The 58,758-nt window shown below is 34.7% G+C and overlaps 5 protein-coding genes across 7 annotated transcripts; 2 read left to right on the top strand and 3 right to left on the bottom strand.

Annotated features, from left to right (window-relative positions):
* Window positions 1-860: 860 nt before the first annotated feature.
* Window positions 861-7,192, bottom strand: LOC109190513 (mitochondrial import inner membrane translocase subunit TIM50). The gene is made up of 10 exons (XM_019341007.1): window positions 6,772-7,192; window positions 6,044-6,132; window positions 5,502-5,538; window positions 5,111-5,172; window positions 4,870-4,983; window positions 4,519-4,623; window positions 4,342-4,440; window positions 1,684-1,840; window positions 1,426-1,528; window positions 861-1,140 (listed from the first exon to the last, which is right to left on the bottom strand). The coding sequence occupies exons 1-10, from the start codon at window positions 7,037-7,039 to the stop codon at window positions 1,095-1,097; spliced, it is 1,080 nt and encodes a 359-aa protein (XP_019196552.1). The 5' UTR covers window positions 7,040-7,192; the 3' UTR covers window positions 861-1,094.
* Window positions 7,193-10,520: 3,328 nt separating this feature from the next.
* On the bottom strand, window positions 10,521-14,654 carry LOC109190512 (meiotic recombination protein SPO11-1). Its single transcript, XM_019341006.1, has 15 exons — window positions 14,387-14,654; window positions 14,165-14,264; window positions 13,717-13,790; window positions 13,310-13,411; window positions 12,951-13,024; window positions 12,763-12,779; window positions 12,195-12,264; window positions 12,075-12,111; window positions 11,751-11,798; window positions 11,613-11,671; window positions 11,513-11,544; window positions 11,319-11,424; window positions 11,080-11,200; window positions 10,939-11,002; window positions 10,521-10,837 (listed from the first exon to the last, which is right to left on the bottom strand). The coding sequence occupies exons 1-15, from the start codon at window positions 14,439-14,441 to the stop codon at window positions 10,711-10,713; spliced, it is 1,086 nt and encodes a 361-aa protein (XP_019196551.1). The 5' UTR covers window positions 14,442-14,654; the 3' UTR covers window positions 10,521-10,710.
* Window positions 14,655-22,313: 7,659 nt separating this feature from the next.
* Window positions 22,314-25,601, top strand: LOC109190509 (cysteine synthase 2). Its single transcript, XM_019341004.1, has 6 exons — window positions 22,314-22,603; window positions 22,722-22,796; window positions 23,547-23,690; window positions 24,136-24,528; window positions 24,608-24,843; window positions 25,184-25,601. Exons 1-6 carry the CDS (start codon window positions 22,400-22,402, stop codon window positions 25,404-25,406), a joined length of 1,275 nt encoding a protein of 424 aa, XP_019196549.1. The 5' UTR covers window positions 22,314-22,399; the 3' UTR covers window positions 25,407-25,601.
* Window positions 25,602-30,304: 4,703 nt separating this feature from the next.
* On the top strand, window positions 30,305-36,722 carry LOC109190508 (ABC transporter F family member 4-like). Of its 3 annotated transcripts, XM_019341003.1 has the most exons (13): window positions 30,306-30,453; window positions 30,852-31,113; window positions 31,345-31,599; window positions 31,744-31,777; window positions 31,860-31,939; window positions 32,353-32,412; window positions 32,534-32,644; window positions 33,019-33,099; window positions 33,188-33,265; window positions 34,462-35,047; window positions 35,174-35,286; window positions 35,816-35,846; window positions 36,136-36,722. In XM_019341003.1, exons 2-13 carry the CDS (start codon window positions 30,910-30,912, stop codon window positions 36,297-36,299), a joined length of 1,797 nt encoding a protein of 598 aa, XP_019196548.1. In that variant the 5' UTR covers window positions 30,306-30,453; window positions 30,852-30,909; the 3' UTR covers window positions 36,300-36,722. The 3 variants fall into 3 exon arrangements, with proteins under 3 accessions (XP_019196546.1, XP_019196548.1, XP_019196547.1); XM_019341001.1 differs by having other exon boundaries at window positions 30,305-30,453; window positions 30,852-31,599; XM_019341002.1 differs by lacking the exon at window positions 30,306-30,453 and adding an exon at window positions 30,571-30,675 and having other exon boundaries at window positions 30,852-31,599.
* An 11,393-nt stretch (window positions 36,723-48,115) lies between these two features.
* LOC109190626 (nuclear transcription factor Y subunit B-3-like) lies at window positions 48,116-49,489 on the bottom strand. Its single transcript, XM_019341158.1, has one exon. It carries the CDS (start codon window positions 49,037-49,039, stop codon window positions 48,419-48,421), a length of 621 nt encoding a protein of 206 aa, XP_019196703.1. The 5' UTR covers window positions 49,040-49,489; the 3' UTR covers window positions 48,116-48,418.
* Window positions 49,490-58,758: the final 9,269 nt, after the last annotated feature.

The following is a 58,758-nucleotide window of genomic DNA, read 5'->3' as shown; positions in this document are numbered from 1 at the left end:
ATCATGCAATTAAATAAAAATTGACATGTTCCTATGATTATTGTTGATGATGTGGCGGTCCTTTATTTAAAAAATAAATAAAATTTATTTTAATAATTTTAAATAAAATAAATAAAATCACCCCTCATCATCTTTGTCTACTCCAACCTTTGGACTAAAAAATGTGGCGGGGAAGAGTGGTTTTATTTTTTTATTTAAAAATAATACAGTAGTAATTTTTTAATGGGGTGACTTCCACGTCAATAATCGAAGAAACAAGACCAATTGTAGTTTTTTTTTAGTTGGATGATCTAATTGTATTTTTATGTGTAGTTCAATGACCTATTTGAACATTGTTCTTTATTAATAATATAAGAATAAGCGTCAAATAAATCATTGAATTGCACACCAAAGTACAATTAGGTCATCAAACTCAAAAACAATACAATTGGATCCCTGAACCACATAATTTTTTGGTTACCTAATTGCATGATTTTATGTATAATTTCACAAATAAATATTACAATATCTATCATAAATAACCATTTTTTAAAATTCAAATTGATATTAAATTTTCTATAATATAAGTAAGTATCACAATTTCTTTATAAGTAACATTTCACATGTAAGTATTACAATATTTACATTAAAATTATACTTAATAAGTATCACAATTTCAGTTATAAATATTACAATATTCATCATTAATAAGAGTCGTTTTATCCTAAATAACATCACATATTCACATATAAATATTACAATATCTAGTATAAGTAACAATTTATTTATTTCAAATTAATATTAAATTTTCTGCAATAAATATTATGATTTTTATCATAAGTAACAAACAATTATCTTAGGTCTAACCTCTCTCACATATCTCACACAAGTGTGACTCATAATAATATGGGGTTAAACATGAAGTTGATTTAAGCTAGGGTAAAGATATTTAATGGAAGAGTGCAGTAGGCTGGAGTTGAAAAAGGGTCATCTCCAAACAAGGATGGAATTATTAACTACACAAAATTGGTTGCTACTACTTCACAGTAGTAATAGTTGTTGTTGTTCATTGTCTCGAACAAGTATACAATCCTACAGTTAGCCAATCCTTGTATCTAGCGGCGCCAGATACGACCCTGCTGCTTTTGCTCTTGCATTCGCCTGCACCATTACCAATTACATCCACTACGTTAAGTTCAGATGCTTCACAAACAATATAATTGGACGAAGACGATGCAAGAACAGATGGATTCATTTCAGGAAAGGAAAATACGACAGAGTAGTATGTATTGAGTTCCTTTCTTCACACAAGGAATTATGAAAATTCCAAACCGTCATATTTCCTTCAACGTATCTAAGATAAAAAATTTACTGAGGATTGAATGAGGAACAAAGCTAGCAAAGAGATTCAGCAGGCAGTCAAAACATGGAAAACAGGAATTTCACCTCTGATGCTCCTTAGACCGTTCAATGAACTCCTTGGCAACATCACGCCCTTCGTATGAAGATAAAACAGCTCGTATATCACCTGGCCTATGCTTGCCAACATCTGCATTCAAAGCATCATCCTGTAAACCCTACTCCTAGAGATTGAAGTATAAATATTTTTCTTTAAAGAAAAAAACAACAACAATAATAATAATATGACCCATAATAACTTGTATCTGATTCTAAAGTTAGAAGTCACAAAAGTAAGGCAATTACATTCAAGAAATGGAATAAGATCCAAAAGTGCTGTATCTTCAGATTCTCCTGTCCATGGTTTGATTTCCAAACAATTTTCTGGTTGAAGGCTGCTTTCAAGTGCATGACCACTGATATATATAACCTTTGAGGGATCTCTGTTCAGCATTGAAAGATCCTGGCAGCAGAAATCATTTATTAATTATATATAAAATGCAGTCAACTCGATGTCCAACAAAAGATAAAAGGAAACTAGGGACAGGGAATATGCATAATAATAAATAAAAACAACAACTCAACCTAGGTAATTTAGACCACAAGCAAAATAACACAACCTAGCTAGCTAGTCACATAATAATAGTAGATTCTTACATAAATGCTCATTTTAAATGAAGCCCATAATCAAGTGGTTTGAGTTTCCTGTTACATAACCAACAGATAAAGAAACTCAATCCAAATTCGAATCTCTTGGCATGAAAAGTAATATGTGCAATTGTGCATATATTGCATCAACACCATTAGTGGAATTTTTTCATACATATAATTCAGCTATACAGCTGAACAACATAATAGAGTTCTATATCCTTCCAATTATGGTTACAATGATAAAGAACCCAGATGGCATAAAAATCCAGAGAACTAGGGAAACAAATCAATATATAAACTAATGTCAGTTCAGCATAGAAGATTCACTCCACAGAAAAGCAACAGTAGTGCTAAGTCCATAAGTGTTAACAGAAAAATCTTTTAAAAAGTGCCATTTGTTTGTGAAAAGCTACTGCCATAGATGTAGTGAAGTAGGCCACCACAAGCTCCAAAATATTTATCTAGTGCTTATAATTTTAATAAATTCAATATGTGCCCCAATTAATTTTAATACAAAAAATTTATTCAAGTGCCCAATAAACTCTTGAACTTTCCGGAAAATGCAATTGGACCCTCAAACTGAGAAAACCCTTGTGCTCGAACTCAGGGGAAACAAAGAATTGCAGTTGGACCCTATTTACTTACCAGTAAACAACTGGTAGCCCTTATAAAATTGATAATGAGGCCGGTTTTTGTTGACATGGCATACATAATACATAATAATAGTAATAATAAAAAGGAATAAGTGTCAAATAAGTCCTTGAAGTAGTCAAAATAGTGCAATTGAGCCCCTTAATAAGTAAAAAAAAAAAAAAAAAAAAGCTCCATTCAGAGTTCAGACCCCACAAGTGAACAAAAAAGTTCAATTGACTCGTTTAGTAGGTTAACAACAGGTAAAAGCTGAATTTGCAGTAAATTAATGCTAAATATTTGGGGCGATAAGGAAAACAGGTGGACAAGGTTGTCTTCATCGACCTCTGTTTGGCAAAAAAAAATTTAATATTTTTTTTAAAAAATCCTAGTTAGGTAAACTAACACCAAATCAACGCCAACACTTTAAAAAATTACACAAGGAATCCAACCTAGCATTAATTTACCACCAAACTCAGCTTTTACTTTTTGTTAACCTGCTAAATGAGCTAATTGCACTTTTTTGCCTACTTAGGAGGTCTGAATGAAGCTCTTCTTTTTTTTTTTTACTTAAGGGGTTCAGTTGCACTATTATTACTACTTCGATGGCTTATTTGACACTAATCCCTAATAAATAATAATAATTTTTTTTGAACTTCTTGGCTGCCATGAAGATTTTGAAAAAGGTAGGATGATATAATTTAGTCAAGCTAGCATCCTATGTGTACAGCATAGAGGATGAATATATGTGTTGGCATCCTGTATGGCATGTAACCTGACATTTACATGCAACAAGGGAGTAAAAACTACAAAGGGGTCAATTGCATTTTTTTTCTCAAGTTTAGGCATCTATTTGAATCTTTTTCCAATTCAAGAGTCCAAATGCATTACCCATTTTCCAAAAATGTTCAAGGCTTTATTTGACCCTTAACCCTTTATTCAAAGTGTTCTAATTAAGGGAACTTTGAACTCTACAGATAAGACTACATATAAAATTGCATTTTCATTGTTCAATCTATCAATTCATTGTTGTTTCCTTTATCAATTTATTAATAGGTGTTGAATATAGAAAAGTAACCCAAGGGTTGTAATATTCTGCTCAGCCCAAACTCATATCTGGAGTATATAAATATATGATCTTCTGTACGTATTTTTACACAAATGCAATTAAACCTTTCTACTTTCACAATAGGTATAGAAATTTGAAAAAACATTTTAAGTAAATTAGCAAAAGAAAATAGAGGCCCAATTATAGGAAGCTAGTTGAGTCCCAAGCAAATAATCATCACATCTGAGATCTGACTAAGGCTTAAAATGAATGTTCACATATTACTATGTATGTTCAATTTGAACTAAACTATTTAGCATCATAATATTTATCAATTTTAAACTAAATGTTCATAGTGCACGACTAGATGTTCATCAAGTATGGACTGAATGTTGATTGAGGGCCCATAGATGTATGAGTAAGGGCTCATAGTATCCCAATTACAAACAACTGAAACAAGTGGTGCCCCAGCAAATCGCTGAGGTACTGTTGAAAGTGGGGGAAGAAGGTAGTTCTGTTATGCAATACAATCATGGGTTGATACGGACAAAGTGAAGGTTGAGAAATAAACATGATGAGGGAAAAAGATGCACCCATCTTAAAACAATTACATGTAACATAGGACATAAACTTACTCTATAATGCTTGCCATTGAGATATTTAGTTGCACCTCTTGATAGCCTATACCGGATACAGTTCTTTGGATCCAATCTTTCGACAACAGGATCAACATACTGCAAATGCCAAGTAAAATATTTGAGAAATAAAACCAGAGAAGATTGAATAAGTGCAAAATGAATAATAGTATGTACCATGCTCTGCTGATCAGAGTATACAACAATCTCAAAAAACTGAGCTAAATGTTCCAGGAAAGCATCAACTCCAGGTCTCTTGAAAGTCCTCCAGCCTCTGTCACGCTTTTCAGAAGGAGGGGAAAGTCAAATAAAAGCAACAAAACCCAACTTAGAAAAGCATTACTATCTGGGGAAGGGCCACGGGGCCGGGGGGGGGGGGGGGGGGGGGGGGGGCATAATAGTGTGTTAAAATTAAGTAACATTTACACACACACATAAACCAGCATCACAGGAACTGCAACTGACACAGTACTTATAAACACACAAATTCCAAGTAAGATTGAGGCAGGTTTTATGAATCAGAGATACCTTCCAATCAGAATATACCAGCGTCTCATTTAGATCAAGAACAAGGGTAATCACATGCTGCTCCATGGGGTGCAAATCTGGGAGTAGCTTATCAGATAATGGTTCAGTATAATCCTACAAATAAAACAGACACTTCAATTTAATCTGATAAAAGAAGCAGAAATGTAATCAAAATAACAAAAAATCATAATTCAAATACAGCTTAATACTCTGTACTATAAATGATCTATAGATACTCAACTCGAACTTGCTCTTCTGCCAACCGTCTCAGATCTAGGTACAGTTCAACTAACTTGGCAGGTACTGAAAAGGTAGAGAGATAATAACCATTCAATTAAAATAAAAAATAAAAATAATAAAATAAAGAGAAGAAGAAGAAGAAAGAAAGAAAGAAGATAATGAGAATATGCACCAGATCTTGAGCATTTCATAGGATGTACAACTCAAAATTTTGTACTGTTTCATTATACTAATAGTCCCAAAAAGGTTAATGGCATCAGAAACATCATCAAAGTTCAAGATAGAATAGTGATAAATAAGACTTTAGCCAAACTCTAGATGCTCTTCCTCACTTTAAAATTCTATATATGCGTATATATTTAAAGAGAAAAACAGTAAGACAATGGTATTACCAGTCATTGCAGAAGAATACACCCGAGCTTTAATTTTCTGCAATAAGCAGAAGAAACATGAAATTTTCAGACACCTATTTCTAACATTACTGGAACACCACTATATGAAACAATATGAATGATCCCAGGATATATAACACAGAAGGAAAAACTAGCCTCAAACTCCCTGCAATGAAATTATCATGGAAATCTGGACACTTGTCAACATTTCTGAGGTTTACTGGTACATATCTTAAAATGCCATCTTCAAACCAATGTATAATGTCAAGGCTTCAAGTCTTTAAATTTTCAATTCATTAATAACTATTTCAATAAAGCATTTGTAGTGTTAAGCTGTCCACTCTTTTTTCAACCTAACACCCCTACCCTTTTTTTTCCAAAATGAGAAGGTTTTTATAACTCAGGTATGATGGTTCTTAATGAAAAGGCAATCTAAGTTTATGCTAGTAACAATAAAACATTCAATCTATTTCCACAAGTTTCATTGAATATATGATAACTAAATTTCTCACAAGACTATGCACTACATCTTAAACACTCACATCAAAAGCAGGTGCGTCATCCCCAACAGTATAATTTGCAGCTGCCCGAAAATCCCTGGTCTTCTGATCAACTTCATCCAGAGAGTATGCTGCAGATGAAGATAGCTCAGCTATGATGAAGTTAATTACACAAAATTGCCAGAATATTAAGCAGTACTCAACACATAAGCACTAAACCTCAAATTTAAGTAGAATACCCAAATGTATCCATTGAGTATGATGTAGAGGTGGATACTCAGCCGTAACTCAGGTATTGTATCACGAAGGCATTCAAATTAAGTATTATATTGCCAGAAAAGCAGTCAAAACCATAGTGACAAAGCTCACAATTCAACTGAATTCCTTAAAAGGTTAATGGAATTTGTTAGAAATTAAATTAGTCTCTTGAATTTCTTTTTATAAACACCAATCCAAAATCAACTTCCTTACCAATCACTAAATTACTGCCACATTGCATGTTAAAGGATAGCTTCTCATTTCTACCACTAACCACAACCAGTGTAAATTTAACCCTTGAAATCATGATCTATAAATACTAAATAACTTTATCACTCGTCACTGTCTACTGCTTTATTGATGCTTGTATAGCATTCTGGCAATTGAGCGTTGGAGGTTCTTTCCAAACACGGCTAGCATCATAACCAACAGTATAGCAACGAAACAATATCCAGTCCATACAATGAAATAAAGGATAGGCGAAACCGCGAAATCAATAACAAAGTACGAACCGTAGGTAGCATAAGCAGCTGTGGCTACGCCGCCAGTGAAGGCGGCAATGAGGGAATACTTGAGGAAACTCCACGGTTTCTTCTCAGCTCCGGCGGGGGGAGGTTTGGGAGTAGAAGCGTCGGACGGCGGAGGCTGATCGCTGAGTATTGTTGAAGAGGAAATGATTGGCTCTTTGGGAGGATCGGCGGTGGCGTTTGAGGAGAAGCGGCGGTTGTTCCTCGGAAACACGGAGAAGAGACGCGGTTGGCGTCGAAGTATTGCGGACATTTTGTATTGGAGTAAGAGCGAGCCAAAGCGTGGAAGTGTTGCAGAGACGATAGAGTCGACGGAAGGAGAGAAGGGTTGTGTGGCGACTACAAGCTAGGGGGGCAGGGGCAAGGGGGCAGCTTACAAATGAAGACTGATGGTGACCAATTGCTACTGTGCACCAGAAAATGAAAAGAACTTAAACAAAGGAAAAAATGATACTTTTTTGTCCTGAATTATAAGTTTGTAACATTTTTTTTCTTTAAAAGTGATAAAAAAATTTCATTTTTATGTTAAATATACATTTTTACTCTTAAATTAATTATTTTATTTATTTTTTCTAACAAATTATTATTTATATGTATGGATGACCACAATTCATTTGACCCGAACGAGACATTGTAGCAACCAAACCAAACCAATATGAATAGTTATGGTTACTATTCAAAACCGAAAAAAATAACATAAAATAAAATAATTGTTGAATTAAACTATTTTAAAAATATGAAATAAAATTTGCAAAAATAAATAAATAATGAATCGACGGTTCAAACCGAAACTAGAACCTTCCTATTTATCATTTCCTAGAACCGAATCACAGTCATATCTACTAATATATTGAATTAGAATAAGGGGGCGTTTGGTTCACGGAATCTTGGATTACCTAGGCAATCTGAGTCTGGTAATGTTATATTACATTGTTTGGTTCAAGTTATGAGATTACCAGGTAATGTTATATTACCTGAAAGCTGATGTGGCGGTAATGTTTCAAGGTAATGTGATTACCCCATTTTTTTTAGGTAATCTTAGATTACCTTGAATTATTCCAACTTTGCCCTTGTTAACTAATAATAATAATAATAATAATAATAATAATAATAATAATAGTAATATAATGAAATTAATACGGAGTATATGTTTATATAATCAAATATACATATGTGTATATTTATATATTTAGTTTTTTTTAATATTTAAATTTTGATATACATTCATAGATATAAATAAATAAATAAATACACACACATAATATATATATATATATATATATATATATATATATATATATATATATATATATATATAAGCATTTTGTACGCACGATGCGCGAAAGTTCATGCCCAATATTAAAACATTGATAAATACAAATAATTAAATTATAATTTGAATTATATATACACAAATAAGAATTAATTTCACTTTTGGTCCCACGACTTTTGAGTTGTTATCATTTTTGGTGCACAACTTTAAATTTTTTTAATTTTGGTGCCTAACTTTGTTATTTTTATCAGTTTTGGTCCTTCCAGCCAAATTGACGATAAAATATTTCCGAATTTTATATTTTAGGGGCAAAATCGTCATCCCATGAAAAGATCTTCAATATTTAAACAAAAGAAAAATCATATTAAGAGGAAAAAAAAGAGTTTGCCAATGGTTGAAACTATAAATCCCATAGATCTGTCTGATTTCTGCTCGTCTTTCCCATTATTCTCATCATCAAACACCTATAGATATAATTTTACAGTGATTTTATTTAGATATTGAAGATGTTTCCTTGAGATGACGATTTTACCCCTAACAATATAAAATACAGCAACATTTCACTGTCAATTTGGCCAAAAGGACCAAAACTGATAAAAATAACAAAGGTAGGCACCAAAATTAAAAATTTTTAAAGTTGTGCACTAAAAGTGATAGAACATCAAAAGTCGTGGGACCAAAAGTGAAATTAATTCCACAAATAATATATGTATTTTATACACACATATATGATTTACCATTCATAGAAATTTAATTAAAATATAATCAACCATTAAATTAATTATATAATGATTTTAATAAAATTATAATTAAAGAATAGGAAGAAGATATGATAGATAAAAGTGCATGATAATAATGATGGAGTCATCAATGTTGAATTAAAAAGTAACGGTGTTATAACGGTGTAAGGGTAGTTTCGTCTAACAAGAATATAGTAGGGACAAATTTGTCTAATAACATTGAAGTGTACAACATTTAAAGTAATATGTATACCTTTATTAGCATATAAAAAGATGGACATAAATCAAGGATATAACATTCATTGAGACTTATTATGTTTTTAGATATATATATATATATATATATATATATATATATATATATATATATATATATATATATATATATATATATATATATATATATATATATATATTATTGAGGCCATTATTGTAAATTGATTCATATAACATAAAATATAATCCTGAACCAAACAAGGTAATATTATATTACACCATCCAAATCAAACACACAAGGTAATCTTACATTCTCAAAATCTCACATTACCTTCCAGGAGGTAATCCTATTACCTGGGGTAATCCAAGATTCCGTGAACCAAACGCCCCCTAAATGTGAACCGGAACCGAACAGATTTATCAATTACAAATGGATCACTTTCGCACTTATTTTGATTCCACCACATATAAGTAGATATGATCACGGTTCGATTTCGGTGCGCATCTACCAATCCCATGTCAAACCCCCTACATTAAGAGCGTCGGCAGTGCGATGAGGTGCGCACCACCCCTATCGCCACATCACGTCAAGCGAAGGCGGTAGGTACCAACGCCACCCCCCCCCCACCTGCACCTGACCCCACAATAGACCATTGTGTGGCAGCGACATGACGGGGCCACGCGGCCAGGGCGCACCCGATGCGCTAGGAATACACCGGCCGTAGGGGGCCAGTGCTTCCTCCGGCAGTCAATTGGCCACCCACCCACTAGTGGTACCCCACAACCTCCACTTACCTTCTTCCCGGGCTAGCACACTCCATCTAATCTCATGCCCAAGCTATTTATATGGCCCTACGTGGCAGGGGTTGAGTCAACCCCTGTTAGCAACACCACATCACGGGAAGTTCGATATGTGTCGATGACCACACCCTCCATACCTCCTGCTATATACGCCCATGCTTTCATGTCATGATCTCATCACTTCTGCACTAGCCCAAACTACCATCCCCTGACCAGTGGGGGTGCCATCACTGCGCCAAGGGGTGCTCCACTCCTACCGGCCATGCCATGGTCAGAGGAGGTCGACAGGCCCTTGCGCCTATCAAACGCTCCCACCCCCCACGACTACGACACCTTCTAGGAGTTCTAGGGGCGCAAGGCCATGTCATAGGGCGCACCACCTGCGCTAACCCCGCCACGACCGAGAGAAGCCAACGGGCCCTAGCAACTGTCGAGGGCCGACTAACCATGGGCAATCCCGACCCCATGGCAATGGCAGTTTGCCTTCATTGTTTTGCTGGTCCAATCAACGAAACTCTTGCCCTGGACCACCCTACCTTCCACCTTGCTAGCCTATCATGAATTTTTCATTTTTAGGCCACCATTCTCCTCTGCTATCGGCAATTTATATCATAGACCAGGATCAAGGGTTTGATCTTTAGCGTGGGTATGGACCAACCTTAAATTTCAATGCCCACCCCATAAAGGTGCCTACAGAGCTACAATTCAGCGAATGGATTAACCACCCGACTACACCCAAAAAAAAATCCATTTGTACAAACTTACAAATTGCGACAGTTAAATGTCCAATTTAACAGTTGCTTCCAAACAATTATCCTCTCAAGAGTCTTTAAAAAAAAACAAAAACAAATATAATTAGGCAAACTAAAGGGATATAACGTGACAGAAAAAGTTTCAGATGTAGCCTCCTCCTTGGATCTTAGATGGTAAATACTCGTCTGACAAAAATGAAAGTGAACAGGCAGATAACGCTTCAAGCTCAAATTTGACTCCTTTCTCTAGCAGCAGCTCCAATTCAATCCTTTCAAAAACAAACAGAATCCAACAAATTTAGTATTCTTTTGAGCACAACAATTCATAATTTGTTTCTTCCATGTGAAATATCAGTAAAAAAAATTCAACCTCCATCTAGGCACTTCTCTTTGCATGTAGCATCTTAGTAACATTGCCTCAACTCTCCTCTTATCTAACAAGGTTCATTTACTTGTTAGAATAATAAGAAAATGCCAAATGGAATTATTAATATACTAGAAAGGATTCCACCTTCTTCTGTCAAGGGTAGAAGACATTGCTGTGGAATACAGTAGTTATCACAATCTAGAGGAAATGCTCCAAGCCACTTTATCTCGGGGACACACAGAAATTTTACATCATAGGCCATTTGCTTCAAGAAACAAGTCAAATGAATTGTGTCATAAATGAGAGGCATAAACAGGATAAATATAGCACCTTGCAAAACATCAAGGTTGTATAAATCCTTAAAACAATCTCACGATTCTCACCATAGAGCCAAATTTGTATGTGGCCAAGATGTCAAAGCCATATGGATCACAATCTACCAAGCAATATGCAGGCAGGCGCAGCTTCTCAGTGAGGAGCCGCAGGAATCTGTCAAGAAGATAAGATGACAAGAATCCAGATGATGCTGAGGATGCCAATCTGGAAATAGCATGACACAGTGAAACAGGATTTCTACCTCCTTGTGGGAACATCAGGATAGCCTCTTCCCTGTTAAAAAGATGTTAACAGATCCTAATATGAAGAATTAGAGAAAAGTGCTAACGTGAGGTGCTTACTGAGATGACAATGCAACGATTTCTTTTGCAGAATTGATCATTTGCTAGTCGTTGGAATACTGCACATGAACAGATAAAACATTGTCATGGTTAGACGCTGCAGGTCATAAGGAATCATTACCCTGCTAAAGAATATACCTGATTCCTTTTCCACAACTAAAATGTACTGGGCAACACTAATAATATCTTTGTAAATAATTAAGGAAATATAAACCCACAGCTGCACAAGTTGAGAATGACATAATATAGACAGATATTATCACTTGTTTCCTGAATTGTGCCCTTACCATCCAGGAGAAACCAATAGAACAAGTAAATAGTCTCATCATTCTCCTAACCTTCTCATTTGCTTAAATTTGTGCTTCCACACAACGCACCAAGTAAATGCTCCATTCATTCTTATTTCTCATAATAATAAATTTCAGCCATCTACAGCATGACATGCCATTCTCAAAAGGATACTGTCAACTTCTTCTACATGCACAGGAATGGGGTGTGCCTGCAGGAATGTCAACCTCTTAAGGTCATGTTATAATCTAAGTATCATCCTAATTTGAAATGATTATTTGCAGTTAGGCTTACTGTGTTTGGACTGTTAATACAGTCAAATTTTCTCCCAGCCTCTACAAATTGCAGCCATCCCATCACCAATCTAGATCGAACATATAAAAACCAGGGAACATAAGAACAAATGCACTGGAATGTAAATCTAAGTCAATGAATTGAGATTCTGAACTAAGTTAATGCATTTAAACAGTTGCATGCTACCATGACATTACTTTTGGGGTTAACAGAAATGTAGCAATCATGGTGCTTGGATGTGATTCTATCTTAAGGGTTGCTATGAAAATGTCTCCTCAAATATAACCAGTAAAGTAACATGAATTATCCAAGCCCAATCAAATAATTAAGTTATAATTGGGACTCTTTGATAAGACATGTAGATGCAAAAACAATCTTCGAAGTATCAAATTCATTGTCCCAGGAACAGGAATGAATAAATGATCTTACATTCATGAAGATAATTCCTGTTTTCTGTATTAAAACACTTGTAAATCACATTAAAGTACTAATATTAAAGTCAAATTAGTACTAAAATAAGTAATATTATCATCAATGGGCATTCTTGCCATTCTACATCAGTACACACCCATTCCCAACTGAGACCTGCCAAAGACAGCAAAGAAAAATTACCAAAAGGATCCATAATAAGACTTAAATATTGTAGTACAATCATGTGTGCATATCTTTATCAACATGCTGATCACAGGTTCATACTGCATGCAAGCAAGTGCTTTCTAGATATAGATGGATATAGGAAGCTTTTGGAGTGCATACCACATTCAGGTTATGTCGACTGCATTGCAAAAGTATGCAAATATCATTAATTGCTCGGTCAACAGTTGCTTGTTCTGCATCAAAAAATGGAATGCCATGGATATAAAGGTATAAGAAGGCAATGTAAAAGTGAAATTTAGACTGTAAAGAGAACTACATGAAGATTCAACTAATTGCAACTAAATGCATATCAGTATTTCTGCAAAATCTAATTGATTGTTGACATGCAAGACATATGCATTCATTTGCACTGATTTTGCTATCTGATTCTTGAACATATATATGAGTTCTTATTTGAACACTATGGCTCAAGTGGCGATAAATGCTAAAGGCCGGAAAATCAATTAATCTGTATATACCTTTAAAAATAGAAGGGTGCATGTAGTATATGTCTCTTTTTGAACCATGACGATTTTCTTGCAGAAGTTGCTGAACAATCAGTAGCACCCTTAACAAAACATCTGGAAACAATGAAACATGCAACACCCGATCACCAACTTCACAACGGGTACATTCACATAAAGGGTTATATGCAAGAATTAGATGATCTTAGGACCAAACAACCAGCACCAGATCAGTTTCATCCAATATCCATCAAAAAAAGGCAAAGGAAAATGCAGTTCTATAAAAACTAACTCAAATCAAAGATGATTCTTCCTCAGAAATCATTTTCTTCTATATAATTTTCACACTTTTTGCAACCCCTTTGGCACACCCCATGTCAAAGAGGGTAGATTGACTATTTCTGAATGCATGCATGACTCACCTAACCTACGTGCATGGCTTTCCCTCTTCAGTGTAACGACTTCCTTCCCATTTGACAAACCAGAGCTGCAATAGCTGCATATAAGGAATGCAAATCGTACTCACTGATCACAAAATTCAATACAATTATTAAGACAACAAAATGAAAGAAAATTTCATATCAATGGCATTATACCAACTGAACCACACACAACAACTATCCATGATAACTGTTAAGTTTAGCCACTAGCATGAATAACAATATATCATAATTTCACTACTTGTTTAAAATTTAAACAAATAAAGCTTCTCTCCTTGACTCCTTTAACTTTTATTTATTTGGGAGAGGGACTTTTACCATACAAACGTGAACAATTAATCATCCATCCAGAAGCTAAATCACAGTAAACACAAATTTCGATAATTCTATTAAGAACAAAATGTTGAAAGTTAGTTAAAAATAATCTAACCAATTTCCTGAACCGTCTATGCAGTAATTCCTGAACCGATCAATGTAAATGATCGGCGAGCGATTGTTCGCGAGATCTTCAACAATCGATCGAGTAAGCTCTACAAGAGTACGACGAAATTACATCGAAGAAAAGTCTTCGTCATTGTAAATAGATAGAAAATATGCGGTGAACTTCAAACAGAAATTGAAACTTCTGTATTTTTTAAAAAATCGAAAGTACCTTTCAATCTTCCCAACACTTTGCAGTGCATAGAACCAGATTGCTTTCCCTCCATTTTCCCTGAGCGTGCTCAGAGTATGGCGTTTTATATGTTATAGCAGTGAGTTTTGCAGTTGTGCGTGTGCCATTGATGTTTTCCCTGAGTCGAGATTTGCTCATTCTGGTAATTTTTGAGCAAATTGTATCAAGATTTGATTGATGAAAAAATTTAGATTATTTTTTTAAAAAGAAAAATAGAAAATTTCAATCATTTAGATATAATAATAATTGAATCATCAAGTGAGCCCGAATAATTAATTCTCAAAACTCAACTTTATTCAAAAAAAAATAATTAAAATTCTAGCTTGAGTGGATTTTATTTATTTATTTACATTCAATTCATAAAGGTTTTAAATTAAAAATGTGACATACATTTATTTTTCTATTTTAAAATATTAAAATGCGATAAAAATTTATGACATTTATGTATCAAATATGATAAAAGTAAAATTTTAATGATTACATATGAAAATAAGGTTATAGTAATGAAACCAAATATGAAAATAATTTGGACATTTGCTGTCATATATGTTCATTAGCTAGGATAATAGATGTGAAGTATTTCGGGTGACAAATAACTTAGGAAATATTATTTTTTGAAATTTAGAAAATGATTTTTGTAAAATGTTTTTTTGAAAATGAGTTTTTTTTTTTTTTTGAAAAATGTTTTCTACGCCGTCATTACGCATCAAGGCAATCTAATCCGATCATCTGCCTCGCCCCTTTGAGGCAGTCATGGAGGTGGATGGCGCGCCTCCAAAAGTGGTGGAGGAGGCCTCCAGAAGTCACGGTCCAGTCTTCGTCGCGAGAATTCTTTTCGGCGTTTGAGTGCTTGCATGCACGATCTGAGGCATTAAATCTATTTTCTTCAGATACCTACAAAATATTGTATTATTTCTCCATAATATACTTTTCTCCGTAATACATATTTCTCCAAAATATAAAATTTTCCATAATATATATTTTTTCCAAAATACACAATTCTCTAAAATTCAAAATTTCTCAAAAATCATAATTTCACCAACTTTCACAATTAATCCACTAATTTCATAATATTCCACATATAATAAATTCAAACATAATAAATTTCTCACTTCAATTATTTTAAAATCCACGTGAATCCATTATTCACACATAATAGAATAAATTTTGGGTCTTAAAATTTATTCTATACACAAACTTGTAAGGATAATTATTACTTACAATTAATGAAATTTTGGTAAATATTAATCTTACAAAAATTAAGAAAGATGTTAAAACCAACATTATTTTTCTGTCAAACTCCGCCTTTTAACCTCTTCGGACTCCAACATTTGTGTTTTCCCTTGTTTCTGTTTTTTTCTCCACTCGGTGCGTTTTCTCTCTCTGTTTCAAAATTCCTACGAAAATGCTGAAATTCCATCTGGCTGAAGGTTATCTGTGGAGAAGACTTGCTGAATCTATGAAGTTCATAGATTCATCAAAGTTCACCTGTTCCTCAGCAGGTGTGTCTATGATTGCACGGGACAGTTCTGAACTGTGCAACGTGGATATGTTCTTAGGATCCCAGGGATTTAGGGATTACAGTTGTGATGCAGTGGTGATCCTGTGCCTTCACGTCAAAACAATGGCGAGAAGGTTTAAATGTCTTGGCAAAGGGGACTCCTTAGCCGTTGAGTGCACTGATGGCACATGCCTGGACTTATTTAGCGCTATAAACCCCAGTGAGTTCTACTAAGTTTTAGCTTTATCATTTGTTTTGATTTCTATTCAGTTTTAGCTTTATCATTTGTTTTGTTTTTTGTTTTTTTTTTAATTATTTTAAGTTGGGGATCAAATCTGGTTCAAGATGAAGTTTGTGTTGTTGTTGTTTTTTTTTTTTTAATTATATTTTTAGCTAAGAACCTCACTTACTTCCTGATTTGTTGTTGTTGTTGTTAATTATATATATATATATATATATATATATATATATATATATATATATATATATATATATATATATATATATATATATATCTATATATAGAGTTAATACTCAAAATGGTCCCTCAACTATGCCATAATTACCAATTTGGTCCTCAACTATCATTCTTACCCAATTAAGTCCTCAACTATGTAACTTTTACTCAATTAAGTCCTCAACTATACAATTCTTACCCAATTTAGTCCTCAACTATACAATTCTTACCCAATTTAGTCCTCAACTATACAATTCTTACCCAATTTAGTACTCTGTATTAATTTGACTGTTTGTTGACTGTCAAAAGTCGGGATAAAATTATAATTTTACAAGATTTCTCCTTCCTCTCCATTTAGCAGCGCCAAACCATGCAGCAATACACTCTGATCAGATTTTGATCGTCAAAAAATCGTTGGAAATCAAATTCATGGGCTATCCGATGCATAACCACTACTTCGATACTGACAGGTTTAGAACCCAACCGGAGCTTATTGCTACATGGTTTGGCGCTGCTAAATGAGGAGGAAGGAGAAAATTTGTAAAATTACAATTTTATTTTCACTTTTGACAGTCAACAAACAGTCAAATTGACAAAGGACTAAATTGAGTAAAAATTGTATAGTTGAGGACTTAATTGGGTAAGAATGATAATCGAGGACCAAATTGATAATTACGACATAGTCGAGGGACTATCCCTGTTCCACCAGTCAACTATCATGCAATTGTCAAAATGCCTACTGCTGAATTTTTCAAAATTTGCAAATACTTCTTAGTCATTGCAAATGAAGGTATTCACTTAACATTTAATTTGATTTCATGGTGATTAGTTTGTTTTATGATTATAAAATGCTGCATGATCTTAGCCCTCTTGGTAGTTACATTCTGACATTATCTTTCCCTCTATTTTCCTTTTGTATATAAGCTGTTGCGGGGCCCTGCACTTGTCCCCTTCGCCAAGCGTGGGGCAGCCTGAACACGCTCATCGGACGCTTACGCGCCGCCTTCGAGGAGAACGGCGGCTTGCCGGAGAGAAACCCCTTCGCCGACAGCGCCATCCGCCTCTACCTCCGTGAAGTCAGAGATGCTCAGTCTAAGGCCCGAGGAATCCCCTACAAAAAGAAGAAAAATAATACTAATAATAATAATGCCCTCCCGAAGCCTAATAATGACGAAACGCCCATCTTCCAGATTCAATCCTCTATTCCTCTTGATCTCTCCCTCAACCTTTAATTTCAGGGCGAAAATGGTAAAACTCTTCCTCTCATCTCCTCCCTTCAAAAAAAATAAATATAAATATTAAAAAATATATGTATAGACGGCGGTTCTTTCTTTGAACCTCCGTCTATACATATTTTAGTGGAACAAGTTCGGGCTGTAGTTGAAGAACCAGCGGCCGCCGGTCCCACTTCCCCTCTGCAATTACAATCATGTCCTCGATTTCCCCCGGCGCCTCGACCAGTTCGGGAAGACTAATGTTCAGTTCAGGGCCGGTTTTTAGATTTTTGTGGCCCTGTTCGGATAAATAAATAAGGCTCTACCAAAATTAAAATCTATAAAACTAATACCGTTAGGTGGGGTCATCCAAATGATCATACGACTCTGATACCGCTCTGATACCACTTTGTATCAGAGCTTAATCAATTTTATTTCTTTTGCCAAAGATTTCACAACCTAAGCTGCTAAAGTATCATGAGACCACCATTGATGAAAACACTGATGCACTCCCTGTTCCAGCAGTAAACTATCATGCAATTGTCAAAATGCCTACTGCTGAATTTTTCAAAATTTGCAAATACTTCTTAGTCATTGCAAATGAAGGTATTCACTTAACATTTAATTTGATTTCATGGTGATTAGTTTGTTTTATGAGTATAAAATGCCGCATGATCTTAGCCCTCTTGGTAGTTACATTCTGACATTATCTTTCCCTCTCTTTCCCTTTTGTATATAAGCAGTTGCGGGGCCCTGCACTTGTCCCCTTCGCCAAGAGTGGGGCAGCCTGAACACGCTCATTGGACGCTTACGCGCCGCCTTCGAGGAGAACGGCGGCTTGCCGGAGAGAAACCCCTTCGTCGACAGCGCCATCCGCCTCTACCTCCGTGAAGTCAGAGATCCCCAGTCTAAGGCCCGAGGTATCCCCTACAAAAAGAAGAAAAATAATACTAATAATAATAATGCCCTCCCGAAGCCTAGTAATGACGAAACGCCCAACTTCCAGATGCAATCCTCTATTCCTCTTGATCTATCCCTCCACCTTTAATTTCAGGGCGAAAATGGTAAAACTCTTCCTCTCATCTCCTCCATTCAAAAAAAAATAAATATAAATATTAAAAAATATATGTATAGACGGCGGTTCTTTCATTGAACCTCCGTCTATACATATTTTAGTGTAACAAGTTCGGGCTGTACTTCAAGAACCAGCGGCCGCCGGTCCCACTTCCCCTATGCAATTACAATCATGTCCTCGATTTCCTCCGGCGCCTCGACCAGTTCGGGAAGACTAATGTTCACTTCAGGGCCGGTTTTTAGATTTTTGTGGCCCTGTTTGGATAAATAAACAAGGCTCTACCAAAATTAAAATCTATAAAACTAATACCGTTAGGTGGGGTCATCCGAATGATCATACGACTCTGATACCGCTCTGATATCACTTTGTATCAGAGCTTAATCAATTTTATTTCTTTTGCCAAAGATTTCACAACCTAAGCTGCTAAAGTATCATGAGACCACCATTGATGAAAACACTGATGCACTCCCTGTTCCAGCAGTCAACTATCATGCAATTGTCAAAATGCCTACTGCTGAATTTTTCAAAATTTGCAAATACTTCTTAGTCATTGCAAATGAAGGTATTCACTTAACATTTAATTTGATTTCATGGTGATTCGTTTGTTTTATGAGTATAAAATGCTGCATGATCTTAACCCTCTTGGTAGTTACATTCTGACATTATCTTTCCCTCTATTTTCCTTTTGTATATAAGCTGTTGCGGGGCCCTGCACTTGTCCCCTTCGCCAAGCGTGGGGCAGCCTGAACACGCTCATTGGACGCTTACGCAATCAAGTAGTGTAACCAGTCACGCTCAATCAAGTACATGTTCAAGTATGTTAACAAGGGTCATGATCGGGTAACAACCGAATTTTACAAAACAAGCAATGATGACGAGAATGGGAAAGCAATAGATGATATTAATATGTACTATGACTGTAGGTACATATCCCCATGTGAAGCGATTTGGCGTCTGTTTGGTTTTGATATACAGCTTAGGGCGCCTTCAGTGGAAAGGTTAAGCTTTCACCTTCCTAATCAACAGAGTGTGATATTTGCAGATGATGATGCTGTTGAAAACATTGTTAATAGACCTATTATAGCACATAGCATGTTTTTGTAATGGTTTGAGGCAAATAAAACATACCCCAATGCAAGAGAACTTACTTATGTTGAGATGCCAACACGATTTGTTTGGAAGAAAGACCTTAGAAAATGGCAGCCACGGAAAAAAGGGTTCTCAATCGGACGTATATTCTATGTCCCGGCAGCTACTGGAGAAATTTTCTATTTGAGGTGTTTGCTGAATAAAATCCGTGGCCCTAAAATTTATGAAGATATTAGGACTGTAAATGGGGTCCAATATGACTCATTCCGAGATGTGTGTTATGCAAGGGGTTTAGTTGATGATGATAACAAATATGTTGATGCAATAGATGAAGCCAGTAATTGGGCATCAGCAGATCAAATGAGGAGATTGCTTGTGACATTGCTAATGAGCAGTTGCATGGGTAAACCGGAAATAGTTTGGCATGTTGTGTGACAACATTTATCAGACGATGCACAATTCAACGTCCGTAGACAACTGCAGAATAGAGGTAATCATACATTTTTCAATTTATTTTATTAATACTGATAACACAATATTAAGTCAAGTTTAACGTAGGTGTGCTATAACACCAAATTTTTATATATACTTATGCAGATTTTGTGTTGACCGATTCGCACAAGATGAACTTTGCCTTAGTAGAGATTGAGAAGCTATTATCTACTCATGGTAAGAGTTTGAAGGACTATCCTGAAATGCCAACGACAAATTTTGGGGCCTTAAACGTTATTGCAAATAGGTTTATTCAAGAAGAATTAGCATACGATTGTGGCGAACAGGAGAAAGAGAATCAGGAATTGGTAAGGCAATTAACAGAAGAACAAAATGTCATATACAATGAAGTGTTAACTGATATTGATCGCCAAGATGGGGGGGTTATTCTTCGTTTATGGTTATGGAGGGACCGGTAAGACTTTCTTGTGGCGAGCACTTTCTTCCGCATTAAGGTCTAAGAGTGAAATAGTGTTAAATATTGCCTCTAGCGGCATAGCTTCGCTTTTATTACCTGGTGGGAGGACTGCACATTCTCGGTTTGCTATACCAATAGCTGTTAATGAAGATTCCACATGCAACATACGTCACGGCAGTCAACTGGCAGAGCTACTTGTGCAAACCAAGTTGATAATATGGGATGAAGCCCCAATGATGCACAAATTCTGTTTTGAAGCCCTAGACCGAACTATGCGGGATCTGTTGCGCTTCATAAATCCAATGAGTTATGATATGACATTTGGTGGTAAAACAATTGTTTTTGGTGGCGATTTCAGGCAAATTTTACCAGTCATTCCAAAGGGTGCCAGACAGGATATAGTTCGAGCGAGCATTAGCTCATCATATCTCTGGAAATCCTGTAAAGTTTTAAGGCTTACTAAGAATCTACGATTGAGAAGTGTTCAATCAGAAAACGAGGGTAAGGAGATTGAGGAATTTGCAAAATGGATAGCTAATATAGGTGACAGAATAATTGGTAGTCAACGTGATGGTGAGTCCGAGATTACTGTTCCAGAACATTTGTTGTTGAAGTGCGAGGATGACCCTATTGCTACAATTGTTGATAGCACATTCCCTAATTTTAGACTGGGAATTGGCGATTTGTCATATCTTAATGATAGTGCAATTTTAGCTCCAACATTGGATGTGGTAGATGCCGTTAACCAATACATGAATGATCATAATCCGGCTGAGGGTAAGACATACTTGAGTTGTGATTCTGTGTGTAAGTCAGATTCAAATGTTGACATGTTAGCGGATTTGCAAACTCCGGAATTCTTGAATGCCTTGAGATGTTCTGGAGTACCAAATCATGCTTTGACTTTGAAAGTTGGATCACCTGTTATGCTATTGCGAAATATTGATCACACACTAGGATTATGCAACGGTACAAGGTTGATTGTTACAAGGTTAGTTGACCACGTGCTGGAAGGCCATATCATGTGCGGTACAAATGCAGGAACCAGAGTATTGATTTCTAGAATGTCACTTACACCGTCAGATCCAAGATTGCCTTTCAAATTTCAACGAAAGCAATTCCCTTTGATGCTATCCTATGCCATGACAATCAACAAAAGTCAAGGACAAACGCTTGCTAAAGTGGGATTGTTGTTGAAAAAACCTGTCTTTAACCATGGACAACGTAGCTGTTTCAAGAGTTAGTAACCCCAGGGGTTTGAAAATTTTGATTTGCGGGGAAAATGTACCATTGCTTAGTACGACTAAAAATGTTGTGTACAACAAAGTCTTCAATAATGTATAATAACATTCCATAATTTATTATTTAAAATTTAGTATTTTTTTAAAATACTATGTTTCTTATTTTTATTATATTATACGTAATATCCTATGTACTATATAGGTAGTCATGCATCACATTGTTTCAACAATGAAGTCTTCAACAATGTCTAATAAAATTACTAAATTCATCCATGTGCAATAAAATTACAAATTTTTCATTTTAAATTTTCTCTGGTTCAAATACCCTATTTTATATACTGTATATATATCATATCGCGCTGGTGCACCTACTAGTTATTATTATTACAAAAACTTTGCAGGCTTTACTCTTAAGCCGATATTTGGACATGCACTGTATTTTAAACCGGTTCAACCAGACGGGATCCACTTCCACCTCTGGCTCTGCTCTCCATCGGCGCCGCCTATGAGAACCACCGCAGGTGCGATTGTCACAGCACTCTCGATAGCTGTAGTTGTTTCTTACTTCCTCTGCAAGCACACTGAAAAGAAGTCTTCTAGACGCAGACAAACCAATTCACTGAAAAAGTCCAGAAATGGGCTCGTTGCCGCCATTGGCAACACCCCTTTGATTAGAATCAATAGCCTTTCCGAAGCCACTGGCTGTGAGGTACCTTCTCTCTCTCTCTCTAAACACGCATACACTTGTGGTTTATTTCTAATGGCTTTGGTAATTTTCGTTTATTTATGTGTTTACAAAAAAAAAATATGTTTCGATTGATAAACAGATTCTCGGGAAAGCAGAGTTCTTGAATCCAGGCGGGAGTGTTAAAGACAGGGTAGCTGTGAAAATTATTGAGGAGGTAAATTCACCCCATTTATCTGCTTAGATAGTTTCACTTCTGTTTGATTATAAAAAATAAAAATAAAAAAAATTCACATTTTGTTAACCTAGCACGGTAGGGAAGTCCCCTTTTAGGGCTGTGGCTTGTGGCAATATTCCCTGCACAAAAATTATGATTCATGGTTAAATGGTTTCATATTCTTTTTTGATGAAATGGTTATTATTTGGGTCTTCTTATTCTTAGAAAGTCCTCACTTGACTGACCAGTGCATTTGATCATAAATTTATACTTCTAGCTCTTCATTATGCTCTAGTTTACTAGTTTATAGGCAATGCTGGTTGGTAGTCGAATTTCTTGTTGGGTTTTTATGTAATTTGAAGTACATAGTACATACATCATCATTTAGTACTCTCACCTTGAAGTGTCAATGGAGTTCTCGTCATTAGCATCGTTATCTTCTTTGTATTCTTCTTTTCCTGATATTTTGCTTCATGGATTATTGTCACAAGTCCGCTCAATAAATGCTTTCACTGCTCTGCATTTTGCTATTTTCTCGTTGTCTGAACATATCCCATTCTGGCAGGCATATTGATTATCGGTTTGAATAAGCTTTCAGATGCTGCTGGGATCTTTCTTTGGTTTTGTTATCTTAAAAATTAACTACCTGTGCTGTCTGTTTCTATACACTTTGCTGAAGTTTGGTCATCATAAAGATAGATGCTTCTATGTGGTGGTTTACATAATTACATACAGTTCTTGTTTGTATAGGCTTTGGAATCAGGAGCACTAGCTGAAGGCGGCATAGTTACAGAGGGCAGTGCTGGAAGCACAGCCATAAGTCTTGCAACAGTAGCTCCCGCATTTGGGTGTACATGCCATGTGGTTATCCCCGATGATGCTGCTATTGAGAAGGTATATAAACCTTTCCTCTCTCTGGTTTTCACACGTGTACTTGACTACTTGTTTTATGTTCTCTTTGCTAGTTCAGACCGAGTGCACATCTCAAGCATTTTTAGGATGTGTCTAGGGATAGTCAAATTTTCCGAATGGTTTGCTAAGTTTTATAGTTGCTTCTTAAAAGAAAGATGGAAATAGGAGTTAGTGGTTCAAACTTTGAAGATTAGGAACTGACAAAAGGACTGTACCAAAATGCAAGAATCATATGTTAGTTCTCACTCTTAAAAACTATGAAATGGTTGAACTCTTACTTGACAGACTCCCAAGCTTGTCTATTCTGTGGTTATGTAACTAGACTTGCGATGCATTATTTTATTGTTGTGATTCATTGTAAAGATTTCGTTTCCTTTTGTTTGTTCTCTTAAATCTTGTGATCCTGAACAAAACCGCTGTTTTATAGTCTCAAATCCTGGAAGCACTTGGGGCTACGGTTGAAAGGGTCCGGCCAGTTTCAATAACTCACAAAGACCATTTTGTTAATATTGCAAGAAGAAGGGCACTGGAGGCAAACGAAATAGCTTTAATTAGAAAAAGCAAAGCAGATCAAAATGGTGCCAAGGGGGTTAAACAAATCAATGGTCATACAATCAGTGAGGAAAAACAAAGTTCAACATTCTCACTTGACTGCAAGGGTGGATTTTTTGCAGATCAATTTGAAAACCTCGCAAATTTTAGGGCCCACTATGAGGGTACTGGGCCAGAGATATGGGAGCAAACAGGTGGGGAACTGGATGCTTTTGTTGCAGCAGCAGGCACCGGTGGCACTGTTGCTGGCGTTTCGTGTTTTTTGAAGGTTGGTTCTTAGTTTCCAACAGTAGCTAGGGCCGCTAAAATATAAAGTGCTGAGAGATTTACTTCTGTCCCGTGTTCAGGAAAAAAACTCAAACATCAAGTGCTTTCTTGTTGACCCCCCTGGTTCGGGTTTATTTAACAAGGTAATAAGAGGAGTCATGTACACGAGAGAGGAAGCTGAAGGACGGAGGTTGAAGAACCCTTTCGACACTATTACTGAAGGGATTGGAATCAATCGACTGACAGAAAATTTTAAGCTGGCAAATCTTGATGGGGCTTTCCGAGGCACAGACATGGAAGCTGTTGAAATGTCTAGGTTAGTCTATATGCCTAGTTCTCTTTCTTTTGAGCTGTTTGTCTCCCCAACACTCATAAAAAATCTGCTTCACATGTTATTTATGAGTGCTACTGACTCTGTTACAATGCAGTATCTGTTCATAACTACTTTCTCAACCTTTTTTGAGTGCTACTGACTCTGTTACAATGTTATTGAATGTATTATCATTGAAATTTTCCAATAATTTTGGTACCCCTTAAGTAGCCAACAACCCTAATGGCTTGAGAAACTTTTGAAAAAACAAAGTATGTGCTGTCAAAGTTAGAACAATATTGTGTGCACATGTGTTATTACCTTAACGTTGCTTGATGCTCATCAGGTATCTGTTGAAGAATGATGGGCTGTTTGTTGGAAGTTCATCAGCCATGAATTGTGTTGGAGCTGTTAGAGTGGCACGAGCATTAGGGCCTGGCCACACTATCGTGACGATCTTGTGTGATAGTGGCATGAGGCATCTAAGTAAGTTTTTCAATTCTGAGTACTTGTCTCAACATGGCTTGAGTCCTTCAGCAACTGGATTGGAGTTTCTTGGCTTTAGTTGAAGTTCGCTTATTACACATTCTTTGTTTTTGTTTTTATTTCTATTTTTTGCACCTAATATAATCACTAAAAACCGGTCTGTGACACAAATACTAATGCAGTAGATCACACAAGAAACATGTTTAGTGCTTGTACATGATATGTTGTTCTTACCAGGTTTTCTTTTTTCTTTATGTCAATTACATTTGATGATTCGAGGAACATTTGACCGAACAATATCATGAAATATGATGCAGCCAAGTGGTGAGATCACACTACTTGCCGTGATTTTGTAAAGATTACAGATAGTATTAAGTTATGCATAATTAATATCTTCCTTATCAAGCCTCCCTTCCTTCCCTCTGCTTTTATCACCCTTCAGCAACACTACTATTCATAGTTCATACAAAGGCCTAAATCTAGTCATGAAATTGATTTTCTATTGTCCTACAAATTACTCAAGTTTTTTGTTGAAAACCAATGTGTTTTTACTTAGGGACGGGAGTATACTCCCCGTCCCCGTCCCGGTGGAAAATTGAAAATAGTCCCCATCTCTATCCCGCGGGAAATTAGGCGGGAATTCTCCGTCTCTGGTAAACTTTTAGTCAAAATCTTAAATTAATGTAATTTTTAATTTTAATCACTAAAAGCAGGCTCCTATAAATTTGCCACATTGCTAAGCCTGTGGAAAGAAAACACTTCAAACATCATGGTTTATATCAAAATATAAATACATTTAATTAATTCTCATAATTTAATTAGATGTGTTAATATCCATGTGTTCTACGTGAAGCCTACCGGCTCATACTAAAAGGTCAATAGATAACTCCCAAAGAAAGTCAAACTTAGAATCTTGTTAAATTTGAAATCTTGTGGTAACCAAACCAACTTAGTTGGAGACTTAGAGTTGCTCAAGGCTTCCAACTCCCAAAAAAAAAAAAAAAAAGAGTAATTGTCAATTTCAAAAATTATTAAGTGTTAGAGCATCCACATTAGTTGGGGAGATTTGGGGGATAATGTAAGAGTGATTAGGAGAGAGAATGTGGGAAGGGGAGAAATAAAAAATAAAAAAAATAACAAAACTAATTTAAAAAAAAAAATAAAAAAGATAAAAAAGAAAAGGTCAGGCGCCCGTGTGGGATGGCTGCTGTGCGCAAAACGCGCACAGCAGCCTAAGATGTCTGATATAGTGAATGCATTGGGAAGAGAAATATTTTTGTATTTGCAGGACAAATAATTCTACTATTAACCCCACCCCACATCAATTAATAACCCCATACAAGTTATTTCTTCTTACATTATCCCCATATTATCCACTAGTGTGGATGCTCTTATGGAGTATTATAGGCTTCCCAACTCCCAAAAAAAAAAAAAAAAAAGAGTAATTGTCAATTTAAAAAATTATTAAGTGTTATGGAGTATTATATTGCAAAGCCGTGCATTTGATAAGCATGGATCTCTTTCTTTGAGTGATAAAAAAAAATTGTAGCCACTACTTGATAGTTGCATTAAACTCATTCATGTGTAATAATTCATAAATCACACATGAAAAGTAAATTGTACTATGAAGACTTTGTGTAACATGATAGGCTCAACTGATAAGAATAGACCTTTTACTACGATAATTGCTTCTTTTTTTTTTTTTTAAATGATATACAGAGTATCTATCAAACCGGGGTATTATTATTTTGTAAAAGTTAAAAGTGATGATAGATGTGTTGATCCTAACTCCTGAGGTCAGTGCTAAAATTAGGCCATGTAAGTGTAACACATACATGCCAACTACATTTATTTCACTTGCCAAAACTCTTTAAAACTTGAGAGGCACAAATTCTGATTCTGAATTTTACAAAAGAAGAAAATAGAGCAAAACATGTTTGTACCAAGCAACATGTAATAGTCGAAACCATGTGTGTATAAACTTAACCAACGACACGAATTTGTAAACACATTATTTAATGACAATCCCACATGTTGAAGAGTATTTACAGCGAAAAAGGCCATCTTTTTTAGCTTCTACTACAGAGAAGCTATGCAAGGCACTATGCACCTTACAATTCTTAATTTTTCCATTAGAACTCAAGTTGCAGATTAAGACAATACTTCTATCAATAAGATATACTAATTACTAAATACCTATAAGCACTTTCTTCTATATTCATAAAACATGTTTGCTTCATCAATCCTTCAACAATTCATAATCTGAGAAGTGTTTTAACTTGGATTTCACTACGTTTTGGGAAGACTCCAAGATATAGGTAAACTTTCGAATCTTCTGATGATTGACCGTAAATAAGAGTACATATATTTTGACCTATAATTCCTAATGATTCTAATTCATTTTCAATGTTTTTCAACTCGTGTTGCATTGTTCCATTAGGGATCTAGACAAAGGCTATGCAGTTGCAATAATTGTAGGTGGTAATCCAAATGGCTCTTAAATTTTTTAAATCTAGGTGCTATATACTTTTCAAGATGAAAGATATTACAAAATAGTTACCAACTATTTGTTTCTTCTAAAATAAAAGTTATAGGTTTTATTATGCTTATATGAACTAACACTAATATACCTAGTCACCTCTCTGTCTCGAGTTGTCAATAATATGAAGTTTCCATTTCTTTCATAGGGAAACATTTTAATGATTTCATCCAAAGTTCTAGTACTACATACAACGTCCACAACAATTAGATAAGTTTCCCCCTTCATCAGCTTTCTTAACTGAAATGCTAATTCATCCCCAGTTGCCTCTTTAATTTCTTCAGGGGTTATGGTCTTAATGCATCGAAGAAGGGAAGTGATACATGGCTAGGTTATCTTGCACGATTTAGTTCTGTAAATTTTAGGTTTGACTTTGTTAAGTTGGAAAATAATGCTATAAATAAACGAGGGAGAAAGAGAGATTGGTATAGTGGTTGAGTTTTGCACTATTTCTTTTTAGTACAAAAAAGCACTCGAGTCTTGATCACAAAGCCGACTTCAAGTTTATAGGTTTTTTCACAGGTATACATTATTCTTTAATGAGGTGTTTGGTTGGAATGAAGGAATTATGAAGGAAATGAATTGTAATTCGGTGGGAATAAAGTAGGAATTCAAATTACGTTGTTTGGTAGAAAGAAATAGAATTATTAGAATTGAGAAGGAAATATAATTGGTATAAAGACTCTTTCCCCCCCTAAGAACCGCACGTGCGAGTTCCCCCGCATACGGCTCAAGTAAAATACCCTTATGCAATAACAATAGTAATAAAAATCAAGGGTAATAATGTCATTTGATCTAGTTTTCCTTTCTCAAATGGATTAATATTTGATACACCGTCCGTGTATAGATGCTATACACCGGCGGTGAATGAGAATATGCCACATCATTAAATAAAAAAGTCAACATTAGTTGAGTCCTTTTTTGCAATATTTAAGACTTGTATTTTATTTGGAAACGCTTTATTTCTAACTAATAAAATATATCTACTTTCCTAAACATATTTATTATTTAATTATTATCTATCTATTTTCATTGCATTTTTAATTATTAGATACATTATTAATTAAATTGACAAATGATGATTATTTTATATTAAATATATATTAATCACACATACTGTGAATAAACTAATGAAGTGTATATTGTTCCCAAACATTAATCACCCTACTACATTGACGCCTTGTAATTATTTTTTTAATTTTATTTAATTACTAAACCATTTGAAAATAAAACACTTGTACAACTATTTTAATTTTTATTCTTCAATGAAAATTATGAACGTATTTCTTAATCTATGGACATTACTGACGTTTTTCTTAATCTAGATAAAAAATATCAATTTTAATCTATTAACACTATGAACGTATTTTTTGATCTAGATTAAAATTGATATTTTTGATACGTAGTATTATTTTAAATGTTATACTAAATAAATAAAACAACACCACCAAACCAGCTTTTATTTTGGATACACTTTGATGTTCTGCCTCGGTTTGGGGATACTCTGTGGTATCAAAAAAGAAAAAAAAAAAGAAAAAAAGCACCATTTGTCAATTTAATTAATAATGTATTTAATAATTAAAAATGCAATAGAAATTAGATAGATAATAATTAAGTAATAAATATGTTTAGAAGAATACATATATTTTATTAGTTAGAAATAAAGACTTTCCTAATAAAATATAAGTCTTAAATATTGCAAAAAAAAGACTTAATCAATATTGATTTTTTTATTAAATGATGTGGCATCTTCTCATTAACCGCGGGTGTATAGCATCTATACACCAACGGTGCATCGAATATTATTCCTTTTTAAATTCATTAAATTGCAATTCCCTCCAACTAAACAGTGTAATTTTGAGCTTCATTGAATTACAATTCAACTATAACAAAATTACATCTAACCAAACAGCCTGTAACCGTTAATCACTGATTGCCAAATAAAGAATATATGAAAGAGCAATTACTCCATTGGTGATGTCCTAATAGGCTAATACTAACAATAGTAATTTTAATAAATAAATAAATAACTATATAAAAATAAAATATAATTGGGTATGCCCGATTACCAAATAGGCAAATAGTACCAATTTACCATCCCTATTAATAACTTGAATTAAATGCACTTCAAAAAGTACGGAGTAACTATTTGTCCAAAATAATTTTTTTTTTAAAGGAAAGAGAAATGAAGGTAAAAGTAGCAGAGATTCTATAGTCAACGGTAACCCGACCAGAAGAAAGCAAAGACAAGGACGAAATTAGGAAGTTGTTTCTCCAGTTGCCGGTTAGTCATCCGTGTTCACAGGGAATATGCAATCGCAACCGTCCCCTTCGAGATGCAAACTACCAGAGATCCCACAACCGTTGGATCCATTTATAGCTTACATTTCAGGTTCCCCCAATCCGATGTTTAAAATCCGGATTTCAAGTCCGCATATAAAAACACCCAAATCACCCGACCCTCCAAAACTTCTCGTGTTCGAAGTGTGGAATCGTTGAAAAGAGAGAAAAAAAGGCAAATACAAACCACTGATACGAGTGTGAGTGAGTGTTAGCCCTCAAAGCCGTGGAATTCAGCTCTCTAAATCTCGGTAACTTGTTCCTTTCTTTTGATTGAATTTCAATTCAAATTCTGAGCTCTTCTTGAATTTTGCGCTGTAATTTTCCGTCTCTTGTTTGTAGCATGGGTAAACATTGGGCCTTTGCAGCTTAGGGTTTGCTAATTGCCTTAAAGTTTGGAACTTTATCCGTTTTTCTTTGTTTTCTGTGAAATCATTTGTTGTTTCTGCGTCGCGTGTGGGTAATACCTCGTTGTAATCATGATAAAGCAGATCTCTTTGTGTTATCTTAATTTATTTACAGTTTTGATAGTTTTGTACTCTTTATGCATATAATTTTTTTTTTTTTTTTTCGTATATCACTTACTGTCTGAGTGCTTGTAATTTAAGGGTTTTAAATGGAATTGACTTTGGGGTTTCTGTACTGTCAGTTTTTCGTATTGGGAGAGAAGATTTTGTGTTGGTGTACTGCTTCTGCTGCTGTAAGTTATGGGGGAGGGAGATACTGTATCTGAATTGCCGGAGTCAACTGTGAATGGTAATGCAGCACCGGAGGAAAAGAGTGAAGCTTCTGTGGAGAAGAAGGACACTGGGGACAGTGGTGTAAAGGAGATGGAGGAAGATAGTAAGCAGGAGAGTGATAAGGTGGATGCTGATAAAATGGATGTAGATGAAGGACAGGTGAAGGAAAACGAGGAAAGCAAAGATGAGGAAGGAAAAGAAGAAAAGGGAGATGAGGAAGGAAACGAGGAAAGCAATGATGAAGAAGGAAAAGAAGAAAAGGGAGATGAGGAAGGAAAAGTGGAGGATGATAAATTGGAGGACAAGGGTGAGGCAATGGATGAAGAGGAAGCTGAGGAAAAACTGGATGAGGATGAGGATGAGGATGAGGGTAAAGTTGAAAAAGAGGCTGATGCAGTGAAGGAGGAAAAAGAACAGGATACTGCGGAAGAGCCTAAGCCTACTGCTGGGAAAGGGTCAAAGAAGAATGCTAAATCAAAAAGCAATTCTGTGGAGAAAGACAAAAAGAAGAAAAAGGCAGTGGAAGATAAGAAGGAGAAGGAACCGAGAACTCCCATGCCACCTACTATTGACCGTCCTGTCCGTGAACGAAAATCAGTTGAAAGGCTAGTTGCATCCATTGAGAAAGATGCTGTCAAGGAATTCCGTGTAGAAAAGGTGCATTCTTTATCAGTTTTGATTCTTTTACTTTGGTTGCTACTTCATTTAGTCTCCATAGCTCTGTGAAGTTAGGCTTAGGCTTAGGCTTAATGTCTTGTTGGTGAACTGTACTAATGATCTAATGATCTAATGTGTGTGCAGGGTCGTGGAACTGCACTGAAGGACATACCAAATGGTGTGTGATTTAACTTTTTTTGCTGTAATGGTACTTGGGTAGTTCCAGTCATAAGGATACTGACCAAAATTGTCTGTTTCAGTGGCATATAAATTATCCAGAAAGAAGACTGAGGATTCATTCAAGATGCTACATTCAATACTCTTTGGAAGGAGAGGAAAGGTCATATTCTGAATCTTAGCTAGTTTAACCTTGCTTTTCCTTGTGTGTTTGAGACTGTCTGCCCTCTTTTTGTATTTAACTGCACTAGCATGTTGGGAGTTGGAATACACCAAATGGAGGCATTTAGGTTTATACATATGGTCCTTCCTCTTGGTTAGTGGATAGATGCTTACACCATCCCACACTATCACATGCTCCTACACATAGATTAAAGCCTGACTTTGAATTTTTTGAGCCCCAACTCCCAAGTGACAAAATGCTATGCATTCATTTTATCCTGATGCTTTGCAATTACTTCTCTGCTATACTTGGTGTGTGTGTTTTTTTTTTTAATAAAAATTATTATGGTTTTCTGGCATCTTGAGTATCCATGCCTTGTTATTTATGCTTATTATACTTGTTTTCTTTTACAGGCAGCTCAATTTAAGAATCACTTGTCACGGTTTTCTGGCTTTGTGTGGCATGACAATGAGGTAATGAATGAGCTAGGTTGGAGAAATGTGCTCAACCCCCCTCCCTCCTCCTCCCCCTTTCTCCAATTGTATATTTTTAAAGGAGCAATGTATGGATGTGCAATTTTCATTTTCATTGCAGGAAAAGCAAAGGATGAAGGTTAAAGAAAAATTTGACAAGTGTGTAAAAGAGAAATTGATGGAATTCTGTGATATACTTGACATACCTGTTGCCAAGGCTACATCAAAGAAGGTTTGTTGACTTTCTCCTACATGTTGGTTTTGAATACCATCTGTAGATAACCCTACCATTTTCAACAATTCCATAAAAATTACTGTACTCTTCAGACTCCCAGGAAATACAAATATAGAGTAGATAAGATTATATTGTTCATCTTTTGGCAACTTGATTACTATTTTTTGTGTTGATAAATAGCAATTCCAAACCAATTCTGAAAACTGCAGCCTATGGGGTAAACCATCAATATTTGCTGTGTAATTTCGATGAACAGCCATCTTTATTAGATATTGTGCTAAGCCATCCCTTGAGGATTCATCAATTTATTTCTGAGGTGTTAATAGCCAACCTTTTATTTTATTTTTGGGTAATAACTAATAACCCTGCAGGAAGATGTAGTTGTAAAGTTGATGGAATTTTTGGAGGCACCTCATGCTACGACTTCTGAACTGCTTGCTGAAAAAGAGCAGGTTCAACATGAAATTTTGCATATCTAATTTCATTTCTCTCTTCTATTCCTATAATATATTCATATAAATCTTCTCTTTTGTTTAACAGTCAAGCAAGGGAAAGCGTAAGAGGGCTAGCAATAAAAGTGGATCCTCTGCTTCTGGAAGTTCAAAAGGCTCAGCTAAGGTACTACTTGTTAACAATAGCATTAAATGCAATGCTTAATAGCATAAGGTATTGATGAATGTTCAAATAATATGCTCCCCAAGTATAAATTTTGTCTGTCATTTAATGTCTATTATTTTCTTCATGAAACACTTGTACACTAAACTTTTGCTTGTCAACTGTTTTGCATAATTGCATATTATAGCTTCTATATACATGCCCTGAGATTTGAAATGTTAAATCATCTTTTCTGAACTATGAGCTTTAAATTTTTGGTAAGCATACAGAAACTTGTGCTTGTCAAAATCTCAACTGTTTTGGTTCATTACAATATCTATATCTGTGCCCTTAGATTTGAAACATTAACCCTCTTTGCTGAACTATGAACTTTAAATTTGTGTTAAGCACAAAAATACCATTTCTTTGGAAAAAAGAAGGTAATCAAGTAGTGTGAACACTTTTTTCTATCAGTCTGTATAGTTTTTAAACTATATTATTGCCTTATTGGTAATATTGATGTCTATGATTTAGAAAACAATTCTTTGAATCATGAACTTTTGTAAATGGAACTGTGATTCATGTATTTGTTTATGGAACAAACTCAAACTCAGTGATGCCTTTTGTCCCTGTAATCTTCTGTTTGCTGCCTGCCTGTCAGATCCATCATCTGAGCAATGTATAGCTTATAATGGATTCCTTGAATATCCTCCTTTTTTACCCCCCCCCCCCCCCCCCCCCCCCTCTCTCTCTCTCTCTCTCTCTCTCTCTCTCTCTCTCTCTCTCTTCCAACAATGACGTTAGAGAGTGCATGTATCCACTAATAAGAACATTTGAAAATTCAGCTGGAGAACTCTAGAGACTTTGAATCTTCCATCTGAAATCTCTGCAGGGAATATCATTCTGGCTAAACTTCATCTGATATGGAAGTATTAGCCTTTTCTGTTAAAAAAGTAAATAAAAATGAATATCCTAAGTTGTACATTTCTCATCTCTTTATACTAGGCTGTACTTATCTTATTGTCCTAACTGAAAACTTGTTCTTCATCAACATTTCAAGATCAACCAAGTATAATATTTGCTTACTTTGCCTCCTTTGAAAGAAAAGGATGATAAATTATTTTCAAACTTGAGAAAAGAACCTGAGATTGAATTGAATCAGATTTTGCAAATATGGCTAAATTTCTATGTAATATTAAATCAATTGTCTTGTTCTGCAGAGTCGCAAGACTGAGAGTGCATCTAAGAAGGGTGAGAAGAAGAAGGACGTACATGAATCAGAAAATGACTCAGAGGAAGAACCCGAACATGAAGAAAAAGCTAATGGTGTTTCCGACAGATCAGAGGATGAGATGTCAGACCATGCTGACAGTGATAAGAAAGATGATGATTCCGAAGATGAGCCTGAGGAGGTTAAGAAAAAGAAACCGAAGTCAAAGAAGTCAGTACCAAAGGAATCTGAAGATGAGTCTGAGGAAGATAAGAAAAGTGAAGAACGTAAGTCAAAGAAGCCAGCATTAAAAGAGTCCGATGATGAATCTGAAGAAGAAGAGAAACCTAAGAAAAAACAGATCTCTAAGAAATCATCATCAAAGAAGGAATCTGCTGGAAAATCCAAGCCCAAAAATTCTGCTCCCCCCAAAAAGTCTACCCCACCCAAAAAGACTCCCACAAAGACACCCAGTCATCCTAAAGTTAATGATGATAATGATGCAAGTCCAAAAGCATCCTCAAAGAAGAAAAAAACTGAAGCAGCAAAAGAAAAATCCTCAAATTCAAAGAAGCCTGCTTCTAAAGAAAATAAAGGTAAAGCATGTAGTATTTTGCTACCATATTTTGCTTATCTAAGTTCAAACATGTACTCTCATGTTAATATGATGAATACACATTAGTCGTTTCTAACCCTGTGCATCTACTGCCTTGTATTCTCAGGGAAAAAGGTTGTGAAGGCAAAGGATCAACCCAAGGAAGATAAACTAAAGCCAACTGATGATGAGCTAAGAGAATCAATTTGTGAAATCCTTAAAGAAGTTGATTTCAACACGGTAAGGATTGATGTTTATTATTTGTTGGGCTCATAGGATCTAATTTGCCATCCCTATTATTTTCTTGGGTTCAGGATTCCAAACATTCGATGTATTTAATTTTGACATCTGGTCATTCAACATGAGCTGTGAGCAACTTAATTCAGGCATGCTTAAGTTGCAAATAATATCTGAATGAGTTGATTCCAAGTTGGTTATTATTGATGAAAATATGCATAGTTGGAAAAAATTAGTGTAGTGTGAAAATTGGATCTTGTTACAGCTGTCTGTGTATTAGATAAACATTTTTTGGTGATCTTTGAATATTTGTTTTCCTACATCATATGTAGATTTGGAAATACTGTTAGAATTAATGCATGCTTGGAATCATGTGTGAAAAGTAGGATCTTGCTACTACTATCTGCTTTCTGAATTTAAATATTTCTTGTGCATATATATGAGGACTGTAGTCCTGGATTTTGTTGTTTTGATGCACACACTTTGAACTTGAGAAATTCTTGATATTGACCCGTTCTGTTTGACATTGCAGGCTACCTTCACAGACATTCTAAAGCAACTTGGTATGTTCTTCATAACCATATATCCACTTAGAGAAACCCCATTCCCCCACCCCCACCCCCAACACACACACATGCACACACAAAAACCCAAGAAAAGAGGAAAATACCTTGATAAAGATATGTTAACAAAGAACAGAAGACTGCATATTTTTTTCCGTTTAGAATTGTTTGAAAAGTTTGTACAAGGTCTGCTTTTGCATAGAATAGATTATGAATCTATTGGTAAGAAATTGGAATTGAACTTTTCTCATCAATGCACAACTGTGTTTTGTTTTTTGTTTTTGGGCAGCCAAGCAGTATGATACAGACCTCACACCCAGAAAATTATCGATAAAACGTATGATCCAGGACGAGCTTACTAAACTAGCAGATGAAGGAGATGACGAGGAAGATGAAGCTACTGCTGCAAAAGATGAAATGCAGGCTTCTTCGTGTCAAGCTGCGGAGACCTGAAAAACGTGTCTCCCACACATCCCTTGCTCCATCCATGTTGTGTAATGTTGTCCCCTCCCCTCCCCTCTTAAATTAGGCAACTGTATTTTCTATTTTCTATTTTCTATTTTCTAACTAGTGGGTTCCATGATCAGAAGATTGTAAACTTGGGTTGACTAGGAAATCCATCCAGAGGTAGAAGTACTTGAGCTTATTATAGTGCAAGGATTTCAGCTTCTGTAGGGCACTAGAAATGTGTAGGAGATTATATTTTGTTTTTAAATTTTATTATTAGCAGAGAGAGCATTTACAGACTATAAAGTGTTGCTGCTCCCAACATTTATGATGGCTAGCCAGCCACCCCCCACCCCCACCCCCCCCCCCCCCCCTTGTATTTTGCAAATGCTGTAATAATCAGGATACCCAGCCTTACTGTTGAAGTTCCTTAGCTAGATTAATGCATGTTTGGATTGATCATATTTGATACTTATTGTCATCTTTCAAGATTTGAATTTTGTGTATAATAGTTGGGTGGACAAGCATGTATTGGAGTTTGAGGTTGTTGTCTAAATCATCCACAGCAAAAGCCGGCGTTTCATTCATTACAATTTACAGGTTGCAAATGTTGCTTGCAATGTGGATGGTTTATATTTCAACAAACACCAACTTGTAAGTAGTGGCAAATTATATTGTGGACCATGATGGTCGGTTGATTTTTAATATACTGAATATTTATTATTATTAATATTATTTTGTATATTGAACATTCACATTTAATACATAAAAAATTAATCTTCAAAAAATGATCATTCAATGCATTAAAAATGAATGTTTAGTATACTCTTCCCGTTTCATTTTATGTGTCTGGTCCGGTTCGGTCCAGAGGATGATTGGAGTTCATGGGCAATGTTTAGGGTACCTAAGTGAGAAAGGAAGAGAATTAGGGGTGTGGCGTGGAGTTTTTTGCACTTTTAATTTAGTCCCACGACTATAGTGGCACTGGCAGAATTGATCCACGACTTTTGAACCTTGCAATTTTAGTCCACGACTATTGATTTTTTTGCAAAAATGGTCCTTCCGGCCACTTTTCCGTCAAAATTTCACCGGAAAAAAAAAATTCTCAATTTTTAGCCGGGTTAAAATTGACATTTTACTTATCTCAAAAAATTAAAAGAAAAAAATTTATATTTGACTACATACAATATTACTGGGCTACATACTACTGCCCTAGGCGGCGGAGTTCTTGGAACAGGCAGGGCTGTCAGTAAGCGGCGGAGCGGCCGTGGCGTTCCCCGGGCTAGTTGGGTTATCTGGCAGCAGCATTGGAGTAGTACATGTACTCCGCCGCCTGGGGCAGTAGTATGTAGCCCAGTAATATTGTATGTAGTCAAATATCAATTTTTTTTTTTGAGATAAGTAAAATGTCAATTTTAATCCGACTAAAAATAGAGATTTTTTTTTCCGGTGAAATTTTGACGGAAAAGTGGCCGGAAGGACCATTTTTGCAAAAAAAATCAATAGTCGTGGACTAAAATTGCAAGGTTCAAAAGTCGTGAATCAATTCTGCCAGTGCCACTATAGTCGTGGGACTAAAAGTGCAAAAAGCTTGTGTGGCGTGTGATTGCAGTATTGAGGTCAACTAAATTTATAGACACTAAGAGTATTTTGAGGTGTCAATTTACAAAGAATGGGGTGCTAATCACTTACTCGGATTTGCTCTTGTGAAGCTAATTCAATCGAAACGAAGTGGAATCAATGAAACTAAATAAATCTAAACTATATGCAACAAATGAAGAGAGATATAGAATATGCAATAGAGGTAAATGATATGGATCAGTCTAACGTGTATCTTGAGCCAAACTAAGGTATAAATAATGTTATTGTATCCCTTGTGAATGAAGGAATTACATTAAAGTCCCCGGTGTCACTGCGGTGATCTACTTGTGTGTACTAGTCCGCAAGTTCGCTACTCTCATAGTTTACAAACAAAATTAGCCCATAAAGAACCTAAGAAATTCATCTTACCCACACAATTTAATCTTACAAGTTGTGAGAGATTACATTAAGGCTATGATTAGGTAGATTTCTTTAATTTGATGCCTTTATGTTTAATCATAGCCGTTGATTTGTTAGTTCTAATGGCTACGATTTGTTCACAAATTTTATGTGGAGGTGGTTCTCATGTGAACATGGGGTTAAAAATAGGGTTGGATCCTGAGCCTCTACTTGGGAGAGCCAAGACTAGCTTTCTACAAGTAGTCCGAGTTGTCTAGTTTATACAAGAAGAGCTTATGAAATAACATATGAGTTCAAGTTTACAGGGCTCCAATCCCCTACGCACGGGAGAGATCGAGTTTTATAGCTACACAATTCATACTCCTAGCTTAAAAAGCTAAATTGTATATATACTAATGCAAACCCACACATTTTTCAATGATGAACAAATGCTACATATAAACCTTTCAAAACTTCATTTTCCAACTTCATAGGTAAACTATTACAGCCCAAAGAGTCAATACCCTACCATCGAGGTTCGATCCTATGACCGTCTCTCAAGGAGAGCTACAGAGGTGCTATCTGAGCACAATGTGTTTGGCAAAAAAATATTGTGATCTTAAAGGCACATGAATGCATAATTGTCCTTCTTTTTTAAAGGGATTATATATTAAAGAACGAGTGTGAAGATGATTCTCTATGGTTAATTATTTATTTTAGATTCCAAATTAAATATAAGTTTAGTGAGTAGATAGAGAATTGGGAAAGTAAGAACGTTGAAGGTAGAAGATGGAGAAACGATCGAAGTGATGGAATGTGGAAAGTAGAAGAAAGTAAACCAAAATTCCAAATGGAGTTGCTGTCAATTGCACCACTACTAATGTGGTGGAGCACTTTAACAAAAGAAATACACTATTCCAATGATGCCCCTCTGAAATCGACTTCCCAACCCACCACATTTCACATCTTCTATACTTCAATTCTATGCAGTAATATATATAGTATTTTTCCATTTTATGAGATTAAATCAGAAATGTAATAGAGTCAGTAGCATTTAAAATAATAATAATAATAATAATAATAATAATAAAATCTCTAACTAACTTTTCTGGTATCTCTTCCTATAGTACCTAGGAGGAGTGAGGACTGAGGATGAAGGTAGAAGAAATAGTTCTTGATGGGTAAATATGCACTAGGGTTATAAGCTACTACAAGGTGCCATTTGGTCAGTCATCAGAATCTCCCGGATTCTAATTGTTCATGGCCGGTTGTGTCGCTCGTGTTAATGATTGACTTGGAAAATCTAGTATCGAGTTAATCTGCACTAGGACTACCCGTGGGGTCACCCAGCACAGTGCCACCCGATAGGCCCGCTAGAGCCATCTGGTCGGCTAGGTACTTACCCACTTTGTAAGTTTGAGAACTTAGCTTACAAAAGAAGTTCCACTTGCGCCTCCAAGAAGGGAGGCTAACAACGTGTGAGAATGATGGCTCTATCACCTAGCTAGGGTAATCAATTTACGCATACCTGAGCAACCGACTGACCAAACCAACAAGAGCGTGCCACGTCAAGCCACTTGTATCTGGGACATTTAATGCTTAACTGAATTACTTAGTATAAATAGGGGGCTCCTCCCTTCAGTTGTCATATTCACTACATTGTAACACAAAGTCACTCGTAATCATCTTCTACTCAGCTCATTATATAGCAAAGTCTTATCCACTCAGTTGTCTACTCGGTAGACCGATTGACTGACTAAGCGTACTTTTCACGTGTTCACTACGTACATTCATATTTATATTCATAGCATAGTCGTGAACTCGCGATCTAACCCGATCTAATTTACATTATCAGCCCTTTTTCCTAATAATAATTCTTTTATATTTTATTTTCTAAAATAAAAATACTTTTAAACTATTTATTTTCTAAACATGAATACTTTTCAATTTTACTCTCCTATTCTATTTTCCATTTGAAAAACATGGGTTATAACAATGCTTATTATTAATGAGCATTGTTCACCCTCATAGCTTCACCACATATATGTGTATCTCCTTCGATCAACACAATATAATCCATAATCCATAGAGGGGTTGGGGGTCTTCACTAATGGCTTGTTTTTGTAATTGTTTTCTCTTATGACTTCTCTCCATGATGTTTATTTTTTTTATTTTTTATTTTATTTATTTTTGGGTTGAAAATTGGTATGTGAGTGATCATTTTGAGATAACATTTTTAGTGAAGTTTACTATTACTAAATTGGGACGGACCAAATTGGATTTAAATTCTTTTATGTGAGAAGATAATTTTGAATATTTATACACATAAAATATATAATGTGTAAATGAAAAAATGATTATCAAAGTATTTCTATGAAATTAGAAAAATGAATGCAAATCATTTTTTTCACACTCAAAAAGTATGTAAATTTGGATTAGTATAAATTTTATTTATATTTTTTGGAGCTTGTTAAATAATATGTTGTTAGAAGGCTCTCTTGATTACATATAGAAGGGGTGCAAATCGTGGTCCAACACTTTGAGATGATGAAACTAGACCACACAATGCTAATTATGTTTAGGTGGTTATGTGTGAGGACAAACTCATTTGAGTTCATTATAGAAGTTTAATAATTTAAATTGCATGATTATTTATAAATGAAAATGAGTTCAAATACCATAAAACAAATTTTTGAGTACAACTTTTTTTTTTTTTTTTTTTTTTTTGATTTCTATTTTTTAGATAAGTTTTGGCAACAGGAAAGTTTTGAAAGAGGTGACAAGATGATAATAATTACTAGAGTTAAAGGACGGTACGTGATGGTGGTTTCGACCATGGAGATGGTTTGGGGGTTTGGTGGTGGAAGTGAGGATTATTTTATTTTATTTTTATTTTTTTTAATGGATACTGCTGAAAATTATGGAATTTTCGACCACCTGAAAGTGATTTTAAATTAAGTCAAAAGTAAAAAGTGGTCGGAAATAGCAACAAAGGTTTTTCCGGATTTCAAAAGTGATCGGAACAATGACTTTCAACTTGATTTAAGATCACTTTCAGATGGTCGGAAATTTCATAATTTCCAGTAGTGAGAAGTGAGGGATATGATGGTAGTGAGAAGTGAGGGATATGATGGTAGTTTGATGGATGGAGTATGGTGGTTGAAGTAGTGTTGGAGATTTGATATTTTTTTCAATAAATTTGATGGAAGTTGAGGTCAAAGAAGTCAACCACATTAATGGCGGCAAATACACTAGTGGTTATGATTTAGGGTTTTGGATAAATAGTTTTTTTTTCAATTTTTTTTTAATTTTTTTTTTTATTTTGTTGTTGTTGTTGTTGCAAGGTGGATCGTAGTTCATTTTTTTTTTTTTTTGATCAGTGAAGAGGGGGATACCCATCGAAAAACTAGATAACATTAACAGATCGTTGTTGTGAGATTCGTCTGATCGACGAAGCTCCCATCCTGTCAAGGGCAACCAAATCCTCAATCTCCCTCGGCGGAAATTCAAGTATGTGATAGCCAAACTGATGCATCGCCGCCCACGTGGCCAGCTTGTCGGCGAGTTGGTTCTGTTCTCTGTAAATATGCATAATTTGCACTTCTGCTAACCTCTCCGCTTCTTTAACACACCGACGAACAATATTGTTGTGTTGATTCTGCCCGTCTTCACTCCCCCTTAGCGCCTCCACCAACAACTTTGAATCGCATTCTAGGATTATTCTTCTGGCACCGTACTCCTTAGCCATGCGCAAACCCTGCAGGATGCCCCACGCTTCCGCCATTGCACTCGAACATCTTCCAATTTTGTAAATGAAGCCTCTACGCCAGTTATCGTGATTATCCCGAAGGACACCTCCGTAGCTTGCCAGGCCGTCACTCTTGCAGCTGCCATCTGTATTTAACTTTAACCACCCCTCGTCTGGTTTCTCCCACATCAAACCGGCTTCGTCTCCCCAATTGTGCCTCGGCATCGGCCAGCTTCTCCCTTCAAAGGCCGCAACTATCTCACTATCGCATCTCCGTAACCAGTCCACTTTCTGGTCGATAGGCAAAAAAGTGCCATTAAAAACCGCCTCGTTTCGCCATTTCCACAGCCACCAAAGTCTGACTCCAAACCGCTCTGGCCATCCGTCCCCAAAGCCTTGCTTACAATCCCCCTGCAGGTTCATCGTAAGCCAGCTTTCCCAGTCGAGATTGCGCATGGCCTCCTCCGTTCGCCGTTGTAGAGATTGTTTCCAAATACGGTTCGCAGCGTCGCATCGTCTAAAGAGGTGATCCAAGTCCTCTCGCTGTCCTGCACAATTATAACAACATTCATTAGATGTGATGTGTCTCCTAGTGCGTTCATAATTCGTTAAGATTCTCCCATGCTTAACCAGCCAGATAAACATCGAGATTCTTGCTGGAACCCTTAGCGCCCATATAGGACCCCAAACTTTTTCAACCTCCTGTCTTTCAGAAGTATCCGCCCAACCATACGCTGATTTGATCGAAAAACACCCACGAGGATCTGGACTCCAACCCCACCCATCTGGAATGTTCTCGTCCGCTAGGCAAAAACCGGCGAGGCGCTCCATTTCTTCAGTGGGAAGAGATCGCTGTAGCTTCTCCCATTTCTAGCCTCTAACCTTGTCCCAGTATTCGTCCACGTTCGCGTAAAGATCTGGGAGGCTCAGTGTGCCACGTAGCTTTTCATATAGAGGTTTTGGTGTAAGCCAAGAGTCCATCCAAAACCGAGTCGATTTCCCATTGCGAACAACATGCGTGAGCCCGCTCTCTAAGGTTTTTCTAGCAGCGCTGATCCCTTTCCAGGCGTTGGAAGTATTTCTTCTACGTGTGTTGTCCAGGTGTGAGCCAAAGCTATGGTGGTATTTCGTAGTAATCGTTCTTGCCCAGAGCGCATTTGGTTCCGTTTTGAGCCTCCAACAAAGCTTCATCATACAAGCCACATTCATGGTCTGCAATTTCCTTAAGCCCAAGCCTCCACACGTTTTATCCGCAGTGATTGTGTCCCAGGCCACCAAACTCATCTTATTGCTCCCGGATTGTTCGTCACGGCCCCATATGAAACGCCTGGTCCTTTTCTCTATCTCCGAACAGACACCCTTAGGGAGGGCTGCCGTTTGCATAGTATAAATCGGGATGGCGTTCAGTACCGATTTTGCCAAAGTGACTCGCCCGGCTAGCGAGAGAGTCTTTGCTTTCCATCCTTCCAGTCTGGCAGAAATCCGATCTAAAAGGCCCACATAAGTGTTGCATGTTACCCGGCCATGTAAAGAAGGCACACCAAGATATCTCCCCAGATCTTTCGTTTCTGCGATATCCAGCTTAGCAGCTATTTCTTGTGCAATTCCGGGGGGAGTATTTTTCAAAAAAAATACTTGTGATTTAATAAGACTAACTTTCTGCCCCGAAGCTTCACAAAACGACTTTAAACATTCCTGGACCACTTCCACTTGCTCGTATGTCGCCTCGGTAAAAAGGACCATGTCATCTGCAAAACAGAGGTGAGATAAAATAGGTCCCGATGGGGCCAATTTAATACCTTTCCAAACCTTGTTGTTCACCTTTGACGCAATTAGGTGGCTAAGCCGTTCCATACACAAAACAAAGATAGCCGGGGACATTGCGTCGCCTTGGCGAATACCCCTCGTTGGTGTGAACTGTTCCAATCGGTCTCCGTTCTAAATTAATGCCAACCTGGACGAGGAAATACAAGTCATTATAACATTGATCCAAATATCATTAAAGCCTACCCGTTCCAGAGTGTCCTTAAAAGATTTCAATAGAATTTTCTTAATAATATATTTTGCAACATTGATTTTATTTATAAAAAAAAAAATAGATACTAATATGTTTGAGTAATAATTGGTGATCAATGTCATTTTAATATAATGAACCTTAGCTTCACTCATATTTGATACATCTAAATTTTTTAATAATTTATATATTATAATTATGAACTATGCTCCATGATGCAAAGTGGATCATGATCAATGATATATGTAATTTGTTGTATCTTCAATTCTAATGATTGTTTAAGTAATAATATCATTGTTTTGAGAAGAAAAAAACGATAATTTAAGTGGAAAAACTTTATGTTTTTTTTTGAAAAGGAAAAACTTTATGTTGAATTGGTTAAATTTTATATAAGTAATTCTTGACTCATTGCCAACTCGTTTATTATTATCCACTCTAAATTTAAAATGGCTTTTCAAAAAGATGAATAGCTTAGTGGATCAACCTCAAAGCATTAGATATGAACCCAACATTTACTTAGATAAACAAATATTATCCATTTACATAAAAGGTATAAAATTACATTAATATTGATATTTTATATTGAGTACTCATCCCGTGGTCATCACTCATAATATATTTATGTTTTGTTAAGATCGAGTTAAACTTTAAAAATACATACAAGATATATATTTTGTTAAGATCGAGTTAAACTTTAAAAATACATACAAGATAAAATCTCTTTTTTTAAAATATATATGTAGATATGATAGTAAATAAAGATGGTTGAAATGAGGAGTGTGTATATGAGAGGCCTAAAATAAGTGCTTTATATAAAAGTATAATTACACTACACATGCATGCATGCAAGTATGTTATATGTATCAATCGACTTTCCGTGAGAGTGATTTATTAACTTTTCTGGTTTAAGTCGGTAAGTGATTCTTTGTCAATTAGAGTCACAAATTAAGATTTACCTAGTGCACACCCTCAAGTAATTATTGCGAGTTTGTCTCAGTCACAAGAAATATATATATATATATATATATATATATATATATATATATATATATATATATATATATATATATATATATATATATATATATATATATATATATGGTCCGGATCAGGTGAGGACCTAATCTTACGTGAGGACGTAAGGACTAATCTAGACCATTAAATCAGAATGATGTAGGGCTGAGATTAAAAGGAACAAATCACACGGATTAAGAAAATAAATCCCTTTAAAATATTAAAATATATAAATTTAGGGTAAATCAGTCTTATTAAAAGATGTGCATTCCTATACAAAATGTTGTGCATTCCTATACTGAGTGTTGTGCATCGATAACTTTATTTGTTGTGCATTCTAACCCCGCCAAAAAATCATAGTGGACATCCCAATGTCATACGATGCACTGAACTATGTGCTATAATGCACAACTCTCTAGCCTATAGTGTACAACTTACAACACTAGGTTGCACAATCAACACACACGAATGCACAATCGTACTACCCAAGCATTTATACATATACACGACGATCCAAATATAGACAATATTATACTCAAAAGAACGAGCGAAAAAAAATAAAAAATACTGATTAGTTTGCATGGGCGAACACTCAATCAATAATGAAGAAATCGCGGCTCCAAATTGCAACGGTGATGATCCAAGGAAATAGGAAACCAATTTGGCCAAGGATTACACATGCGTTCACACTTTAAAAAAAAAAAAAGAAAAAGACACTACTACCCCACTTTAACAAAAAAGATCAATCCATGTCATCTCAAGAACTCAAATCTGGGTGACTGGGCCATCCAAATAAAAAAACAAACGCACAAGATTAGTCTTCACGTCCTCACCTAAGATTAGGTCCTCACCTGATCCGGATCCTATATATATATATATATATATATATATATATATATATATATATATATATATATATATATATATATATATATATATATATATATATATATATGTATGTATGTATGTATGTATGTATGTATGTATGTATGTATGTATGTATGTATGTATGTATGTATGTATGTATGTATGTATGTATGTATGTATGTATGTATGCAGTGGCGGACCCAGGAATTTTTTTCAACGAGGGCAAAATATTAAAGGAAAATTGATAATTAGAAAAAAAAATGAAACACTTAAAAAGTATAACCATAAATAATGTTGGATATAGGAAAATTATAAAACACATCAAAACATTATAAAAATATTCATAACAAAATATGAATATACTCAATTTGATAAAATAATTTGAATAAAAGATCCATTATAAATTACACATCTCATCTCATTATTAATATCAATGAAGATTATATTATTGTGTTGAAGCAATATGCACTATTAATAATATTGAAAATGTGAAATAATGTGAAAAGATAGTGTTAATGGTGAAAACGTGAAATAAAATGTCAAAAAAATTGAAAACAGACCACACGCTCAGCCACAAATTCAAACCTTGGCCTACCTTTAAGCCAATCATACGCTCTACCAACTAGGCTAAGTCACATTCTGTTATCATTTTTCTATTTTTTAATACTTATACTAAAACTTCTACTATATATACACATATACATACAAGGGTTATATAAGAGGTGGGGGTGGGGTGAGTGGGGGCAGCTGACCCCAATGCCCCCACTGTGGGTCCGCCTCTGTATGTATGTATGTATGTTCAAAGTGAATATATAATTGAGAAGAAAAAAAAACAGTTAAGCGGTTTAAAATGTACCATCGGTTCAGTCAACGTAGTGTATCTAAGACAACATTGACTCATCACTCATGATACACATGAGCAACTTAAATGATCGTAATGGTGAAATTTGTCATAAGAGACTAAGAATCGAATCTCATCAATGGCCTGTATTGGATGTACAACTCATTGTTTTGGGTTATGCAACTCACTATTATGAGTTGTACAACTCATTATTTTGGGTTATGCAACCCGATGCTATGAGTTGTACAACTCAGTACAACTCATTATTTTCGGGTTATACGACTTATTATTATGAGTTGTGCAACATATTTGTGGGATTAGTTATTGGGATTATCATTTACTAATTCATGCCCTCAATTTCCTGGATTCAATGTAAATTTGAGTCACATCTAGTCATTGATTTCGTAATAGTCCATATCAATCCACAATTCTCATATATGTGTTAGTTTTGGATTGCCATAGCTGTCTTCATCTATGTCTAGTGACTCATTGGCAATCATGGTTGTCCATTGTCTAATTTATCATAGTGCCAACTCAATCTTTTAGGTGTGGTGAATAGATAACAATTAGTTTTAATTACTCTTTTTCGCTTACTTAAAAGATTAAATGGAGGTTCTATTATACCTTTTTGTCAATTATATACTTTTTCAACTTCTTTACATATAGGAATAAGATTCAAATCCGCCACTGAACGTAACCTGAAAATGCAATTAGGTCACTAAACAAAAAAAAAAATGCAATTAAGTCACTGAACACTCTAAAAACGTACATGCAATTAGGTCACTGAACATTCCAAATGTATGCAATTTTACCGGATAGTAGATTACCATCAATTTTAACAGGTCACCTGCTTCCGTCGTAGCTGAGTTTGGCATTTTGAATAATTTTTAATAATAATTTTAAAATATAAATTTTATTTTTTAAATAAAGTTTAATAATAAATTTTAAATTTTACCTGCTTATCATCGTTTTTTTAAACTTTTTTTTTAAAAATTTATTATTAAATTTATTAAAAATGTCAATTCAACTACTACGTAGCAGGTAACCTGCTAAAATTAAAATTGATGGTAACCTACTATCAAGTGAAATTGCTGGCCTAATGACATTTTCATCGTTTTTTTTTAAACTTTTTTTAAAAAATTTATTATTAAAATTTATTAAAAATGTCAATTCGTAACAGGTAATAACCTGCTAAAATAATTGCTGGCCTTATTACATTGTCATGTTACGTTCAGTAATCAATTTGAACCTTATTTTCCTACATATATAATTATAAATAAATGAAGCACTTAATAAGCTCTGACTTGTATTTTCACCAAAGGGCAACCTAATTTGGGGTTGTTTTTGTTTTGTACCATATAAAATTAATAACTACATGAAATTAGTAGCACTATATGCAACAATATTCAGAGTACAATTCATCAAATACTAAAAAGTAAAAACTCCTAACCTCAAACCTATCCATTTGATCTCTTTACCCCAACAATCTTCTCAAATGGCCCAACCAACAACACTGTTCTTCCTTAACCCAATCAAAAACCAAACATTTTCATATATGCTAACATAATTTATATATCTATACAATATATTGATATTTCCAGCAACGTAACCCCCCATTATGATAAATCATAATCAAGCAAAAAGTGGAAATAGCTAGCTAGCTACCTTGGCCTACCAGCAGCAGGTGGGCCGGATCCGATGTAACCCGACCCTGGTTTTCCGGACCCTCCACCACCGCCCATTTGGTTATACACTCCGGACCCGTATAGGTGTCCGTGATGCTGACCCATCATCATAGCATGAGAACCCATTCCGCCGCTGGCGAACACGCCGCCCTCCCCACCACCGACGTAACTGCCCCCGCTGTTCCCCATATTTGCGAAACTGCCATTACCGCCGCCGTCCTTCTCCTGCCGCCCCGCCATGGCGCTCTTCTCCCCCTCCATGTCCCTGAACCTCTGCAGGTATACCTTCAACGGCTCCACGTACTCTTCGAACCCCAGCGTCGTCATCGCCCAAAGCAGGTCGTCGCCGTTGATCGTCTTCCGCTTCTCCCGCTGGCACTTGTCCGACGCCTCTCCGGTGATGAAGCTTATGAACTCCGACACACACTCCTGGACCGTCTCCTTCGCGTCCTTGGAAATCTTCGCGTTCGCTGGCAGCGCCTTCTTCATAATTCGGCTCACGTTCGCAATCGGGAGGAAACGGTCTTGCTCCCGTTGTGAGCTGTCGCCGCCGTGGCCGTCCCTGTGCCCTCCTGATTCGTTGTCGGAATCCGCCATTGAAGCTAAGTTTTGGAGTATATAAAAAATCAATATTAAAAAAAATACGAAAACTATTTCACTACGACTGATGAAATTAGGGTTTTCATCATTCACACAGCATTTTTGCCCCTAGAAAGTCAACGATTTCACCGGAAATCATCATCAGGAAACATGAATCTAAAAATTTTAAGCAAAAACAAACCTCTACGAACAAAATAGAAAATATAACTGAAAACTAGGGTTTAACAGTAGATAAATTCAAACAACGGAACAGAGAATTCAACTCCAGGAAGCTTAGAACAAGAGCCAATAAGGGAAGAAATCGAGGAAAGAGTTACGAACTGGCCGGGAGGGAAATACGACCGGAAAACTACTCCGGTGACAACACGCCGGAAAGTTTGGAAGAGGAGAAAGACACGGTAGAGGTTGAGATTTTTGTGTTGAGGGGAAGGAGAGAATGTGAGGTCCGTTGGATCAAATGCTATAAAAAAGTAATCGGTCGAGACACGTGGATGAATATCGACCGTCGTTTGTCGATAACGATGCATACCCACAGACCGAATATAGGCCACTGATTGATGGTCCGATGAGAAATCCTGGCCGTCCATGTCGCCTACGGCACGTGGTCGGCTGCCACTGGATATTCTTTATGACCAATGAGGGTGTTATCACGCTTACGTGGACCACCGCCCCGCAATTAATAAACTACGGAGTATTTCTTTTATTTGAGGACTCCTTTTTAATTAGCATTAATGACATTAAAAAGTATTGAGTGCATAAACTCTTCTTTTTAATTAATTTTTTAAAACAAATATTAATTACTTCAAGTATAAGACATTTGATATAAAACATTAAAAAGTCTTCCCATATTAATTATTATTTTGATTAATCTATTTAATTTTTACTGAAATTAATCAAATTATATTTTTTTCATATTTTTTTTTAAATTTATATTGTTCAAAACCTAATAATCTACTTATATATACTAATAAGAGCACAAGAGAGTTAGGCCTATAATGGGTAGAAAAAATGGCGGTCAAATTTTTAAATCAAATGAATTGCTCAGATTGATTAAATTTTTCATATTTTTTTTAAATTTATATTGTTCAAAACCTAATAATCTACTTATATATACTAATAAGAGCCCAAGAGAGTTAGGCCTATAATGGGTAGAAAAAATGGCGGTCAAATTTTTAAATCAAATGAATTGCTCAGATTGATTAAATTTTTCATATTTTTTTTAAATTTATATTGTTCAAAACCTAATAATCTACTTATATATACTAATAAGAGCCCAAGAGAGTTAGACCTATAATTGGTAGAAAAAATGGCGGTCAAATTTTTAAATCAAATGAATTGCTCAGATTGATTAAATTTTTCATATTTTTTTTAAATTTATATTGTTCAAAACCTAATAATCTACTTATATATATACTAATAAGAGCCCAAGAGAGTTAGGCCTATAATGGGTAGAAAAAATGGCGGTCAAATTTTTAAATCAAATGAATTGCTCAGATTGATTAGATTTTATTTTTTTCTTGAGATTTTCTAATTTATCCTTAATGAATATGATTATCCGTTAACTTTTTCGTTAAATATTATCTTTTCCGTTAGTTTCTGTCAATTCACCGTTAACTTACTCATTGATTTTAATAAGAAAGGTCTCAGGTTCGAACCCCATCCCAATCAAATTAAAGTTGACAAAATTAGTACTCTATTTTACTCTTATTAAATTATATATATAATTAATAATTTAGTAGCTACAACAAAAAATAATACATATGCATTTCTTTAATTTAGAATTATGTGTGTACAATGTCTTTATTCAAAAAAAAAATTATTCATTATCAATAAATTAAATAAGAGAAATAATTTCATTAGTTATATTGTCTTTATTTTTCTCCAATGTAAAAATTCTTTACATTCAAATTAATCAATTAATTATATTCACTACATTGTCTATTATCTTTTTTGTGCACTATTTTTAAATTAAATATCAAAGTGATAATACAAAATAATGTTATATATTTATTTACCAAGTATTTTATTAATATCATAAAAAAATTAAAAATTAAAAAAAAAAACATAATTAATAAATTGACTATTTGAGGGATTTGTTGACAAAGAGAGTATTCAAATCACACAACAAATTGAAGTGAGAACTACATCGCAATGTCCTTGTTTGATAATAAGCATTTAGAAGGTTAGCGTTAGTGGATTTGACCAACGAATTATATCAGCGGTTGGTAAAAAGATATTTGAAAAAATTAGTCGTTTAGATTAACATGTGAAATGACCTAAGGGTATAGATAGATTTAATAATAATAATAATAATAATAATAATAATAATAATAATAATAATAATAATAATAATTATTATTATTATTATTATTATTATAATTGTTTTTAAAAAATAAAAAATATATAATTAAGCCAATCATATTAACTACTTGGGTGATTTATTAACAAAAAGAGTATTCAAATCACACAACAAATAGAAGTGGGAAACTATCTCGCAATGTCCTTGTTTGGCAATCAACAGTTATATCTTCAATATTAGTATATATTTAATATTTACGCCCTAATTTTTATTTGCTCTCCCTTATTTCCCGTATTTGGTTTCAATCATACTCATACAATTATTTTATTGACAATTATAATCAATCTTGACTATATTATCTTGCATTTGTAAACTTAGAAAAATACACAAATTCAACATTCAATTATCTATGCATAAACAATTCCAATATAATCTTGCATTAATATATTTTATAGTACTTATTTAAAAAAAAAAAAAAAAAAAAACATTGGGCATTATCTCAATCGCGCAATGCGCGTAAAAAAAACTAGTACCTCTATAATGTTGTAATGCCACCTACAACTATAAAGTTAACAAATTTATTTATTTTACTCATAAATTGGTTGTTTCAATAATAAATCAAATAAACAGTATAGTGTTGTCCCACTCTAAGTCATGTAGTATCTTTTGATAATTTTTGCTCCCTCGTTATTAATGACTGATGTTGTGGTCTAGTATGATATAACTTATATACATATAATTACTTTCAATTATCATGGCATATCCTTTTTTTTCTTTTTTCATATGATATAACTCATATTTCAATTATTAAGAAATGTTGTTCAAAATTCAAATGAGGGCATATCCTTTTTTTTTTTTTTTTTTTTTTGGTAAAAAGTGACGAATAATCACAATTGTCTATTAATGTTTATAATGATGGAATGTTTTAGTTAATCAAGAAATAGGGTTAATTTTATAATTATATAAAATTTTAAATTTATAATATTTATAAAACTAATCCTACTATTTTTCACTTTATCTTTTAACAACTCTGAATTGTTGATCAGATCAGTCATTACTTTTAATCTGGGAGCATATTCTCACATTTAACATCTTTATATATATATATATATATATATATATATATATATATATATATATATATATATATATATATATATATTCTAATTTAAAATTAGTATTCGATGGAGTGACACATTGTTTAGCTTTAAATGTAAGAAATATTAATTAATTCTTTTTAAATTAATTGAATGCAATACTGAGTCCTATCTGTTTGATCTTGACATTTAACTAATGAGGACTTGTTTGTCTCTTCTACTGGATTGTTTATTCAGGTACCCGTCGTTTTAATTTTAAATTGAATGGTTCTTCCTATTCTTAGTATAACGCTAATGTTTAACATATTCTATTGGGTATTACTTATATGAAATATATAAATCTATGAGTGTTTTTTTTTTAGTACTACTGATTCTGTTACAATGTAGTATCTTTTTTAACCTATTAAAGTATAAACAGTCAATACCGTCCCCACTGAAAATTGAATCCATGACTTCCCATTTGGGAGAGTCACTTCATGCCATTAGATTACAAGGTCATTAAACTATGAGTGTAATTCATTATCCATTTGGTTTGCATAAATTTAAATTATTTCCATTAACCATTTAATTTTCATCTTTGGTTGGTGTGAGTGTATTTTTTTTTTTAATGACATTTTTCATTCCAGAACTATAAAAAAAATAATATTTTGCATCCTCCAATTATACTATTACTACCTTTCATCCACAAATGTCTATGAAATGAGATTTTTCGTCTATCAATTTTTTACAAAGTGACTTTTTTTAAAACCCATTTCTAAAATAGCACTTAAGAAAGAAAAAAACATTGTTCAAACAAGTGAGAGACGAAAAATGGAAACAAATATGATGGACAAATAATAAGGGGGCGTTTGGTTCACGGAATGTTAGATTACCTTAGGGAATGTTAGGGTCCGTTTGGAAAGCAGGAAAATGACTTCTGGAAAATGATTCATTTTTCGGAAAACATTTTCCTTTCTTGTGTTTGGCAGCACGGCAGAAAACAGTCTTTGTATGTTTGGTTCATTTTCGGAAAATGAGATAGAATTGTATAATTAATCATTTTATATAATTAATTATTTTATTTAAAATAAAAAAAATTATAATAAAATTTATTTTTTAAAATCAAATAATATTAATGATTAAAAAAAAAAAAATACGGAAGAAACCAGAGAGAACTTCTCTCTGGTTTCTTCCGGCGAGGGAAACCAGAGAGACGTTCTCTCTGGTTTCCCTCGCCGGAAACCAGAGAGAAGTCCTTCTCTCTGGTTCATCTTCACGTTTTTTTTTTTTTTTTTTTTTTTTTTAATAATGTTCGTCGGAAGGGGTTTCCGGCGGAGGTTTCCGCCGGAAACATTGTTGGTGGAGACATGGAGTTGTTTCTGCGTTGAAGGAGGAGGAGGAATTGAAGATAAGCAAGTGTGTTGAGAAGATGGAAAATGACTTCCCCCAAAAAAAAAGGGGAAGTCATTTTCCATAAATTTGGGCTCATTTTCCATTGACTTCTCTTAATTTTCCTTTGACCATTCAATTTTCAGCCTAGCCAAACACCCAAAACCCGGAAAATGATTTCCAGAAGTCATTTTCCGGGTTTCCAAACAGACCCTAAGATTGCTGGGAATGTTAGATTCCTGTGTTTGGTTTAAAACTAAGATATATATAAATAAGACAACGATAATAAGATAAATTGATTAAAAAAATACAAAGCCTAACATTAGTAATAAGGGAATGTGAGATTACCTAAGAAATTGGAGGGTATCTCACATTCCCTTTCAATAGTTAAAAACTTAATGCGGAGGTTATCTGACATTCCCTGAAAAAGTTATATAACCTGAACCAAACATGAGAATCTTATATTACCAAGCAAATATAACCTTGGTTATCTTATATAACCTGAACCACACACCCAACCTTGGTTATCTTATATAACCTGAACCACACACCCCCTAAAAGTGTTATTCTAAATAATTCAATGACAAAAATTGTTATTTTCCTCCTATTTTTAAAAATTTTTTTTTTTGAAATTTCAATTCCTAGAAATGAGAAATTTATATTCCTTTGGCTACTTTAGATTTGTTATATTTGTTATTGATGGGTCATGCGACGCGGTTTCTATTTTATTGAGAAAGTCTTGACTCAAGCAGGGTGTCATTTTTATTGATGGGGTGTTGGCCCAATAAGAATAATAGAAATCTATGGCATAATGGGCTAAGGAAGGAAGGAAGTTCAGAGCAAAATAAACTAAGGAGGTGTTGTCGAACCCACAATTTCCACCAAGCAACACATGCCCCAACCCACAAGCCACTACTTATTTATTGTACTAGAGGACATGTAGCTCTACTTATGCATGGGAAGTAGAGCAAGGTAGTGGGAAACACGTGTGGTTAAGAATGATGACGAGCTGATGACATACACTTGTCAAGCATCCGAAAGACCTTCAATACAATATAAGGCACCCTTGCCTCCCGTTAAAAGGCATCCCTTAGATCACTAAATTCACTAGTCTAGTGGCTTGTGATCCTGACCTTCAACCCACACATCAGGATACGATTCCTAGCAAGGGCCGTCATTTTGGGTCGGTATCTCGGGCTTTGACCATGTTTGGTTATTGGCGGATCCGCCGTTTTTGACATGGTCAAACCGCCAAAAAAACCGTTTGGTTAGCAGCGGTTGCTGCTTTTGCAAACGCTGCACTTTGCAGCGTTTGCAGTTGGTGTTTTGGAGAAAATTAAATTTTCTCCAAAACGCCCCTGTTTATATATTTTTTTTTTTAAAAAAAAAAAAACTTAAAACTTATTGATCGGCTCCTCAATGTTGCCCATCTGGGATGGGCAACAAATTTGTGGAGCCTTGAGGCTCCTTTTTAAGGAGCCTCAAGGCTCCATTCCCACTTTTCCCACCGATGTGGGACGGTGGGAAAAGTGGGAATACAAGAGGGGAGCAGCTTGTGCTGCTCCCTTCTTTCGTTCTTTTTTTTTTTTTTTAAATTATTATTATTATTATTATTATTATGAATTATAAATTATAAATTATAATGTATACCTTTATGGTCATTTTACATGTTAACCGCTAATCTAAACAGCTAATTTTATCAAACACTTTTTTATAAACCGCTAATACAATCTGCTGGTCAAACCTGCTAATACAATCTGCTATCTGATAACCGCTAACACAACCCACTACCGCTGACCGCTAACCGCTGATAACCAAACAAGCCCTTTGTATGTACTTTTTTGAGCCTACGCCTCGAACAATAATATTAGCTACTATTTCATACCCCCCCCCCCCCCCCAATTATATACTCTTATACCCAATTTATGATGGACCCTGTTCATACAAAACCATCAGTTATAAAATATGTGTATATTTTCATAATAAAATATGAATTTCTCATTTATTCCTTCCTCATGAAGTTTAGATTTCATTTCTTAGTCATCTATCCTTAACCAAATGTTAGGGTTTGATCTCTGTCTTTGGGTATGAAGTAACTTAATTCAATGATGAAATTAGTTACTGTGTCTTTGGGTATAAAACAACTTAATTCAATGATTGGATTAGTCACTCTGTCCTATAGTGAAAACTCTGGATATACAAAAACAAAACAAAAAAAAAAAAAAACAAAAAAAAAAAAAAAACAAAAAGTGATCAACTAATATATGCTTTTAGTTGACACTGATCACACCATTCAAGTCTACCTAACAACAAACTATAGCCTATTTTGATAAATTAACTCATTTTCTTTTACATATTTGGTTAGAGATTAAACATAGAATATATCAAAGGTTAGAGGATTTGAGAAATAGAGTATGAAGAAATGAAGGGGTAACTCAAATTAAATTTGTCGGTAGTTAGTTTGGTAACCACAAGATCTCAAGTTTAATTTTTTGTGATTTATTTTATTGTGATTTTTTGTTGGACGTGGTTATAGAATAGGTTTCACCTAGAACGTACTTTTGGATAACAGTTGTGTATTTTTTCATAAATCAAAGAGTATGAAAAAAATGTATGAGTTATTTTTCCAATCATTATTGTGTGGACCATGGTCCACACAAGTTGTGTGGATCATATTTTGTATACGGTAAAATAATGTACATTCAGTACAAAAATAATGTACATTGTATTTAAGGAATGTACATTATATTATATAATGTACATTCAGTTCAAAAATAATGTACATTTAATATATTAAAAATATAATTTTTATTATGATCCACATAACACTGTGTGGACCATGGTTCACGCAATTTGCCTTATTTTTCTAATATGAAAGTTGGAATGTAGTTGCGTGTTTGAGTTATTAATGACTTGAAAAATAAAAGTTGAGTGGAAACTGAATAAGACCACGGCCCGACTCGTTCCAATCCATTCCATTCCCAGCCCGTCAACACATAATAAAGGATAGTGTTTTAAGGTTTAAGGATTCCTCTGGGGACTGCTTTGGAGGAAATAAAGGTTTTGTTGGGTTGAGACTTGAGATAGTGGGCATTATTATGGCTTGGGTTTTAGAAATATCTACGTGTGGTTTGGATTCTCAATTTTCTGTTGTGTATAATTTTAGGCAAATTATTCTCTAAATCGAGTTCACCTAGTAAGGTGGATTTAAATTCTAAAATACATAATTTACATACAGAAGGTTCACAATTTACATATTAAATATTAACAATTTAAATTATGAACATTCAATATGTAAATTGTGTATTTTGGACCCGGGTCCAAGGTATAATTGTTGATAATTTTATTAGACCATCCATATTAAAGGTTTTTTTTTTTTTTTAATTTTTATTTTATTTTATTTATTTATTTTTGAGTTTTTGGTTGAACAAAAATCTTAGGTGAGATTTTTAGACTAATGGGGGTGAGATTTTTAGCAAGTTAGAATTTACTCCTGCAAATATTTTTTTGTTGTGAGGCCCAGCGGAAGGAAAAAGGGCGTGCACTGGGCGAGTAAAAAATCCATTTTGTTTATTTATTTTCTTTTGTTAGACTACTTTTATTTTATTTTTTTTTTCTTTTCATTTTCTCTTCTTTCACTATCTCCTCTCTCTTACTTGGCATGCAAAAAATTCATTAGAAACCCCAATAAATGGGTTGCTCTTAATATAGTTTGGGTAGTTTGAGTTTGGAGTCCAATAAAATTTTAACATTCATATCTATATTTCATAATTTAAAATATTCAAAAAATAAAAATTAATTATCTAATTCATCTAAAATTTAAATTTTAATTCGTCTTTTAAATTTGAATTTGGATAAATAAATAAATAAAAATGTCTACTTTATGATTCACGTAACATGCATGATTGCATGGGTGGGCAGGTGAAAGCGTGTGACGTTAAAGTGAGCTAGCGTATGTATATGCTGATCTGTGCAAGTGTTTTTTATTTTAACATTTGTTTTAAAGTCCACGTGGTTTGAATTTTGAAAGCTTTCAAGTCTAATGGTAGACTTTTTACTTTAATTTATTTCTATTTATTTATTGTCATATTATTATTTTGTTATTATAAGATATATAATATAATGTGATGTAAAAGCTAAAGTGTGATTACTTTTGAAAGTGAGGAAGTATTGCATGAATGTAGAAAAAATAATAAAAAATTGAGAAAAGAATCAAATAGGCCCTCGAACTTTAGTTAAAAAGTCAATTAGGCCCCTAAACTTTTTAAAGGTGCAATTACACCCATCAATAATTCATTTAGGTGCAATGAAGCCCAAAAACAAGTTAATGACCTGCTATCACAGGTCATTAGGGTTCAGGCCACCTTCCTGCGAATTTTTCGACAAAAAAAATGTGACCAGCAACCGACCCAGATTTGCCGAAAATTTCGGCGGTCACTTTTTTTTTTTTTTTTTTTGCCGGAAAATTCGCCGAAAAGTGGCCTGAACTCTAATGACCTGTGATTGCAGGTCATTAATTTGTTTTTGGGCTTCATTGCACTTAAATGAATTGTTGATGAGTGTAATTGCACCTTTAAAAAGTTTAGGGGCCTAATTGACTTTTAAGCTAAAGTTCGAGGGCCTATTTGACCATTTTCTCTAACACAATTTATAAATTTGATGATATAGAAGTAGCTAGAACTAACTTTTGAAAATAAAAAAGTATTACACGGATAAAGATATAGCTTGAAGGACAAAGACTAGACGTTCTAGGCATATAGGCCTTGTTTGGCAATCACCCGTTAGCAGTTAGTGGATTGTGTTAGCGAGTTTAACTAGCGTATTGTATCAACGATTTGTAAAAAAAAAAATTGATAAGATTAGATGTTTAATGGTGTTTGGTTGGGAGGAAGGAATTAGGAAGGAAATGAATTGTAATTCGGTAGAAAAAGAATAAGGTAGGAATTCAAATT

This window comes from Ipomoea nil, unplaced genomic scaffold (assembly GCF_001879475.1).
Source record: "Ipomoea nil cultivar Tokyo-kokei standard unplaced genomic scaffold, Asagao_1.1 scaffold1576, whole genome shotgun sequence".
In the NCBI taxonomy this organism is placed as follows: Eukaryota; Viridiplantae; Streptophyta; class Magnoliopsida; order Solanales; family Convolvulaceae; genus Ipomoea; species Ipomoea nil.
Note: the sequence above shows the minus strand (reverse complement) of the source record. Positions and strands in the feature narration are given on the sequence as shown.

Bases quoted from the DNA above. Each gene is read 5' to 3' on its own strand.
- LOC109190513 (XM_019341007.1), bottom strand. From the start codon at position 7,039: ATGTCCGCAATACTTCGACGCCAACCGCGTCTCTTCTCCGTGTTTCCG. The intron at 4,984-5,110 runs GTTGAGTATCTA...TTTTATTTGTAG, and splicing joins TGGCAGAAGAGCAAGTTCGA to GATTATACTGAACCATTATC. The intron at 4,624-4,869 runs GTATCTCTGATT...CCTTCTGAAAAG, and splicing joins TGGTATATTCTGATTGGAAG to CGTGACAGAGGCTGGAGGAC.
- LOC109190512 (XM_019341006.1), bottom strand. From the start codon at position 14,441: ATGGAGGGAAAGCAATCTGGTTCTATGCACTGCAAAGTGTTGGGAAGA. The intron at 12,112-12,194 runs GTAAGCCTAACT...ACATTCCTGCAG, and splicing joins GTATTAACAGTCCAAACACA to GCACACCCCATTCCTGTGCA. The intron at 11,425-11,512 runs GTAGAAATCCTG...TCTTCTTGACAG, and splicing joins CCTGATGTTCCCACAAGGAG to ATTCCTGCGGCTCCTCACTG.
- LOC109190509 (XM_019341004.1), top strand. From the start codon at position 22,400: ATGAGAACCACCGCAGGTGCGATTGTCACAGCACTCTCGATAGCTGTA. The intron at 22,604-22,721 runs GTACCTTCTCTC...ATTGATAAACAG, and splicing joins CCGAAGCCACTGGCTGTGAG to ATTCTCGGGAAAGCAGAGTT. The intron at 22,797-23,546 runs GTAAATTCACCC...TTGTTTGTATAG, and splicing joins CTGTGAAAATTATTGAGGAG to GCTTTGGAATCAGGAGCACT.
- LOC109190508 (XM_019341001.1), top strand. From the start codon at position 30,910: ATGGGGGAGGGAGATACTGTATCTGAATTGCCGGAGTCAACTGTGAAT. The intron at 31,600-31,743 runs GTGCATTCTTTA...ATGTGTGTGCAG, and splicing joins AGGAATTCCGTGTAGAAAAG to GGTCGTGGAACTGCACTGAA. The intron at 35,847-36,135 runs GTATGTTCTTCA...GTTTTTGGGCAG, and splicing joins AGACATTCTAAAGCAACTTG to CCAAGCAGTATGATACAGAC.
- LOC109190626 (XM_019341158.1), bottom strand. From the start codon at position 49,039: ATGGCGGATTCCGACAACGAATCAGGAGGGCACAGGGACGGCCACGGC.